The sequence below is a fragment of the Sphaeramia orbicularis genome, chromosome 15, assembly GCF_902148855.1.
Source record: "Sphaeramia orbicularis chromosome 15, fSphaOr1.1, whole genome shotgun sequence".
Classification (NCBI taxonomy): Eukaryota; Metazoa; Chordata; class Actinopteri; order Kurtiformes; family Apogonidae; genus Sphaeramia; species Sphaeramia orbicularis.
The window spans coordinates 31,823,406-31,884,353 of NC_043971.1; the positions used below are offsets into that span (position 1 = coordinate 31,823,406).

The 60,948-nt window shown below is 35.7% G+C and overlaps 1 protein-coding gene and 1 long non-coding RNA gene across 3 annotated transcripts; one reads left to right on the forward strand and one right to left on the reverse strand.

Annotated features, from left to right (window-relative positions):
• Window positions 1–8,228: 8,228 nt before the first annotated feature.
• On the reverse strand, window positions 8,229–35,550 carry LOC115433699 (carbohydrate sulfotransferase 15-like). 2 transcript variants are annotated; one of them, XM_030155157.1, is made up of 8 exons: window positions 35,358–35,550; window positions 18,448–19,085; window positions 13,829–14,168; window positions 11,685–11,831; window positions 10,862–11,018; window positions 9,408–9,564; window positions 8,851–8,998; window positions 8,229–8,716 (listed from the first exon to the last, which is right to left on the reverse strand). In XM_030155157.1, exons 2-8 carry the CDS (start codon window positions 19,009–19,011, stop codon window positions 8,526–8,528), a joined length of 1,704 nt encoding a protein of 567 aa, XP_030011017.1. In that variant the 5' UTR covers window positions 19,012–19,085; window positions 35,358–35,550; the 3' UTR covers window positions 8,229–8,525. The 2 variants fall into 2 exon arrangements, with proteins under 2 accessions (XP_030011017.1, XP_030011018.1); XM_030155158.1 differs by having other exon boundaries at window positions 18,448–19,083; window positions 35,354–35,550.
• A 1,248-nt stretch (window positions 35,551–36,798) lies between these two features.
• LOC115434451 (uncharacterized) lies at window positions 36,799–60,471 on the forward strand. Its single transcript, XR_003937535.1, has 3 exons — window positions 36,799–36,810; window positions 41,031–41,037; window positions 60,333–60,471. It is a non-coding gene; the product is annotated as an uncharacterized LOC115434451 (long non-coding RNA).
• The last annotated feature ends 477 nt before the right edge of the window (window positions 60,472–60,948 follow it).

The window sequence follows — 60,948 nt, forward strand, 5'->3', positions numbered from 1 at the left end:
GGGGGGCTCTGTGTGGAGTTTGCATGTTCTCCCTGTGTCTGTGTGGGTTCTCCGGGTACTCCTCCCACCATCCAAAGACATGCACTGATAGGTTAATCAGTTAATTTAAATTACCCATAGGTGTGAATGTGAGAGCGATTGGTTGTTTGTCTCTGTATTTTCAGCCCTGCGATGAACTGGTGTCATGTCCAGGTGTACCCCGCCTTGGCCCATAAGTAGGCTCCAGTGACCCCCACGACCCTAGTGAGGATAAAGCAGGTTCAAATAAAGCATAATAATGATAATAATAACGATGATGATGATGATGACGATAATAATGAAAATAATATTTAAAAAATGTAATTCATTGATAAAATGAACTTAATTGTAAAAACAAAAAAACCCCTAAATCTTAGTATTCTGTGAAACTCAACCACTAGGACAAATGAGTAAATATTAGTATTTATTATATATAATTAGACATATACAAATTGATAATACTGTCAACTGAAGACCATTCAGATAATGACTGAAAACTAAAGAAAGAGAGATTATTGACTAAACTTTAGAATATTAGCATAAGGAAACACAGAGTAGTATGTGTTTAGTATGTATTCAGTTTGATACAATCTCCATTACTGTTCTCACCTGTTTATGTCAAACTCTGACACAGACCAGACTTCAATTTATTCACCAAGTGGAAAAATACCCATATTTGGAACAATAGGGGTGTCATTTATTTCATCTGTGTGATCAGCTGTTAGATTCAACCATATCAAGTGAAAGTTTCTCATTAATATTAATATTAGCATTAGTTTGATCACCGCTGAGACAATTTTAGACCTATTCAAAGTAAATGTTCAAATGTAGTTCATAGTTATTGGATATCCCAGTAACATTAAAGAACAACATGTGCTATTTTGTTCATTTCGATCATACTTTACCCTGAAACTCTACCCTGAGTTTTATAGAATAAGTACCCAGTTGGTAAAAATAACTACAATGTCAGCCTCTTATTCTAAGTGTATAATAATTACACCATAATTATACCGTAGCTGCATAGAACGTACACTGTGCTGTGGGTCCAGTAAAATAAATGTTAACGGTCATCTTCCCTGGTTCCTCTGTTGTATCTTTGTGTCAGTTTGTCAGCCTCAAGCATTAGGTGCTTTTAGTTATTGGCTTACAAATTTGAATCATTGTGTTTTCCAGTGAATTACTTTTCAATCAATAGAGGATGCTTCAAAGCTCCAATTTCCCTTTTTTTTCCCCAACATGCCTCATTCTCTAGTAAATTACTTCCAGAAGTACCAAATACAACCAAGCAGAAAGCATTTAAGTGGTGATGTTAGTTGAACATTTGGCGGACAGGAGTGAACATGGACAATTTGGACATGACATGTTTTAAAAACATAAATTAATAGGTCTACATTTAAAGCATTACAGAAGAGGATATTAAAAGTTTTTTTTTTTCCATTTATTTATTTTTTTTTCCAGGGCTTTTTTGTGTTTGCAAATTGCAGAACAGTTTTTTTCAGCACATTTTTTTTTTTTTAGATTTGTCAGGCACTCTAGAGAACCCTGCTGAACTTTTCATTTTATAATTTATTTCTCTGTCTCTGTCATTTATTATTTGAATATTTTACTTCCTTATATCCTCTTAATGAAATAGTTTTGCACCCTCTTATTACAACAGTTGTCCCCAGTGAGGTGTACGTCTTTCCACATCACCTGAGTCATACAACCACATGTGCAACTTCTTCCAAACCCTCATCTGCTCAAATAGTGTCTATTTATGGACCTTTACAATGTTGTCACAGTCAGATCAGAACAGTCTGTTTTTGTCATCCCATCTGAAATATTATCCCAATTATTCATACCCAGCTTTTCAGATGCATCAGATATAACCCATTTGGACCTTTAAAGGCTCCTTAGTGAGCACAGAAACACCCTCATCTTCTTCAGCATTGATTGACTAATAAAACCCATGTAGTTTGACAATGGCTTGTGGCTGTAGATCCTCAGTTAATGACATATTGTGCTGAAAAAAGTCACACTGGCTTCAATTTTCTCTGTTCGAATACAATAACATTTGTATTTACTCTAAACTTTTATGAATGAAATCAATTACAACACCTGTGTTCCACTCAAAAATGCAAATTGCAGGGAATGGGATTATAATAAATCATGATATTGCTTTGGAAAGGTGACATGTGGATAAAAATTCTTTCAGAGGCAGTGTTAGAAATAGTTGTAGGTCTTTATAGTTGTTAAGATCTGAGTTGAGTTGAATGAGTGTGACAGTGATTTTAACCCATAAAGACCCAGTGGTAATTCTGCGGCAGTTCCCACATGATTTTTACCTCCGCCAAGGAGGTTATGTTTTTGCCTGGGTTTGTTTGTTTGTCTGTCTGTCTGTTTGTCTGTCCGTTAGTGTGCAACATAACTCAAAAAGTTATGGACAGATTTTGATGAAATTTTCAGGGTTTGTTGGAAATGGGATAAGGAAGAAATTATTCAATTTTGGTGGTGATCGGGGGTGGGGGGGCCCACGGGGGGGGGGGGGGGGGGGGGGGGCAGACCAGAAAATTTCATCAAAATCTGTCCATAACTTTTTGAGTTACGTTGCACACTAACGGACAGACAAACAGACAGACAGACAGACAAACAAACAAACCCTGGCAAAAACATAACCTCCTTGGCGTGGGGGGGCCCACGGGGGGGGCCACTGATCAGCCTTGGCGGAGGTCTGCGCTCTCCGAGTGCTTCTAGTTTTCTCTAGATTTAACCTCTCTTAAATGATTTATCATCATTTATTACAATATTATCCTCTCTGTTCTGCATTTTTTTTCCGGTGAAATCATGTATTTTCCTGCATTTAATTCACTGATCATGTAGATGTTCATTAACCCATGAAGACCCAGTGCTACTTTTGTGTCAGTTCTCAAATGAATTTTTCTCTATATTTAACTTTTCTTAAGTGATTTATCACCAATTTTTGTACTATTATCTTCTTTGCTTTGTGTTTTTTCAGTGACAATCATGTATTTTCCTATATTTAATTTACTGAAAACATAGATCAGTCCCTCCAGGATTTAGCAGGATTTTTTTTTATTGTTGCGGCATAAAATGCCTGATTTTGCGGCAGCTTTTCCACAAAATTGCAGTGAAAGTTGCAAGGATTTGAGGCTTCTTTTATCAAAGGCACAAACATGGGCATTTGCAAAATACCTAGAACAGTCTTTTTTCAGTTTTTAGCCTTAAAAAGCACCAGGAAGCAATGATTTTAAACAAAACAGGCTTTTTTTCATTTATTTGTTTTGAGCAGAAGAAAAATTTTAACATTTTTTGTGTACAAGGAACTAATATCAGAGCAAATGCATTACTAAAGATGATCAAGACAAAATAACAATTGCCATGTACACTAGTAATGTACTGCTCAAAAAGGAGTGGGAAGAAGAAAACTGATTAAATCCCACCCCCATCTCACATTTATACAACACATGACTTTTGCTTCCTTAATGATAAAGTAGTATATTTAGGGTTAGGGTTAGATGGGTTACACGCACACACACACACACACACAGGCACACAGGTCAGCCAAACTTGGGTTGCTTTCTATCTAACACATAAGAGTAAACATTAATATTAACACCAAGTTTAATGACTATTTTTGTTTGTGAGCTCATTTTTTAACTCCACACACAGACTTGCGCTCACACTCCCTCATGTGCACGCACACGCACACGCACACGCACACGCACACGCACACGCACACGCACACGCACACAATGCACAGAAAGGAAAGCATGCCTCCACAGGTTCTTTCTTCTTCTCTTCTATTGCCTTATAGTGTATATCTGCGCTAACCTTGACCCTTTCAGCTCCTGCTGTTGTTCTGGATCCAACAGCCTCTGTCATTGGGACTTGTCTCGTCTTTCCTCTTCCAGTTTCAGCCGCTCTCTTTGCATGTTTTGCAGTTGAAAAGTGTCTGTGGAGCGCCCACTTTGGTTCATGTTCTACCACAATATTGCAGGCCGTGCAGAACAGTATACTTCCGCTTCTGTGTAACACATCTGGAAACTGACTTGCACAAACTTTGGCAGTGATTTTTGTCAGTAAATATGAGTGTTTTGAATCGCACATGTCTTCATCTTCTTAACTGTCAACAAGGAAGTGTATGTGATGACGTACATACCACATAGACAGGGGTGGGTGAAAGGGGGCTAAGGTGATTAGTCAAATTTGCGGAAAATTCGCAGTGATTGGACGAAATTGCAGCACAGCGCAGAATTCGTGGTGATTGGTTGAATTTGCGTTAATAGTTGCGATCCCAACATCACAAATTCCTGGAGGGACTGATATACGTTCATAAATGCTCAGATTAAACTTGAGGGTTATTATATCAGAAATAGAGAAAACTGAAGAAAAAGTGACATTTTCAGTCAAATCTATCAGTAACTCAACATAAACAAAGTGTTTCCATCCACTGTCATTGTCATCATCAGCTGTTTAACCCATAAGGACCCAGTGGTACTTTTATGATAGTTCCCAAATAAATTTTTCTCTAAATCTAACCTTTCTTAGTAATTTATAACCATTTATTAAAATATTGTCCTTTGTCTTTTGCATTTTATCACTACAAATTGGGTTTTTTCCTATTTTTAATTTACTGATCAAAATTGTTCATAAAAACTGAAATTAAAGTTGAGGGTTTTTATATCAAAAATGGAAAACTGCTGAAAAAGTGACTTTTTCAGTACCGTCTATCATTGACTGAACGTAAATCTAGTGTCCATCTGCTGTCATTGATCCAACTCCATGGGTTTTACTGGTGAATCAAGATGGCAGTGTTTCCACGGTAACTACGGAGCCTCTGAGCGTCCAGATGGGTTATATCTGATGACCATGAAAAGATGATAAATTGTATTTTACACCAATTATTTACATGTATTGATAGGATTAGTGGATCAACAGATATTAAACATTATAAATGAATAGATGGTTTTGATTGATGGTGGTTGTTTGGGTCTTTATGGGTTAAAGCACCAGAGTAAAGTTGAGGGTTACTGTATCAAAAACAGAAAAAAAAAAACAGCAGAAAAAGTTATTTTTTCAGTATAATCTATCAAGACAAGGTCAAGGTTACTTTATTTATACCCGTAGGTAATTTGTTTTGCAGTCTAGGTGATTGCCTTGGCATTACAACAACACTTACATTAAACATGCAAGACAGGCACTTGATCACTTGACCTTTAGCAAGTGAGAGTGAACCTATCATTAACCCTTTCATGCATGACTTGCGAGAACCTTAGTCAATTTTTTTTTTCTTAAGTGTTTTTATTCCTCTTTAAGCATGAAAAAAAAACCAATGCAACTGAAATTTTTTTATGAACCTATTTTTCATGGAGTTACAAAAATGTCCACTCGGCTGGACACTATGCATTTAATTTTTCAAGCGAAGAAACATGTATTTAAAACTCATCAGAAAGTGATAAACTGTGTGAAAACTATGAAACAACATTTTTAATGCCGCTAATCTGATGTTTTCTCACATTTTATCATACTCAAACACTAGCTATTACTCATTTCATGGAGATAATATCCTCCTGAGACCCAGGAAATTGCCAATTTTAGCTTTTTTATGTTAAAAATTTGTCTTGTTTGGAAACTGCATAATGCAACAGTTTTTTCAGATACATTTTAAAAATTATTTTTATTCTTTGATTGATTTTTTTAATGGAATGTCCTTTGTAATGGACAGTATTTTTTTTAGGTTAAACTGTCAAAGTTTTGTCCCCTACAGAGGACAAAATGCATTACTGGGTCTCAGGAGGATATGCAACAAAAAACAACAAAATTTTTTTGTTTCAGAAAACTGTTAATTACAGTCTAATAACAATTAGCAATTAATTTACACTAAAACATGTTGCTGCAGATCAGGTTTATCAAGAGCAGCAACATTACAGTAATGGTATGAATTGCAGTGTTTTGGATGGTGCATAAGCGTCCACTGTGTTGGTTAATATGGAACTAAAACAACAAAACCCATGAATATACAAGAGAACAGCTGTGGAATAGCTGTCCACTGTAGTGACCAGTATGCATGAAAGGGTTAACTGAACATAAACCAAGTGTCTCCATCCACTGTCATTGATCCAACTCCATGGGTTTTACAGGTGAATCAATGTTGTAGAAGATGACTGTGTTTCCATGTTCACCAAGAAGCCTCTGAACGTCCAAATGGGTCATATCTGATGACCATGAAAGATGACAAACTGGATTGTACACCAATTATTTACATGTATTGAGAGGATTAGTGGATCAACAGGTATTAAACATTGTAGATCAGTGGGTGATTTTGGTCACTGGTGGCTGTTTGGGTCTGTATGGGTTAATTAACAAAAGGCATCAATCACATATCAATGAGTGGTCATGCTAAAGGATTTAAGTGTTTTTATTTAAGAAGTGCATCAAGGTATACCTGCTCAGATTACTTTCAGCTGACCCACATACACTTATACCCTTGACAAAATGAAAGAATGTCACAATCCTCCTTATCGGTTTCCCCTAGGACCAAAAGTCCTGGCCAGGATAGCTGTCAGTATCGCATGAAGAGGCCAATCAGCCATGACTGATGGCCTTTACTCTAACAGAAGCATCAGTGCTTTAACACTTAAGCTCCTGAGACTCTGTTGTCATTGGTAGAGCCAATCACATTGTAAACGCACACAAACACATCAACTAGAGCTCACGTATTTTTTCTTACTTTTCAGTGTCAAGTGCTGTTGACAGTGTTAGAGGCAAAATGTCACCTGTAATCTGAATGGTGTTAAATATAGTTCCGTAGTCATTCCATCAAATAAGGTACTGTTAAAGGTTGTAATTTTCTCAAATGATGGCGAGTAATGATATGACTTTAAAAGTGTTTATGTGATTCACTCATCCATGCAAAGTCATAGTTGCTGCAGTTTAGCTCTGGTGTTTCATTGTGCATCTAGTGCAGCAAAGTGAGAGTGTAGTTCTATTTAAAGGCAAATGGAAATAATGACAACAAGGTAGCTCATTATCTCACTAGGTTTTCATGACACAGATAGAACAAACCTGTATAGTTTTTCCTTGTTTTTTTTTTTTCTTTTTTTAACCTCCATCTTTGTCATTTAGAAACCCTTGATGCTCCCTTAAACTAAGACTTAACTATCCATAGTAAGCCATATACAAAATGTGGATTGTATTTTATTTTATTGTCAGTGTTCCCTTTGCAGGCACCCAGAATGAAAATAATATTGAATTTAATTTATCTTGAATTATAGTTTAATATGATACCTTTGAGACTGTATGTTGAAGTCAGATTATGTCAAAAGTTGTTTAGACGACTGATGAACAGTGTGTGATCATATTATGTCCCCAAATTCACGTCAGCCTGTGTTTTCTGGAAATGCTTTTCCCTTGATTTGGAATAACTGGCTGCAGGGATTTGTTTCGGTTAACAAAAAGCAACACTAAATGATGTCATTGTAACAGGCTTCTCTGCGCTTCCTCCAACAGAAATTGGCAAAAAAAAGAAAAAGGGGAGTTCTCAGCTAGAATAGCAGAGGAGGTGAAGAATTGAAGCTGGAGCTGGAGCACACTGATACATTCAGAGATGTTTAATGTTGGTGTCAGGTTTTGCAGTTGGTGTTCCAGTTCATCCCACTGATTTTCATTTGCACATGATGAGATTGTCATGTTGTAAATGAACACCAGATTGATGAAACACACAGATTTCCATTATTACAAGTTTTCTAAAGAATGCTGCTTAAAATATATGGTCTGCCATATGTTTTGGTAACAGAGAGACATCTAAACATATGATGCCACATTTAAACTTGCATTGTATCCTGATTGTAAGTGTTGCTATGCAACAAACTTAAAAAGCATTGTGGGTACTCCATTGTTTGAGTTCCAGTCTGTGGTTCAGCTGCCCTCTGGTGGTTATTATCTGTTTGACTTTTACTTTGACCATGACATCTAGTTGTCTCAAATCCACTTTCTGCTCAAAACCGATGCAACTATTCAGTCACTTCAAACATTATTAACTCTTATTTTTATTCTTCAGAAGTTTTTCCCTCTCTAACAATGAATCTTATTAGTCATAATATTTTAGATTCAGCTACAATGGACATTGACACTGAAGAAAATGTAAGGATAGAAGTGTTACAACTATGTATTATTTCAAGAAAATAACATTAAGACATAATACACAGGTGTCCAGGAATCAAATCTGTACTCACTTTAACAGTGCATTTTGGCATTTTTTTAATTCAGCAATTCAGCAGCAGAAACAATTATAAAGCATCTTCAAACCCAAATTCTTTAAATGTGTGAATAATGATAACTCATATTTATGTCCTTTATGAGCAAATAAATATCTCCAAAACCTCAAAACTCATTTGAAGCTTCATTAAACTATTTACAATCAAGCCGCAACATCATTTTTATCCACAGTAGCTTTTGGCTACTCATAGTTCATTCACCCTCATTTGAGTTTTAATGTTTATGTCTTTTCAGGCGTTTCTCCAGAGAAAGGCCTTGTTGTTCAATACACTGGCCAGTTTGCGGTTGAAGGGCTGGTGAAATTCCCTGAGCAGGTCTCTGGTTGCTGGAAGCATGGGACCCAGGCTCCTGTCTGCGACTCGTCGGGTGTTAGACATGGGCCGTTTGGTCAGGGCTGCCTCAACCTGCTTTGACACTGGACCTGCAGGATCACAATAGATATGCACCAACAAACATGTGGGCGTAGCTCTGACTTAAAAGGTGTACAAAACTGAGCTGTAAAATACCATTTCCTATTTTAAGGCAAGAAGTGACTTTCACTCTGAGGACACTTACCCACACTTAGAAAATCAAAAACCCTCTGGATTGTGACTGTAAGGTTGGCTGCGTAGTCCTCCAATCGGAGAGCTAAGATCTGATCCCTTTGGAAAACTGTCAACCAGTCCAATAAGAAGACAATGTACATCCCCAGGTTTAGTCGAACCTAAAATACCAAATAGAAAATAAACATTAGTTATAGTTATATGTGTCTTATAGCATAAAACATCTATAAGATTAACAGATTCCTTATTTTGTAGCTGCACAGAATGTGAATTGCCTCAAGAGGGCGCCAAAGTGCAACCCTACTCACTAATACTAATGCATTAGTGCTGTGATTCACCACAGAGCACCACAATGTTAGGCTTATATTTACCCCATTATAGACTAATGTAAACAGAGAGATTCCATTACCATACAGTTGGATTCATTAACACCCTTTACAACCACACAAAGGGCATGTATCAACTGGGTGTTTTAAGTAAATTATACTCTGTATTGCTGGTTACAAAGGTTACAATCATGTCAGGAAACTGATATTCAGGCATTAGAAGGGAAACATGATCTATGCTGACCGGCATGGAGTTGGACAGGCTGGTGTTGTAGACACAGGAACGGAGAGACCTGGCAGAGAGGCAGGACTTAAACAGCTGCACAGACTCAATGACCTTCTGATGGAAGTCCTCTGCAGATTTGTTGGCCATCTTAAAATACAGGTAGTCAGAGTATAGTCTAGGAGCACAGAAATGCAGAAACATGACTGAAATTAGGGCAGGACATTACACTGTGTTGACACATTCGTTGTGTGTTTGCAAAAATACAGTCAGAACAAATGCACTTATTTAATAATTATACTTGGTGACAAATCTGATGCTTTACTTTAGTCCATAAAGACTAAAACCCAAAAGCATCCACTGATCTAAGATGTTTAATAACTGCTGATCCACTAATCCTATTAATACATGTAAATAACTGAGGTAAATTGTAGTTTGTCATCTTTCATGGTCATCAGATATGACCCATTTGGACATTCAGAGGCTCTGTAGTGAATGTGGAAACACCATCATCTTCTACAACATTCATTCACCAGTAAAACCCATGGAGTCTGATAAATAACAGTGGATGGAGATGCTTGTTTTATGTTTATTTAATGATATATTTTACTCGAAAAAGTCTCTTTTTCATCAGCTGTCTCTGTTTTGTTGAATTAACTCCAAGCTTTTATGAACATCTACATGACCTGTAAATCAAATGTAGAACAATTCATGATGTTCACTAAAAAATCCAAAATGTAGTAGACAATATTATAGCAAATGGTGATAAATCACTTGGGAAAGACAAAAAACTCATTTTAGAATTTGTGACAAAAAATAGCTGTGGGTCTTTAAAGGTTAATATTTCCATTTTATGTAACTTTACACTGTTGCATTGAAGTAAATAATGTTCCTTTTACTCCACTACAATTGTCAGACAGCTTTAGTTACTGGTACTACATAATTTGCAGATGACAATATCTGATCTGGTTTATGTCCAGGGATAAACATGTATCTTAAAAATGTATTTATTTTGATCATTTGTAAACTGAAGGATTAAGTGGCCCTTTACTCTTTTGCAAACTAAATAAACTCTTGAAAAAGCATGTTGAATTTGTTGAAAAGTGTTGGGACATCATCTGACATTAAGTAAATACATGTGAATGCAGCAGTAATATGAATCCAAAAGCATCAGATACAATAGTAAAACACTAACATGACCATTTTATTGCACAATTACTACTTTGACTTCATCTTTTACTTCATATTTCATGTCCACTGTTTGTTAATACTTTGAATGCAGAACTTCACTTGTAGTGGAGAATATGCCACATACATTATTAATACTTTTACTTTAGAAGATAATCAGAATACATCTTCTATCACTGCAACAATAATGAACTCCAGACCAACATATAAACCTATAGAACATAGTAACTACACTCTTAGGAACTATTTCAGTACTGAGACATGTACATTATTCTTCCTAGATTTACCTTTCAACCGGATCTCGAAGCATGATGATGATTTTGGCATCGGGCTGGACTTTGTGAATAAAGTCCTGAGTCAGAAACGGGGGATCCGTCTCCTCTTTGTCGTCATGGAGATAGCTCCAGGCTTGGTTATCCCACATAGTGGATGCACTGGCTTCACCTGTCAGATGGAGGACTGTCTTAGTAACAGCAGCTCATTTCAATATGATGCAAGGAGTTTGTAGAAATTCAGGTTTAAAGTGTCAAATTTAAAGAAAAAAAATCAGGCTAAAGGTAATATTTATCTTTTTTTTAACAGAGTATGTAATGAAAAGGTTCCTATGATGCTTTAGAATTATCAACGCATTACCTTTCCAAGTCGGTATTAAATATTAACTATTGTACTGACTTTCCCATGACAGTATAAAGCCTGGGTTACCATCATTTATCACGTATACACATCCTAAGTAAGCATGAACAGAAGTGGTTTTAATAGAACCCAGGGGTGCATGTGATTGTATGAACACTGACACAATGAAACTGGGCTGCCTCTGTTTGAACACAGGGAATATGCATAATGTGAGCAGTGTTTCCCTCCAGCTATCCAGATTGACACATCAGTGCACCTGAGGTCAGGGTAGTGAAAACACACCGAAAAAGACCGAGGACAAAAAAACAATGGAGAAGAAACAAAAGAATCGCTTCATTTAACCTGTGGTCTGGTGTGAATTCTTTGGCCGTTCCAAGACAAAGACTTTAAAGGAAACAGATTTGTCCTTCAAGACACAGAATGATCACTACCAATACCAAATCACTTTTGTAAACACACTCTCATATGGTAGCTCACCTGTTATGACCTGTAATGTGCCGCGGTGGTGTCCAGATGAGTTTCCACTGATTCCTTCTTGGATTTTGTGGGCTGCCAAGTCAAACAGATCCAGGTAGTCTTCCACAGGGAAACTTTTCTGGAAGCCATCTTTGAAACGAATATAACCTGCACCACAAAGGAACACCCACATTCTTACTTTCTTAGTTATGGAGTAATTCTCTATAGATTAATGTAAAGCATTACAGAAGTTTTAGAATTAATCCCAGGATACAGACGTTTATGGGACAAAAATTACTCTCTCCTTTGGGTTTTTCACATTTTAAAGCCTTTCTTTACATCTAATGGTTCCTGTTGTGACTGCACAAAGACATGCGTAGTGAAAAGACAAAGCTGTTTCTGGTACTATTTACAACAAGACAGTGAAACTGTGTGTGCGTGCAGAACTTGTCTTGTGTTTTTCTGTGAGTCACATGACCCTCAATTTCAACTGTGACACTAAAGTCTTCATCCAGCCCTGTTCATCAAAGTCCAAATCAAGATTATAATGGTTTCGGATTTTTCATTATAGTTTGTTTTTATTTAGTTTTGGCTTTTTTTTCTCAAATTCAATCAGTTTTAATTCGTTTTTAGAGCAGGTTTGCTAGTTTTTATTAGTTTTTGTTATTTTCTAAATGCTTAGTGTTAGTTTAGTTTTAGTTTTTTATATCTTTTATCTTCTTCGCTGTCGAATTCACATAAATTCCATACAGGACTCTGCTGCTTTCTCCCAACTTTAGTCTCCATGTTTCCAGGTAGAGTGGGGATGAGAAGATGACTCTAAACCACAAGTGACGAGAAGTGATGGACCGTTAAATATCAAATGGTGCCAGCAGCTAAAATTGCTTGAGGGAAATAAATCGATTTCATATCAATCCAACATTGACAAAGATGAAAACGAAGGGAATTTTATCCATAATTTTTATACATTTTAGTTAGTTTTGTAAACACACAATACAGTTTCAGTTAGTTATCGTTTTTTTCTTTTAATAGTTTTTATTTATTTCAGTTAATGAAAATGTTTTTACAATTCTAGTTTTCGTCATTTCATTAGTTTTCAATAACGATAATAACCTTGGTCCAAATCACTAAATTTACACCTTAACAGTGTTGCTTTACTCTTTATTTTGTTGTAACATACTGACATTTCCTCAGTGCATCACATTTTGACATACAGGATAACGTTAAAAACAATTTTTTGAAACACAAGATAAACAGATGTCTAAACAATGCAGTGGCTATGGTTCGGTTTGGTTAGGTTCAGCCATGAGAACAACTTGGTCAGGGCTATAGAGTAAAAATTCAGTAAAAGGGCAACGATAAAAAAGAAAAAGAGAGAGAACTCACAAATAAATACACCATGAAACCTGACCTGAACCATGGTCTTCTACGTATTCACCAAGGTTTCTGCTACTGAACTATGTCACCTGACCCATGTCTTCAACTTCCAACATTAAAGAATATTCTATCTTGTATCCTGAGTCATTTTTTGCTTTTTTTAAATGAATTATGCATTTTAAAACATTTCCCTGTGGTCTACATAAACTGTAAATGCTATGCTTGGGTCTGAATTCTTCATTAATTCAACTCCACAGGTCCATCTTCAACCCTATTTCTGAGTAATGACACCAGAAAGGTCATTTTAAGCGCTGGCCCTTTAAATGGAAATGAGCCACTTCATGCCCCACCCCCTCCAGGTTGTTGGCTGTGCTGCTCTGTCCTGTTCAACCAACAACTGAACATTTTAGGTAATCAGCCCGAAGTTTGGACATATTTCCAGTATGGACTACAACCACTGCTGCTGACAAACAACAATGTCGTACTTGGAGAAATGTTTGTCGGAAATCTTGACCTTATACGTGCAAATGTCGTAATGTAACTAGTTTTAGACATAGGAATTAAAACAGGTTGTAGAAATCCACTCGATTTTTGCCAAAATGAATCTAAAGATAGCTTTGCAGCACCTGGAGGGTTCAAATTCAAACTTTTTGAACTATTAGGGTCCAAATACACAAATAAATGCACCAAAGACTAATAAACGTGGGTTTAGCAAAAATATGACCCCTTTAATGCTACAGAAGTACCTGAGGCATTGAAAATAAATGCAAAATGTCTTCATAACTTACCAAACCGTTTCCTGGTCCACCAGTGTGGCTCCTTCATCGTGTTGAACTTGACCTCAGGATGCAGCAGCAGCCTGTGAAATAAGTCTGTGGTGCCACATTTTGGTTGGCCGATGATGTAGAAGTAAGGCAGGCAACGCAATCGATACTGTTTCCCATCTCTGTGATATAAGTGCTGGTGGAAATTGGTCCTTAGGTAATCACACACATTCTTGAAGTTGTCTGAGCGCAGAGTGAAGAGGTTTCCCCGGTATGGGTCAGTGCTGAGTCTACTGGAGACGTCCTGATACCAGCAGGGGCTTTTAATCCCAGGTAGGAACTGGTGAGGAATTACAGAAAACAACTGTGGAGGAGAACACAACCAAAATTAGCCAATACAGGAAGTAAGTGTTGTTATGAATTAGGTCTAATTCATCACTATTTGTCCTTATTCTGTCATTTTATGTAGTTAACTTTTTATACTTCATGCTTCCAGATGGTCATGAACAAAAATAATGCAATGTGATGAGGAAGCACACTGTAAAAAATGACTGTAGAATTAACACCAAAAAGTTGTAAAATTGCAACATAAAAAACTGTAAGTGACAATACAATACAAAGTTGTTTATTTGAAAAGATTTTTTTTTGTCAACGATTGAATCAAATATACCTGTAGTTTTTACAGGAAGAGTATGTGAACAAAACCAGATTTGATTGTAGAAATTATGTATTTCTATTGTTTTTAGAAAATAAAACTGTAAATTGAAATACAATGTGGTGCCGTTTAAATTGCAAGACCATAATGTTGAAATATCGGCATATTTGCTTTTTTATACATATATAAAAAAGTTATTAAAAAAAAAAAGTAAACATTGAACAATGTAACATTTTAAATTTGTAAATTAATGGGTTGGAAGAGTTGGTAGAGCGGCTCTTCCAATAACCAAAGGGTTGGTGGTTTGAATCCTGGCTCTGACTGTCCATATGTCAAAGTGTCCATGGAAGACACTGAACCTTAAACTGTTCCCAGTTGGACCTGGTGGCTTTGGAAAGTGCTTTGGACACCATGAAGGTGGAGAAAATGTGCTAAATAAGTGCAGTCCATTTACCATTTACATCTTCATGTTTAAAATGTTAAATCTACATGTTACTCCACAAATATGTTTACAGTTGGATGTGTTTTTTACAGTACTGTTCTGGAAACCACAGCTGCCAGTTTTTTTCCGTTAAAACAACAGGACTTTTTTTTTACAGTGCAGTGATGACAGGCAACAGTAAAAACATCAGCAGACTCTTAGAAAGGAAGTGCAAGACTAGTTCTGGTATTTTCCACAAACACTGATCATTAAGAGCTTCTGCAAAATTGTTGTTTACCACTCGGCTGATGCTGTCTATTTGTGTTCTAAGTCGCATGACGACCTTTTCCCTGTAAGCTATCATTTACCTTTGTCAATGAAAATATTGAGCAATTATGCAGACACTATGCAACACTTGGTGGACTGCAGCAGTGTTTTGACATCATACTGTTGCTTCTGTAAACATGGCATCATTACAGACAAGTGAAAAACAACCCAGATTGTAATTTGTTTACGTTATAGTCGTGATTTTTTTTTTTTTTTTCTACAGCCCTTTGTGCACCTTTGTTGAATGAAGCCACAACTCAGATTTAAGGACATCAGTCTCTGGTCTTGATCTCAACTTACAGAAGACTGTTGAAAGACAGAAACATCTTCGCTATCATACGCTGTCATCCATCTCATCGTCTTTTGAGATGTTGCTTTTCCGAAGGATTCTAGTTTGCTCTTTCAGTGAAATTCACAGCCTTCTGAATTTCAACCCAAATTACTTTCAAGACTTATTGTCACTGGGTGTGATGATTCTCTGTGGTCCTCCACAAGGAAATAGGTTGAATAAATACGAAGCAAAAACAAACAGTGTTGCAAATCCTGCCAAATCACACAGGCTTTGAGTTGCACAGGACTAAAATTATTACAAGACGTCTGAGTTAGCATGTACTCCTGAGACCTGGAAAGTAGATGCTTTGTCTTTTTTTCATGATGTAATTGTTTTGATTGGAAAAAGCATAATGCAGCAGGGGGTTTTTAATGTTTTTTATGGAATGTTCTTTGCAGTGAACAGTGTTTTGCTTTGTTTTTTAAGTAAAGGTCTTAAACTCTTGTCCCCTACTGAGGGTAAAAACACATTGCTGTTTCTCAAGAAGGAAAATAAAGTGTCATTTGCACAGGAATTTATAATTTACAAATTGCAGACATAGTAAATTGAGATTGAGATCACAGATGAGCTCTATAATTCTAAGAAATTACCTTAAATAGTTATTAAAATTAGATGAGATTAAATTTCATAAAAAACACAGGATTTAATTTTTGCCATAAAGCACAGTTGTCAAACATGCGGCCTGGGGGCCAAATCTGGCCCGCCAAAGGGTCCAATCTGGCCCATAGGATGAATTTGTGAAATGCAAAAATTACACTGAAGAAATTAACAATCAATAGTGTAAAAATCATTTAATTTCAGGTTCCATACATATACATATGAACCAATAAGATCTCAGTTGAGTCAGACCAAAAAAATACTGTCATAATAACCTATAAATAATGACAACTGCAGATTTTATCTTTGTTTTAGTGTAAAATAAAATAAAATTACATGAAAATGTTTATATTAACAAACTATCCTTTTACAAAAAATGTGTATAACCTGAAGAAATATGAACAACCTGAAATGTCTTGAGAAAAGTAAATGCAATTTTAACAATATTATACCTGTTATTAAATGTTTTGTGTATTTGTAATTGCAATGTAAGTTGTGATGCACATGTTTAAAGGATAAAGTGATAAACTGATGCAGAATATTGTGAAAACTGCACTTGTTTTCCTTAAGACATTTCAAGTTGTTCAAGTTATTCAGATTTTTAAGGAAATGATGAAGATATAAACATTATCATAATGTAATTTTTCTTTTTTCACTGGTATTATTTTACTGGTCCAGCCCACTTGAGATCATATTGGGGTGAATGTGGCCCCTGAACTAAAATGAGTTTGACACCCCTGCCATAAGGGGCCTCTCAACCAACACAAAAATAAAAGGCATAATAAAGTGCCATGTTAGCATAGAAGTCGCTGTTTTCACCACCACCATCTAGCCTAAACAACTTAGTAATGTTAATATTTAGTGTTTTTTATTCTTATTCATTCATTCATTTTCTGAATCGATTATGCCTTGAACCCTCCTTGAGAAGGTCACGGTGGTGTTGGAGCCTATCCCAGATACCAACTCCAAAGGTGGGATACAGACTTTAGACTGAAGGTTTAGACTGATCAAATTAACCTATAAAGGTGCATGTATTTGGACAGTGGGAAGAAGCTGAAGTACCTGGAAAGAACCAAAACACACACAAGCAGAACATGCAAACTCCACACAAAATATCCATGACAGGCCAAGACCTTCTTACTGTGAGGCTGCAATGTCGGCCAATTTATGTTCCCATTTTATTCGGTAACACTTTATAATAAGTACACACTATGAAGCATTAGTTAAGCATTAATAAATACTGAATTCATTATTTATAAAGCATATTTCTGACATGAATACTCATTAGTATATGGTTTATAAGCACAGTTATAACTGTTTTACTAATCATTCATAATCACAATCATTCATCATTCAATCATGCAGTTTGTTTGATAATCGCATGTGCTTTGTCTTTCCTTTGTTAGAATAACTCAGACTTTTGTGAGTCTTTAGGCATTGCCAACCTTTAAATCTCATTTGTAAATGCTTTGTATGGCATAGATAGTGCACACTTTAGATGAGCTCACACCATATACTTAATTAATGAGTGGTAAGTGCTTTTAACTACCTGAAATAACAAATTCCTGTATTAATAACTGTTTATAGGACATCTATTGGAAAAGAAATGTGTGAGTTCATATAAAATACCCACTAACATATTCACTGACCATTAGTACATGTCTGAATAGTGTATTTTCAAGCATAAATGCACATCATAACTGGTTTGTAAGTGATGCAATACAAAATTTTTAAATGCTGAATCCATAATTTATAAAGACATTGTAGATAAGCTTATTAATATGAGTAAAACCTTTATAACTGTCCTTATAAACCATATATTAATGAGTATTCATGTCAGAAATATGCTTTATAAATGATGAATTCAGTATTTGTTAATGTTTAACTAATGCTTCATAGTGTGTACTTAATATAAAGTGTTACCTTTTATTCTAAGGAAATATCCCTGGGTAGGGTCATTAAATAGTAGTGTTTTCCCACAAAAGTGGTAATACACCATTGAATAAAACAGGCTGGGGCACTTAACAAAATTATGAGTTTGAGTTTGAGTGCTTGATTTACTGTAACTTAAGTACATAAGATAAGATAAGATAAGATAAGATAAGATAAAATAAGACTTTATTTATCCTACCATGGGGAAATTTTACTCTTAACAGCAGCAAAAGGTACAAACACAACAACCAAGTGAAAAATGAAATATAAGATCAGTGCAAAAATCTACATATGATGCCTTTAATTTTATGGTTGCAAAATGTAGTATCCAGCCATGGCAAAAGAAAAAAACAAAACAAAACATTTTCCTGTTAACTTACATTGGGGTCAGTTCGGATAACGTCCTCCTCATCAGGTACCTTCCTGGGTGGGTATTCCAGTTTTGAGCTGATGGTCTTCACCAGTAGTTTCATGTCTAATAAATTCTTCTCAGAGGAAACGTCAGCGGTGGTTGTTGTTGTTATTGTTGGACTGACCACAGGTCTGAGCTGATAGGGTGAGGGCGTTAACAAAAGTCCTTTTCTGTCCCACGTTAGGCTATAGGACACCACGATGAGGAACGTGAGAGTCAAACAGAGCAGGAAACTAACTACTCTGACTCTTGAGATACCTCGCAGGTTGGTTTGTGAAAACAAGTGAACCCACTTGACCTCTAGATTTTCAGGCAAGTTTAGGTTCTTGAAGTCAAATAATGTCATGATGGATCTCTTCTCATAGCTCCCATCCATGGGTAAGCTGTGGAGACTGTGAGTGTTGTCTGTTTGGATATTGCTTCTGTATTTGCAGTCTGGTAGTGACATAGTGGCAAGAGAAACAAGCGTCAAAGTGAAGATTTTTCGCAACAAACAGCATGGATTAGAGGATCGTTCTGAAAAAGTGTCCATCCATTGTCACTTGAAATCCTTACATGATCATTTGTCTTCATTTCTCACGTAGTCCTGAGTTGATTGCAGGATCTCTGTAAAGCAGAAACAGTTGTTAAAACATATCTTGCCTATTTTAAACGACTTCTGCTTCACTAAGGGAGGAACAGTCATTTCCACTGAGGTATTTTGGTCATTTCCTAAAAAAAGGGTGGTACATTTTTAATATCAGGGCATTTGAGGGTGCTTTAATCCCCCTGTGAGGCATTAGTAGGTACATATGTGAAGTTTAAAGTATAGTAAGAGTCACCTCTAAAATGTCTGAGGTAAGCTGCAATGTGTGGTCTTCTGGCCTGAGAGCCCTCACTTTAAGACAGGAGCTGTATAGCACATGCAAAGACAAGCTCTAAGCGGAGACTTTCAAGGTCAGAATAATAGTTAGACTGTAATTCAAAACTAAAACCACACAGTTATTCTCTCTGAGCTAAAGCCCCGCTGAGAACTTTTTTCGATTAACCTGAAAATATTTCAAGATCAAGAGCTTATGTGCCAAATTAAGTTAAGTATTGATACAGGTGGACACGCAGCTCCACAAGAGTGAGCATGCTGTTTTCTTTTCCTGCTGCATGAATAATAAGAAAGTAATTATTTGTACAGAAAATCTAGGAACTTAAGTATTCAGTGGTTGTAAAACAATTCCTCGGGCACCACTTCAAGAGGGCTCATTTTAGTTTTCCTCACTGCACAACCCAGGTCACTTAAATTTCAGCCAGACTCAATGTATTCATAATAAAGGGTGTAAAGCAGTACAGTGAGAAGGCTTTCTTTGGCTTACGTGGCTGTTTGGAGTCTCATGATAGCATTAGCATAACTGCAACACTAAATGATCTTAAAAAATAATGAGAAAAAGATAAGCACCAGGCCACCCATATTTAGGAGCTAACACTGGAAGGACATTTTTGAGGTGCACTGCAAAAAAATCAAAATCTTACCAAGTGTATTTTTCTCATTTCTAGTCAAAATATCTCATCACACTTACAAAAAGACTTAATTACTTAAAGAGTAACTTTTCAGTGAGATATAAAGAACTAATTTTTAGACTATATATCTCGAAAATCTTATCTCAAGAAATCTTACCAAGATAAATTTCACTTGTACCATTGACAGATTTTTTTGCTTAATTCAAGCAAAAAAAATCTGCCAATGGAACAAGTCAAAAAGTGAAAAAAAAAAAAAATCTTGAATTAAGCAAAAAAAAAAAAAAAGTCTTGAATTAAGCAAAAGAATCTGTCAATCTAACAAGTGAAATTTATCTTGGTAAGATTTCTTGAAATGAGATTTTCAAGATCTATAGTCTAAAAATAAGTTATTTATATCTCACTGAAAAGTTCCTCTTTAGGTGATTCTGTCTTATTTTAAGTTTGATGAGATATTTTGCCTAGAGATGAGAAAAATACACTTGGTAAGATTTTAATTTTTTGCAGTGTGGTATGTCATGTTGTGTGGGAAAAGGAGGCACCATACCAACTTAAAACTCCCTGGTAACGGTTTTATATTATCATCAGTTATAGGGATGGAAAGATAATGAACATAACTCTTCCAATAGAAAATGGATAGATGCCAACTACCAGAATGACCTCTAGATGTGTAATCCTTCCAGCTTTCAGCCTGATTCTGGCTTCAAAATGTTGCAACAAAGCTATAAATTACAACTTAGTTCCTAAGGCAAAGCTCTTCCCAGCAGTTCAGAGTTGAATGTGTGCACATAGGGCCCGAAGACTCTCTGAGAAAACACTCACACTGTTGCAGATTTCATAACGGAGAATCTCTGAGCCTTCAGGAATGCACTGCACTGTCTCTGTGATTGTGTAGGCAGATGCTCTGATTGGGCAAAGGGTTATTGTTGATCCCTCTGCCGGATTTCAGGTTCCCCATGTGACAACACGCATCTCTAAGTGCTGTACATCTGTAGTATTTACATCTACAGCTATTTGCAGTTGCTGCTCCTTGAACATGATATCAGCTGCCTTTAGACATTGGATCAGCTCATTCCATCTTCTATTAACCCATAAAGACCCAGTGATACTTTTGTGACTTTTCGCAAATGTATTTTTCTCTATATTTGCCTTTTCTTAAGTGATTTATCACCATTTATTGTAATATCATTGTCTTTATTTTGTGTTTCTTCAGTAAAAATCTGGTATTTTTCTATATTTATTCACTGATCATATAGATGTTCATAAAAGCTTTGAATAAATTCAAAGGTTATTATATCAGAAACAGAGAAATCTGAAGTAAAAGTAACTTTTTCAGCAAATCTATCATTAACTGAACATAAACCAAGCGTCTCCATCCACTGTCATTGATTAAACTCCATGGGTTTTACTGGTGAGTCAATGTTGTAGAAGATGACGGTGTTTCCACAGTAACTACAGAGCCTCTGAACGTCCAAATGGGTCATATCTGATGACCATGAAAACATGACAAACTGCCTTTTACACCAGTTATTTACATGTATTGATAGGATTAGTGGAGGTATTAAATATTTTGCATCAGCAGACGGTTTTGGTCGACAGTGGATGTTTGAGTCTTTATGGGTTAAAATGAAACATTTTTATTCACTATTTTTTAATCTATTATCATGTCCATGATTCTGTTTATTACTTGTTTGTCAATATGCCTTTTAGGTTTTTCATTTATTACTCTATTATTTGCACACATCAGTCAACTTAACTCTTAACTATTTTTGTGGCGAGTTCCAAATTAATATTTCTTGACCTTTAACCTTTATTAATTAAACTATTGTCAATTAATACAATATTATGTTCTACATTTTGCATTTTCAGTGGAAATCAGGTTCTTTTTTTATTATATTTAATTTACTGATTCTATAGATGTTCATAAAAGTTCAGAGTATTTTCAAAGGGTATTACATCAAAACAGAGAAAACTGAAGAAAAGGTGACTTTTTCAGCAAAATTTTTCATTAACAAAAGATAAAAACAAGTGTTTACAACCACTGTCATTTATCAAAGAACATGGGTTTTATTAGAGTCAATGCGACAGAAAATGATGGGTTTCTGAGTTCACTATGGAGCCTCTGAACGTCTAAATGGGTCATTTTTAATACCATGAAAAAGTCAAGAAACTGCATTTTACCTGAATAATTTATATATATATTAATAGGATTAGTGTTTCAGAAGTTATTACACATTTTAGTCCAGTAGATTCTTTAGGTCATAGGCTTCTCCAGAAATACTCTTTACTTATTTTGCTTACTTACTGGTCTGATTTTTTGCAAACGGTGCCAGCTCACCTCTTTTATTTTTATTTCTCAGTGATATGCAAACCACCTGCTAATTATGTCTTCTAATGTAATTTCATCCACGTCTTCTTACATCAGTACATCCGTCATTGATATGTGTTCTGTTTCTAATTTTAATGACGGTGTGACACAAGTGAGAGGGTTGGAAATGTGGAAAAGAGTAAACAGGATAGAATGAGTCAAGGGTTAAGCACAGAGTGTAGAAGGGAATAAACAGAGATGAGAAAAAACAGTGTGAGAAAATCTCCAGAAGATGGCCTGCAGACCTCTTCAGTTTACTAATCGATCTGTAGTGGGAAGCAAACAGCGGGTGGGATTCACTGAGGTGAAACGCCACCGTCAGAATCCAGCCGATTCAAAAACTAAAAACCAACATTCATCACTGCATTAGATGTTTTTGTTAAATGCCAAGACTGATCTGGTATCAAAGCTTGAATGGGATATTACTCATGTTGTTGATAGCGTTTTCAGTTGTTTACACTGAATTTGTCAGATTATCTTAAATCTTGTTGACTCCAGGCTGCTGTCTCTGAAGTGGGAGAAATGATGTACTTTCATCCAGCGACTCATGGAGAGATGATTCATACTTCCAAAACTTACGAAGTTATCATAACATAAAAGGATCAAAAAATATCCTCTTTGTCCTTGACAGTCGACTCAGATGAGTAAAGAGGGAAACTCTCTACAACTCCTGAAAATATTCATTTACCAAATACACAGTTTACATGGATTTGTCAATTAACCCTATAACGCCAAACATATCATATTTGATACATGAGATTTGAAGCCCTCTACATGATCAGTGTGATAATTTTTTTTTCTTGAAAAACCTGATGTATACAATTAGATACATGCAATACACAGATAATCCACCAGGGGGGTGAAATTCGTTCACCAGAGGCCTTTCCAGTGACACTACAAGACTGTCATTAATGAGGAAGGAGGAAGAACTTTGCCAATTTTGAAAAGGAATTACCAATTTGTTAGAGATGTTTGAGTTATATTATGTTTCTGTTTGTTTAAAAAAATAATATTTGAGCATTGAGTCCCGATGTATTAAATATGATACAAAATTGAAACTCATACATGGAAACTGATATTTGAAAAAAAATTGTTTGGTTGCTCAGGAGGACCATTAAAGGCACCAGTTTCAAAGAACTGGAATTTTCTGTCAATGATTTAATGGTTCAGGCTTTACAGGGTTAACCTTCTCCTATATTGTTCTTTCTGCAAAAAAGTCAGAGATTTAAAACCTTCGACACAGATTTAGCTAAAGTGGAAGTGTGAAGATTATGAAGGATCCCTGTAGGAGGCCGGGGCATAATCTGCTTTTATGCCTGACATAAACCAGTTTATATCCATTCACATACTTATCTGACTTCCTCTCAGCTCTATAGTGGTTTTTAAAGACCTGTCCTTTTTCTGAGGATGTTGGTCTTGTTCAGAAAGATCACGAGGTTAGACCAAATCTTAGACCACATGAACACTTCAGCAGCCACTGACTTCATTTCCTTCTGCGCCTGATACTTTATTGGATACTTATTCCCAGTGAATTCTTCTTTACTTCTTTGATATGCTTCATTCACATGCAGCAGACGCCCGACAGCTTGTGCACAGCTCGAGTGTTAAAGTTCAACATCCAGACTTCTACAACATAAGACCACAAATATCCTGCTTGAACAGCAACTCTTTCCATTTAGAGTTTTTCTTTTGCATCATCTTTGGGTCAAAATGTCAGTTTTGTAGAAGAAAACCCCCTGAACAGATGTTCAAATAGCTATAAACGTGTGTGAAACATCTTAGACTGAATGAGTAAGTAAATGAGTAAATGAAAAAAGAACTATGTAATTTTATTGACCCGTCGTGTCTAAGCATGGAAGAGCTGCTATTTCTCACATTTTATTGCTATTAATATGAAGACATGAGTTAAATGGCTCCCACACTGTCGAAGCAAAACAGGATTTAAACAGTGAACTAAAAGTCATTGCATTACTTTATAGGATGTTTGGTCGTGGAGGATGAGTTGTGGGCGACTTAGTGTCAAAGAACCTGTTTTAATAAAAATAACAGTCGCTGTAAATCTATGTAAAGCTGAGGGGAACTGCAGAGTCATGTGACGGCTATGTCTACACTTAGTATTCCCTTCGAGGATAGAAAAGACAAAAATGACAATATGTTTAATGGTAAATTGCCTTTACTGTGGGTTTTAAGACTCAAAATAGGCTTTTATAGATCTGCTTGATTTATTCACTGAACCTCCTCAGGCTGTTAAATTGGATGCAACTTGAGCTGTATAAGTACTGTATATAAGTACTAGAGACTTCCCATACACCTTTATGTACACACAGTGCTCTTACACATACCAATGCAGGCTCATTACACAGTTCTCTTTGTCTTGCACCCTCTTATTTATCCCCTCATGATAAAGCAGCGCCAATTAGCCTGCTCTGCAACAACAGCTATGCTTACTAAAGTGCACACAGCACAATCTGCATCCCTGTCGAGTCCCTCTAAAAAAACAGTGGGCTCTTTGCAGATGAAAACGTCCCTCATTGTCTAACACATATTAACAACACTGCATGAAACAGCTTCAACAAACCATCTAGAGAAGATCCACTGAAATGACCACAAATAAGATCAACAGAGCAGCAGGACTGAGCCTCACCTTGGTTCTGAAACATGTTTCAGTCATGTCTTCATGTTTATAACTATATAAACACATCTTGGCCTCACAGAGAACGGTCTGTGAAAAGAATCTGGCTGAATCCCAAAGCTGGAAAATGGGAGACGCAAGAGAAACTAATGCCACAAAAGGAAATAAAACAGTGTCCCTGTTGATGGGAAAGTCAAACAGTGATGGATGGGATACCACATACCGCTGTAGAATTTTTTTTTCTGTGTGGATGAAAAAGAAATCAAAAGTCAAAGTAATTTGAAGGACAGGAAACAAAGTTTATTCCCTGATGGGAGGTGCTTTTTTTTTTCTTTTTGTCTGTCTTCTTTCACTGTGAGATTATGGATTTAATCTTGGCAAGAAATCTAACAGCTCCTTATGAACACAAATATCTCAGGAAGTATGTTTCATCCGTCTCATCGGGCTGGATTTGTTCACCCTTTCCTTTTTCATTTTTCACTGAGGGGAAAGATGACAAGGTTAATTTCCTCCTTCACTAAAGAAAGACTGCCGTCTCCACAGTAATCTGATTATAAATCTATTAAATAAACAGGCTGTTGTAACTGTTTATGTAAAAGACAATAATAGCATTGAAAAGTATCAATAGCCATTAGTCTTTGTGCAGGACATTGCAGTATATTTGTTTACTTTAGAACTACTATGTCTTAAATGCATTGTCCTTCCAACAAATAAACACATACTTTAAGAAGCACAAAAAGTAGTAAACACTTGAACAGTGGTGTCTGTCTTCATCCGACAGGTCGCCGTGGTCCACCGTGACATCTGGAGCGCAGATGTGGCTCTCGGCTCAACTGTCTGCAAGTTTATATTTGCATGCGTATGTTTTTCTTATAGCAACAGGTTGTTTGCTTTAGCGGTGCTTCAAAAACCAGTGACATTAATAACAAGCAGAGCAAATCTGAACTGTTTGTCCTACTGTGTAAATGAGGAGCAGGAGAAAGACGTTGGCAGATCTGAAGGCGTGAGGTGGATTTAAGTTCAGCTTGGGTGAGCTCAAGTTGCCTAGAGGATAAACTCAAACTGTTACAACCTGGGTCTTAATATTGGGTTTTATATGCGATAAATAGTAGCATTAATTCACATGGGAATGTTTCAGGAAAAGGATTATGTTGCTGCAATATTCTAATGGGACAAAAACCTGCAGTCAGATGTAAAGTGTATTGATTTATTGAAGTTTGATGTAAAGGGGGTTAGTGTCAGATTAAGCTTCATCCTCTGGCAAAAGAATAGCCCTCAGGAAACATTTTTAGCAATGCCAACACCTTACAGCAGGGGTGTCAAACTCATTTTGGTTCAGGGGCCATATTTAGCCCAATTTGATCTCAAGTGGGCCAGACCAGTAAAATAATGACTTAAAAACCTATAAATAATGACAAATCCAAGTTTTTCTTTTTGTTTTGGTACAAAAAAAAACAAAACAATTAAATTAAGACAATATTTACATTTTACAAAAAAGATGTGAAAAACCTGAAAAAACAGAAATTTCATTTGAAAAATTAGTGCAATTTTAACAATATTATGCCTCTACTTATTATTTATACATGTACATTACACACAGTGTTACATAAACATTTGGTAACAGGCACAATATTGTTAAAATTTTGGAGTTTGTAACTAAAATCTAACAATTTCAACAATATTCTATCTCTTATTATTAACACAACTACAGATCACAGTGGATCTATAAATGCACAAAACATTTAGTAACAGGCAGAATATTGTTCAAATTGCACATTTCGAGTTGTCCATCTTTGTTTTTATTTAAGTATTTATTTGCATTCTATTGTGAAAGACTAGTTTTGTATATGTAAATATTTTCACAGTGTAATGTTATTTTTTTCACTTAATTTTTTTTACATAATTTTTCACAAAAAAAATTAATAGTTGTCATTATTTATGGGTTATTTTGTTGTTATTTTTACTGTAGATCACATTGGTTTGTATGTGGAACCTGAACCAAAATGATTTGGACAACCTGGACTGTTCAGGTTCATTTTTGCACTTTCATCCCTCGGGCCTGAATGGAACCTTTGGCGGGCCAGATTTGGCACCTGGGCCACATGTTTGACACCTGTGCCTTACAGAATCCCAAGAATCATTTGCTTATTGGGAACAATATAATCTCTCTTTTCTTTAGTTTCAGTTCAACTTCAGTTTAATTGTGTTTATTCAGACATTTCAAATATTACACATTTGTGCAGGATACACTGTTTAAAAATGAGTCTGAAAAGGAATAGGCTGAAACCTAAGCTTATTATGTCTGCCCCCTTAGTCATATCACCAAACAAAATGAAATAAAATAGCTGCCAATGTCTTTTGCTTAGTAACAGTAGCAACAACAAAAAACAAAACAATTCCCAAGCAAAGGAGAAATGAAAAACAAAGAAGCTTAGTTTAATATTCATTTTTTTCTGGAGAAAGTAAATGCTACGGCTGTGTCCTGTCAAGATCATATGAGTAAATGACCACAAAACGATGTCATTAAATAACAGAGATTTTACATGGATTTCGACTGAAAAGGCTTTTACTGCTAATAAGCCTGCGTAATTTAGCCTTGATATGTTGGTTTTATTGATATAGTCTCAACAAAATGACAATAAAACAGCATGATCACCCTGCATGAGACACAAAGTAGAGTAGAGACCTTTTTACAGCATTTTGACTTGTCTGTGTCATTAAAATTGGTCACCTCCCATTAAGGTTTATTCATTTCAGGCCTTTGAATGCTGCACGCTGGGTCACCACAATGGCCTCCTGGGGAAACTAAATGGAACAGAGTTAGGATGAAATGGCCTGTGAAGAACTGTTCTGTCCATTAGAAGAGATGGGTGTTTTTTCCCTTTCTGTAGGGTTTGCATCCCCTCCCAGATGCATTTCATTACTTCAAAATTGCTTCAATTTGAGACTGATCTCATGAAATGGCATTTTATGTCACACCAGTTCTTATGGCATTTGGCGTGCTATACGTACGCATTTTTGACCTTTCGCGTGTTATTCAACGCCATTTGATCACATGTCAATTTACACCAAGATTTCCAATTCTCATAACCCTAACCTAGGGCTGGACGATAAAACGATAACGACATATATCACAAAATGACTTTTCCTCAATAGAAATATGAGACGTACTCGATACAATTTCGATAGAATTCATTTGTCCATGTTTTGACAGATGTGAGAACAGTAGCACTGAACCAATCACGCTACAGCAGGGGTGTCAAACTAATTTTAGCTCAGGGGCCACATACAGCCTAATATGATCTGAAGTGGGCCGGACCAGTAAAATAATATAAATAATAGGATAAAAACTTATAAATAATGTCAACTCCAAAGTATTCTCTGTTTTTGAGTAAAAAAAAAAAAAAAAGTCAAATTCTGTAATGAAAATGTTTGCATTTACGAACTGTACTCGAACATAACATGAACAAATATGAACAACCTGAAAATTCTAAAGAAAAATAAGTGCAATTTTAACAATATTCTGCCTCAGTTTATCATTTACACGTGTACATTATAACTTACAGATCACAGTGGATCTACAAACACACAAAACATTTAATAACAGGTAGAATATTATTAAAATTCCACATACTTCTCTTAAGACATTTCTGGTTGTTCACATTTTTTGTAAAAGGGCTAGTCTAAATGTAAACATTTTTGTGTATTTGACTTTTTTTTTTTACACTAAAACAAAGAGGAAAATTTGTGTTTTTCATTATTTATAGGTTATTCTGATAGTATTTTACTGGTCTTACCCACTTTGGCTTGAATTGACCTTAAAATGATTTTACATCCTTGATTGTTAATATTCATTCATTCATTTTCTGAACTCGCTTTATCCTCACCAGGGTCACGGGGGTTGCTTGGAGCCTATCCCTGCTACATAGGGGCGAAGGCGGGGTACACCCTGGACAAGTCGCCAGTTCATCGCAGGGCTGAACATATAGAGACAAACAATCACTCTCACATTCACACCTATGGGCAATTTAGATTAACCAATTAACCTATTGGTGCATGTCTTTGGATGGTGGGAGGAAGCCGGAGTACCCCGAGAGAACCCACGCAGACACGGGGAGAACATGCAAACTTGTTAATATATTCAGTATAATTTTTGCATTTCACACATTCATCCCACTGCCCGAATAGGACCCTTTGGTGGGCCAGTTTTGGCCCCCAGGCCGCATGTTTGACACCTGTGCGCTAGAGCCACATCAAGTTAGGTTGATGCCCACAGCACAGGCGTAAGAGCAGCCACAGCACACACGCTAATGTTTGGGCTGCAGCGGGAGGTAATGAGTGTACCCTCAGGAGAAAAACTGACCAAGAAGTCAGGTGACCGGGTTACTGAAAAGTAGGGTGTGGCATTCAAAGCATGTTAAGTTTCACTTTCAGTTTACATCAGTTATGGCAATTACGGTAGTTAAAGAACGCACCCCCACATATACAGGGTGGGGAAGCAAAATTTACAATGAACATTTAGTTGTTTTTTCTCAGCAGGCACTACGTCAATTGTTTTGAAACCAAACATATATTGATGTCATAATCATACCTAACACTATTATCCATACCTTTTCAGAAACTTTTGCCCATATGAGTAATCAGGAAAGCAAACGTCAAAGAGTGTGTGATTTGCTGAATGCACTCGTCACACCAAAGGAGATTTCAAAAATAGTTGGAGTGTCCATAAAGACTGTTTATAATGTAAAGAGGAGAATGACTATGAGCAAAACTATTACGAGAAAGTCTGGAAGATACTATTAAAGAAGAATGGGAGAAGTTGTCACCCGAATATTTGAGGAACACTTACGCAAGTTTCAGGAAGCGTGTGAAGGCAGTTATTGAGAAAGAAGGAGGACACATAGAATAAAAACATTTTCTATTATGTAAATTTTCTTGTGGCAAATAAATTCTCATGACTTTCAATAAACTAATTGGTCATACACTGTCTTTCACTCCCGGCCTCAAAATATTGTAAATTTTGCTTCCCCACCCTGTATTCCCTGTGCATTGTTTGGTGAAGATGGTCTGTTTTGTTTGTGTTCTCTTTTAAAACTTGAAAGCTTTTGCCTGCTGGTCAGATTTTTAGTTTAGTTTTAAATATATGTACCTGTTTTATTTATCTGAAACCGTTGTATAATGTTCTTCAGCACATCTGTCATGTTCAACCTCTGACAGAAAATAAATCCTATTTAAATCCAAAATAACCTTCTGATGTCTCCACAACTAACTTATGAGTAACGGAGCTTGACAAAAATAGTGATTTGATTTATATCGATATTGTCTGATATGAAAAAAAATGATTGTGAAATGATTTTTTTTTCATACTGCCCAGCCCTATGTACGCATTTTTGACCTTTCACGTGTTGTTTAATGCCATTCGAATTTGTGTCAGTTTACACCAGTTCACGTAACCCTAACCCTCAGTGCACTGTATTTGATGCATCAATTCAGTTTGGACAGGGGGATAATAACAGCATGAACATACATGTGGAAAGCTTATAATGCATACAGATAACACACCAATTAAAAGTGGCGTGTATATTTACATAAGTCATGATATCACGTTGTCAATTTAATGAATCATTGTGAAACAGCTCCTTAAAATCTGAGCAATAGTCTTCCTCAACCCGATCACATTCTCTGTGTTGATTAACTCAATCAATACGTGGCAAAAGGTCAGGTGCAGTTTCATTTTTTGTCTGATATACTCATCGTACATGAAAAATGAATCATCTTGAGTTTCAATCCGATGAGTAACTGAGTATTATATTGATGAAAAACGCCTGAATACAGAACCTGTCAGTGCTGTTCAGCCGCTTCTGCTTTTGATTGTGTGTGATCATGACTTACTACTGTTAAAACAATGTGAAGGCACACAACATGACAAGCACTAACTTGAACACACAGCAGAGTACTGGTTGGATGGTTTTACATCAACAAATACAAATGTTCTCACACTTACAATGAAAATCTAAGTGCAGAAGTTTCTACTTTTTTAAGGGTTTAAGTTTCTGTTTAAATCCTTTGCTATCAAACTTAACTTACAGTAAAATACATCATGAACATAATGGTATAATGAGTTATTCATGGCTGTGTTTCACTTGGAGCAGTGCCTGGTCCTAAATTATAATACCCTTTTATACATTAGGTTTTCCTTGGCTGGTGAATCAGAAAGAGCACAAGTATCAACCTCAGTGTTTTTTTATGCATTTAATCAACATTTTCCACTGATTTTAAGCAGTTGTGCAGAAATATAATATAGTGTAACATAAAAATAAAACATAAATTAGTGGTCAGCCCATAAAGACCCAAACATCCACCAGCAACTACAAGTATCTACTGATCTAAAATGTTTAAAACCTGTTGATCCATTAATCTTATATATGTAAATAACTGGTGTAAAATGCAGTTTGTCATATTTTCATGGTCATCAGATATGACCCATTTGGATGTTCAAAGACTCCGTAGTTAGTTACCATGGAAACACCATCATCTTCTACAACATTGATTCACCTGTAAAACCCATCGACTTCGATCAATGACAGTGGATGGAGACACTTGGTTTATGTTCAGTTATTGATAAATTTGCTGAAAAAGACACTTTTTCTTCAGTTTTCTCTGTTTCTGATAGAATAACCCTCAACTTTAATCTGAGCTTTTATGAACATCTACATGATCACTGAATTAAATACAGGAAAATACATGATTGTTACCAAAACAGTGGAAAAAACTAAGGGTAATATTACAATAAATGGTTATAAATCACTTCTGAAGAGCTAAATTTAGAGGAAAAATATCATATGGGAACTGCCACAAAAGTAGCACTGGGTCTTTATGGGTTAAGTGAAGTGCTCAAATTTGGTAAACTAGAAATGGTTGAAAGAAGTGCAACCTGAAGCTTCAGTATGTAAACTTTAGTGACATCTAGCTATAGCTGCAAATTTGTCCTTAAAACACTTAAAGGGGTCATGTTTTGCTAAACCCACTTTTATTAGTCTTTGGTTCATTTATTTGTGTATTTGTGTATCCTAATAGTTCCAAAAGTTTGAATTTGAACTCTCCAGGTGCTGCAAAGCTATCTTTGTATTCATTCTGGCAAAAATCGAGTGGATTTCTACAACTCGTTTTAATTCCTGCTTAAATTTTTATGTTTATAACTAGTTACGTCACGACATTTGCACATATAAGGTCAAGACTTTCGAGGAACTTTTCTCTGAGTATACCATAATTGTTTGTCAGCAGCAGCAGTTGTAGTAAAACTGAAAATATGGCCAAACCATCCTCCAGGAGTCTGGGTCTGCTCCAGGTTTCTGCTGTTAAAGGTAAGTTTTTCCTCGCCACTGTCACCAGTCCCAAGTGTTTGCTCCTGGAGGATTCTGTTGGATTTCTGTAAATTGGCTTAGAGTCTGGTTTTGACCAACTCTATATATAAAGTGTCATGAGATAACTTTTTTGTTGTGATCTGGCGCTATATAAATAAAATTTGATTGATTGAGTGATTTAATTGGTTTTCCCCTGTAAGTCGCTTTGGAAAAAAGCGTCTGCCAAATGCATAAACATAAACATAAACAAACTTCGAGCCGATTACCTAAAATGTTCAGTTGTTGGTTGTATTAACAAACACAAGTGGCTGAATGGGACAGAAAGCATGGTCAGCAACCTGGAGGGGGTGGAGCATGTGTGGCTCATTTGCATTTAAAGGACCAGTGCTCAAAATGGCCTTTCTGGTGTCATTACTCAGAAATAGGGTTAAAGATGGACCTGTGGAGTTGAATTAATGAAGAATTCAGACCCAAGCATAGCATTTACAGGGTGGGGAAGCAAAATTTACAATGAACATTTAGTTGTTTTTTCTCAGCAGGCACTACGTCAATTGTTTTGAAACCAAACATATATTGATGTCATAATCATACCTAACACTATTATCCATACCTTTTCAGAAACTTTTGCCCATATGAGTAATCAGGAAAGCAAACGTCAAAGAGTGTGTGATTTGCTGAATGCACTCGTCACACCAAAGGAGATTTCAAAAATAGTTGGAGTGTCCATAAAGACTGTTTATAATGGAAAGAAGAGAATGACTATGAGCAAAACTATTACGAGAAAGTCTGGAAGATACTATTAAGGAAGAATGGGAGAAGTCGTCACCCGAATATTTGAGGAACACTTGCGCAAGTTTCAGGAAGCGTGTGAAGGCAGTTATTGAGAAAGAAGGAGGACACATAGAATAAAAACATTTTCTATTATGTCAATTTTCTTGTGGCAAATAAATTCTCATGACTTTCAATAAACTAATTGGTCATACACTGTCTTTCAATCCCTGCCTCAAAATATTGTAAATTTTGCTTCCCCACCCTGTACAGTTTATGTAGACCACAGGGAAATGTTTTAAAATGCATAATTTCATATAAAATAGCAAAATATCACTCCTTTAACTCCATCATTAGAGCCAGTTTTTGTTTTGTGGATATTAAATATGGTCCACACTCAAACATAACTACTCAACACTGAATGCCACCCAGTATTATAGGGAAAAATGTGAACAGGAAGTCTGTTCTGACATACTAGACTCTAAGAAAGGCACCCCGCTCCGTCCATCGGCATAAACAGCTCATTCTAAGGGTCACAAAAACACAGCAGGTCATGTTTTCAGACGAATATACACTATTGAAAACATAACTGAATATTATTTGAATATTATATTCCATTTCTGTGATTGGATTCTTCTTAGTCCTTGTAAATCTTACAGTCTGGACTTTTGAGTTCTATCAAACTGCATTATTCCATCTTTTTTCTCATCCATCAAACAATTTAAAATAAAGGAAAATTTGAGCTTTGTGCACAGTTGCTTACAGATGCAAATATACATTATCCTCAGACTGCAGGTAGAAACAAATGGAAGAAAATTAAATCTGAGGAAAAAAGCATCATCCGTCAGAGAAATACCCATATGAGTGAGCAGAAGAGCAGACAGTGACAGGTGAGGATACAATTTTGACGCTCAGCCTTTAAACAACAGCTTTCATGTTGGAGATAATGCAGAACCAGTCGTGCATTATTGAGGCTTGTTGTCATCTCTAGTTACAAACTACCAACTCTTGAAATAGAAACACACAGCCGTTGCCAAAACAGTTCAGTATCATTCTGTCCTCCCACATTCCTAATGCTCTCGCTAACAGAATCCTTTTCTTCCATTTGTGGTGGACCCCCAGAGTCCAGTCTAAACAATCTGATATGGCATAACACTCGTTTTCCCCCTTTTTTTTCTCTCCCCTCTCATACTTTTAGCATTACCTAAATCTTCGAAACACTGCATCTTGCCAAAAGAAACATGGCTTTTACATGTCAGCAGCTCCACACATTTGTTCCACTAACTCGGGGGGCAACCTAAAACCTTTCCTGCCCAGCAGACCAGACAGAAGGTAGGGCAGGGTCTGGCATGGCTGTTTGCAGAGTTATGGGGCATGGAGACCTGCTGCAACTTACAGCTGCCGTCTAGTCCTTCCAGTTTACAATAAAATACAGTCATTCACAGGTTGGGTGGTTTCGAAGCTGCTCAGAGTGTGAGGTTTGTCCAAAGGTCACGCACCTATCTGTCAGGACCTCTGCCCCTCACTATAAGCTCCTGAACCCCTATAGAAGAGGCAGAGGAAAGGTCAAACAGACGAACATCTCACACAACCACAGACTGTAAGTGAGATATCTGCAAAAGACACGAAAAATCACTTCATGGCTTGTTTTGGGAAAATAAAATTAGAATAGAAATGCGGCTAGAAAACGATCCAATTTGTAAAAAAAACAGAATAATAATCAACAAGATAAGCGTAAAACACAGGGGACACATGTTTACAAATGTTTGCAGCAGTTGATCTTTTGCTCATAACAGTTCTGTGTCTGATTTGTTTGTGGTTCAGCCTCTGGTAAGACCTAGAGTGTTTTACCCCCAAGAGGAATGACACTGAGATATTCTGCAGCTGTTCAATGCTGGAGGAAGCAGCCTGAGCCTCACTGTGAAGTCTCAATTTTATAAATACGCATCTAAATAACTTGGAACTTGTGCTTTGTTGTGCTCTCTACGACCTATTGGCGCATTAGTGGATAGTGAATCTATAATAGCTCAGAGATGCAACACTAAACGTTGCCAAAATACATAATACTGCAAGTTGGATAATAGTACTGCAAGAAATTAATAAGAAGTCAACTTTTTTTTTTAACAACAAACGCAAAAATTGTGTTTATTAATATTAACTTTTAAAATGACACGCCAAACTATTTAGATCATGTCAGAAATAGCCCGTAAATCATTTCTTTTTTTCTTATTGTAAATATTTAAAGCAAACCTACTCACTTGATCTGATTCAGTCCAGGCGTTTCTCCTCTTATCCACTCGTGACGCGTGGTGGTGATCATCAATCTCAGAGAGAGGTGTCTGTGTAAACCGGGACTGAAATGAAGTACTGAGAGTGGATCCTCAGCGCAAACGATGTGCATGTTGGCAGGCGGTGATCGGATTTGGTCGCGGAAATGCGAGACTTTCCGGAGTCTCCATCTGACTGCGCTCCCGGGCGCGTAACAGAGAGGAGAGAGAGGGGAGAGAGGGGAGGTGCGCACGCATGGTGGGCGCTGCATACAATGTGGTTATCCAAAAAAGAAAAGCAGTCTGTTTACATTAACCCCAAAGTGCATTTACAGGGTTTGGAATAATACTCAGATGAACTGACAGAACACTTAAAAAGAAAATCCATATATTCCACACTATAAAAAAACATCCTGTTGTTTTTACAGAAAAAAACTGGCAGCTGTGGTTTCCAGAACAATACTGTAAAAAACACATCCAACTGTAAATATATTTACAGAGTAACATGTAGATTTAACATTTTAAACATGTAGATTTAAATGGTAAATGAACTGCACTTATTTAGCACATTTTCTCCACCTTCATGGTGTCCAAAGCACTTTCCAAAACCACCAGGTCCAACTGGGAACAGTTTAAGGTTCAGTGTCTTCCATGGACACTTTAACATATGGACAGTCAGAGCCAGGATTCGAACCACCACCCCTTTGATTACTGGGGTGGTGGTTCGAGTTCGAGGTGGTTCGGGTGGTCATGGCTCAGGTGGTAGAGCGGGTCGTCCAATAACCGAAGGGTTGGTGGTTCGAATCCCACTCTATCCTAGTCAGTCTGTTGTGTCCTTGGGCAAGACACTTCACCCTCCTTGCCTCCAGTGCCACTCACACTGGTGTATGAATGTTTGGTGGTGGTTGGAGGGGTCATAGGCGTGAATTGGCAGCCACGCTTCTGTCAGTCTGTCCCAGGGCAACTGTGGCTACAAATGTAGTTTACCACCACCAGAGTGAGAATGTGAGAGCGAATGAATAATGGATCAATAATGTAAAGTGCTTTGGGTTTCTAGAAAAGCACTATATAAAATCTAATCCATTATTATTATTGGACGAGCCGCTCTACCAGCTCTACCATGAATTTACAAATTTAAAATGTTACATTGTTAAACGTTTACTTTTTATAACTTTTATATATATATATGAAAAAGCAAATACACCGTTATTTCAACATTATGGTCTTGCAGTTTAAACGGCACCACATTGTGTTTCAATTTACAGTTTTATTTTCTAAAAACAATAAAAATACATAATTTCTACATCTCCATTCCATTTCCAAATCTGGCTTTGTTCACATACTCTTCCTGTAAAAACTACAGCTATATTTCATTCAATCGTTAACACAAAAATCTTTTCAAATAAACAACTTTGCATTGTATTGTCACTTACATTTTTTTAATGTTGCAATTTTACAACTTTTTGGTCTTAATTCTACAGTCATTTTTTTACAGTGCAGACCACTTCCACTTGGACAACTATCCCCCCTCTATTAGCCCATTACAATGTGGGTTATACAAACACTACAACCTGCACACACACATCAATCAGTAACGATGAACAGCTTTCCACATCAAAATCCAAAATCCATTTATAATCGTTCAAATTGCCGTTAACGCTCTAATCGGTGGGATTTAAGGCTATATTTTGCGTATCAAACCTTTCTGTCTTCATCTAGTTCCACTGAAATCAATAAGCTACCTATAAAACACACACCATTTACTCTAAATGATCCATTCTATTTAGTTTGGCTGCATTACAGAGTGCGTAGTTTCATTTCCATGAAGGGATCAGCCCCTAAAATAGTGCTGTGCCCTTGAAAACACGCATACTCACAGTTTATTGTATAATATCTGCTGAATATGTATATTTGAGCAGAGATATGCTGCATTCAGTGTCCTGTTTGGTCTGTAGTTTCTTTATAAGTTGTTTGGAACATGCTCTGGAGTTATTGTGCAATTTTAATGATGTAATAACCTGGAAAAGCTCATAACTAAGGTGGTGAACTCTAGTCTTACAACATGTTCATAGTGATCATACAGTGTAATTGACTTCCCAGAACCAGGTGGAGCTTTTCTTTTTCTCATGACTCATTCTATAGAAGGTGGATTCTGTGTGGATGTTTAAAGATGACAAACAATCCCATAGAAAAGAGTAAACTGCAAGTCCACACATGTGGTGCAGTGGGATTATTGTGTAACATGTTGTAAAAGTGTTGACCTCTGCCCTTTCACTATGTCCTGTTCACATCATATTATCATCTATGTTTAAATAATGGATCTGTTTTATCACTTGAGGTGGTTATGACTGATGGGTGGTGCTGGAGTTTTGGGTTTCTGTGTGGTCTTTGACATTTTGATAGACTATGAACATGTTTGTCTAAGGTTGGCTTTATATTTAGTGTATATCAGCACAGATTAGGATATATTATTGCTTGTCTGGTTGTATGTTTATGCCCTCATTTATCGTAGTATTTTTCTTACTTCTCTATTCATACAATAAGAGAGAGGTTATATTTTTAACCCTACAAGAGCTAAAACTATTTCTGTGATAACTTAGAAATGATTTTTTTCTCTACTAACCTTTCCCATATGATTCATCACACTTTGTTTCAATTTCACCCTTGGATTTGGTATTTTTCAGTGGAAATCAGTTTTTTTTCCCATATCTAATTTGCAGATCATACAGCTGTTCATAAAAGTTCAGAGTAAATCCACATATTATATCAAAAATGAGGAAACTGAAGAAAAAGTAAAATTTTCAGCAAAATATATCATTAAATGAGTGTAAATACAAGCATCTCCAACCACTGTTATTTGTCAAACTTTATGGGTTTTACTTCAGTGAACGTCCAAATAGGTCATATCTGATGAGGATGAAAAGCTGAAAAGGCTGCATTTTACCTGGATTATAGAAATGTATTGACAAGATTAGTGGTTCAGAAGTTCTAAAACATTTAAGATGAGCAGATGCTTTTGATTTTTGACAACATTTAGGACTTAAAGGCTTGAGATCCCATTCTTCTGGTGAGAATTTTTGGTCAATAAAATATTACTTTATTGGCACGTACTCCTTGTCATTTTATTTTTATTAGACCTTTATTTAACCAGATAAAGTCCCACTGAGATTGAGATCTCTTTTCCAAGGGCAACCTGGCCAAAAGGTCGGCAGCACATACAATACAAACACAATACAACAGGTTTTACAGACAGGTGCTAAAAATAAATTAAAACAAACAGTAATATAATAATAACAGAAAAGTTAGAGAGTTTTTAACCCTTTCATGCATGAATTATGAGAACCTTAATCAAGATTTTTTTTCCTGAGTGTTTTTATTCTTCTTTAGGCATGAAAAAAATAATGTGATTGAAATTTTTGTTTTTTATGAATCTATTTTTCATGGAGTTACAAAAATGTCCACTCAGCTGGACACCATGTGTTTAAATTTTGAAGCAAAAAAAAACCCATGTATTTACTGTCATACTGTGTGAAAACAATGAAATAAATGTTTTTTAATGTTGCTAATCTGATGTTTTCTCACATTTTAACATACTATAATAGTAGTTATTACTCACTCAAATAATATGCAAAAAACAACAAAACACAACAACTTAAAAAAAAAAACAAAAAAAAAACCTGTTAATTACAGTCTAATAACAACTAGCAATTGATTTACACTCAAATATATTGCTGGAAATCAGGTTTATCAAGAACAGGAATGTTACAGTTACGGTATGAATTGCAGTGTATTATGGGATGGTGCATAAATATCCACTGTGCTGGTTGATATGCAAGTAAAACAACAAAATCAATGAATATACAAGAGAACAGCTGTAGAATAACTGTCCACTGGAGTGACCACTGTGCATGAAAGGGTTAAAGTGCAATATTTGAGGTGCAAAATTTTGTTGAGGTCATAGCAATTTAAAAACACAGGCACTGTCCAAGTGACTCTCACTGTCTTGTCCATAAGACGGTACGAAAAGCTTGGAATGACATGAGTTCTGGTATTTTCAGCTCCGTTTGAAGTGTAGTCCAGGCAGAAGGGGGCGGCAAAGCTGAAAGCTCGCTTCCCCAGTTCAGTCCTAACTTTGGGTACATTCAAATAATACCAATCACAAGACCGTGAAGAATATTGACAGGTTCATCTTTGGAGAAGAGAGGATAGGTATGATGGTACTATACCTACAAGAACATTGTAGGTTAAGGTTAACCAATGGGTCAACTTTCATGAGTTCAAAGACGGCCAATCAGCTTCACAGAAAAAATTATTAGACTATCCTTGTTTTCTTCAATTTCTTGTTCATTTTAATGCTTGGTACAAGTAAAGGTACATTTGTTTGGACAAATATAATAACAACAAAAACAGGTCATAAGAGTTTAATTTCAGAGCTGAAATCTAGCCATTTTCCATGTTTTCTTGATAATAACCAAAATCACTTCAGTTCTTACATCAATAGCTATGGCATTGTACTGACAAAAACAGTGCTTTTAGGCATTTTATGTTTTCTTTTCTGTCTGTTTAAGTCACATGATACACACAGGAGTTAGTACTTGATTGCAAAATCATTGTTTTGGTGACTTTTGATGGTCTAATAATTTTTTTCTGCGACTATAGTTCACAATAATGAGTGTGGTGATTATTACCAGTAAAAAAACATAATGCACAGCGGTACAGTGTTTAACATTCGGCTGAGGCCTTAACGAGGTGAATGAATGGACTCAAATACACAGTACTGAAGGGAAAAACTGATTTATTAAACAGAAAATAAGAACAAAGGTGCAAACGAAATCCTGAGGGGAGAGGAAAAGGTAGAGTCCACAGCATGGTCAAAGCAGATGAAAAGTCCGGGTGAGTCAATGGAGGTATGAAACAGCAGTAGTGATGACAGCAGGAGCAATGATCCAGCACCGCACCTGAGCAGAGAGGCCACTTTAAAAGGTTCCTAATGGGGATCTGACTCAGGAGTGGTGCTGGTAGGTGATGGTAATCAGTCTGAGGGAGGGGTCTGCGGTAATACAGGAGTACCCCATGACACTCCTGCCTCAAGACCTGCTTCATTTTCAGTTTGTTGTTGAAAAAGCATCGCCAAATATCAGTATTCAGCCCCTCATTTGGGAGCATGGTGTGACAGATACAAAGATGACATATTTCCCTGTTTTCTATCATCATTTACAAAACTATGGTCTACTTTGGCTGTTTACATTTAACCAAGACTATATGAAACATCCTATTAATTGAAAAATATCTGACATAGACACTGTTTTTCAGAAAGGTCTTTATTGTCATGTTTATTATTTAGAAACATGCATTTAAGTCCAAGATTGGCAGGGCTGGATCAGCATATCTGGAGGGTCCAGGGCAGAAAAACATGCAGTGCCCCCCTTTATTAACCCTATTGCTTCCACCTGTTTCTTCTGACCTTTATGAATCCACTGGGTATAGTAAACATTGCATAAATCTACATTCCCTCATATATTCTTATCACAAGGAAATAATGCATATTTTTCCTGAAGGTTCACCATAATTTTAGTTTGTATTGTGCTTTAACTGTGCATAAACAAAAGTTTTCACAAGTTGGACCTGATGATCATTTATCAGCTTTGTGATAATCCTATGTAGCTTCTGTGTGTCTTTTCATTGAGCTGATGAAAAAAATGAATTTCCCTCTGGGCATCAATAAAGTTCATCTGTATCTGTATTTGCGTCTATATCTGTATCTGTATCTGTTGTGTGTTTGAATAAAACACAAGATATCATGTCTTACACTAGTCTCACATTCTGATCTGTTGAAAAAATAATTGTTTAATTTACCTGAAAATGTATTTTTTAACTGTTTTTTTTAAATTTGACATACACACATAAACGCATATCCAACGAACACTGAGGAGATGTACAACATGTGCAGTTTCATTTGCTTCACATTATCTCAAATTCATTTTTTATGGACTATGTCTTTATGAATAACAGTAACTTATACTTATTTAACATAGTTTTCATAGTCAGTTCCTCACCTTCTCTTCAAGTACTGTACCCATAAGATGATTTAAAAAAAAAAAAAAAAAAAAAGAAGAAGAAGGAAGGAAGGAAAAGACAGAGAAAAAAAAAATCTATTTTTTATCTCCAAATATTCTCTACATTGGTGAAGTCCATTTTAGACACTATTAAACCTCACAAGTGTTAACTGTAGCTGTTTTCTTTCAGCACATCAGATTAAAAAATGTTAAACCAGAATTATGATCAAATTCAGCAGTCTCAGTTCACAGGGTCACATTTTTTGAAGCTTTTACTGGCATGCATCCTCCTCTTTAGAGGAAGGAAATTAATTCTTTTGTCAAGATCCAACTCTCCCGCCATTCATCACAACATCTGTTTCTTGCAGAGAGTAAAGACAAAAAAAGAGGAGAGAAATGAAAATGTTTGAGGGGCTGCTGTGATCTCTCCATCTTTAGAGTTCAAACCGTTTGCAACTTTAAAAAGGTGAGATGGTTCATTTCTGACAAGTGAAAGAGACCGCCCTGGGAAAGTGACGCTGCTGTATGAAGATAAAGTCTCATTTGAATAAATTGCCTTTCGTTCAGAGCTTATGCATATGCATGAGGCTCCGACTCTAATTGCTGTTATTTCCTGTTAAATTGATTGCGATTTATTCAAAAACTCACAAGGAAGCACAAGATGGATGTATGAATACCGTCTAACAGATCGATTTCCCCAGGACCAGTTGAAATGGATCTAACGGTATCAGCGGTGGTTTATTATAATTACCGTACTCGTGCTCATACATGCTGTTAAATTCATTTGTCCTGTTGTCACACCTTGACAAATGGTCATTTCTGTCTAAAAACACACGTTCAGAATGTTACTCTCTCTCTTCTTTTTTGACCTACTTAACTGTCTTGTCTTGAATATTATGGTTTTTTATATTTCAACATTTCATCATTACATGCAAATATTTTTTTATTATTTATTTATTTTGTTGAAAGGAGCTTTGAAGTTTTAAAGCCAATGTTATCAGCTTCACATATGTAGAGACTTTGTGTAACATCCCTTCAAGGTATGCAAAGTTCATTTAAAGATACGCATTTTTATTTCCTTAAACTGGAAGCTAATTAAACCCCAAGCACACAACACAAGCCTGCTGGCTTTCTCTGTCATCTCTAGAAAGTTGACACTTTCTTCAAAGATATTCCACAAGGTAAAACTCTTTTTTTCCCCCAACACTATTTTGGAGGTCGTTGAAGGAAAGCAATGCTCATTAAGAAAGCAGGGAACTTCTTCACTACACACCGCAGCTGCTTCGATCTCTGTCTTCATAATCAAGTTTCTGAAACAAAATATGGATGCCATCTCCCCATGGAGTTTTTACAACGTGGAGTTGCTCGGATTTCATCGGTAAACAGAGGCTTAGGAAACAAACTTCTCAAGGGACGTGACTAATTCCTGATCAAGACACTCTGTTTTTCAGGAGAATCTGCTCATGAGAAGCACCAGGCTGACAGGCTGTTGCATCGCTCTTCCATATCTAACAGCAGCAGCCGAGTTCATTAGATTGCCATTAGTTCACTCAGCAGCCGTTGCGAGATAATGTCCTCTAATGATCATGTTACTGAGTATATACATATGTGTGTGCGATGGGAGAGTGAGCTCTCTTCCGGCACTGGTCTTTGACTTTGAGATAAATTATAATTAACAACGCTGTGTCCTCCTCTGTGTTATTAGCACAGCTGACCTTTCAAAGTATCAGATCAATGAAACAACACATCTAGTAAAGCTGCAATGTTTGGAGACAGAACAGATGAGGAGAATACTAAACAGAGGCAGCTGGAGAGAGAAAGTTTAACATAATAGCCCGATTCGCCTCTTTTTCTTCGTCTAAAATGTGGAAACCAATACATTCAGCTTGTGAACATCTCCATCTGTTTGTATTTTCTAACTTATTTAAAACTGCATGAATAAACTGTATTTCATTGCAGCCAGTAGTTCATCAAGTCATTAAGAATGTAGAATTTAAATTGTTTGATGCATGGCACCACTCTGTGTCCTTTTCCAAATAAAATCCTTCCAAAACTCAATTATTGGTTTGTCATTTTGGTGTTTTTACAGCTACATCTAGTTTTTCACACTGTTCAACTAACTTTATTTAAACTTTCTTTTAAAGGCCCATTGAACAAAGCTGAACATTACAGTGGTACAGTTGAACCTGTATTTAAATCCAGATATCTTTGTATTTTTACGAAGTGTTTCTCCTGTACACCTCATGTAAGGCTGAGGTTGTTGAAAAGGCTGAACCCGGGACATTATTTTTATATTTATTTATTAGGGCTGTCAAAACTAACATGTTAATGCAGATTAATCCATCATCATAATTAATTTGATTAAAAATTTTAACGCAAATAAAAAATCTACAGTGCAGAATGACTCTGAACGTCTCTGCCAACGCATCTAGGGCAGTTTGTCCAAGTAGAGTTAGCGTCGCGCATGAACAAATGGCCGAAGCAGAACCAACCCATAAAGATGGAAGACGCTAAATGACACACTGGCCCTCTGGATGGAACTAGGACAAGAAAACAAGACAGAACGACTGACATAAAGTATAAAACACTCTGCAGGAAGGAGTTTTCTTTTCACTGAAGCACTTCCATCTTAAAATACCACATTAACATGAAGCATCGTCGGGGATTCTGCTAGCACTTCGGCTAACGCGTCACCCAACCTGCGACAAACACATTAAGTGCATATATATTCCCTTCTTTTTTGAATCTGTTAACTCATCCAAAATGAAACGCGATTAAAAATGAATGATATTTAATCATGATTTATTAACATTTATCCACAGCTACCCTGCGATTAATCTGATTAAAATGTTTAATCATTTGACAACACTATTATTTATATAAGACCTGAGTTTCTTTTGACACTAGACTTGCTGCTCCAACATTTATGTCTTTGCTTTACTATAGTGATGTGACACACATTATTCCTTATGCCACACAATGATTGTGTAATGGAAAATAAATGTCACAACATTTATGTTGGAGTTACAGTTACATTATGCATAGGCGATGGAGAGTTGGTATTCACCACAACCCAAAGATTCTCAAAGGGGTTCAGATCTGGATTCTGTGGTGACCAATCCATATGTGACACATAACGTTGCTGAACCCAGACCAGACCAACTGAATTAACTCCGGATCATACCACTGCTCCCACAGACTTATACTGCAGGCACTAGGCATCATCACATGACATTTTACCTTTGAAACATTCTGAAACCACTGAAAAGCTCCTCGCTGCAACAGTTAGAGTTAAACAACTGAAACATGTCAGTCACTGCAGTAATTATCCTCACTTGTGTATTTACTTAGTTAAATCTGGGTGACAGCTTTTTTTTTTTTTTTTTTGCTTGTCACTGCATGCTGTGGATAATGTTTACCACAGAGCTCCGAGTTTTATTACAGATTTTAAAGCCCTCATTTATCATTGTTATGCTCATGTTGGACTTTCTGCCTTGTCCACCTGTAGGCTAAAACACTGGCATATTCCTATTTATAGGTCTAGTTTATATCTGCCTCCGTCTTCAGGTCTACATCTGCCAACAGCTACAGTCCTCAGCCCCTGCATTTATTCTAACGGACTTTATTAGAGGTCTGCATTGAACAGGGAAAGATAAATTAAGAGTTTAACTTTTTGTTTGTTCTTCCCTATTTATACATGATTTTTGAAGTAGAATAAGAGTCTACCAATATGCAAAACAGTAAACATAATCACCAGTCATGAAGTTTTATGTTCACTATTAATGATAAGAAAATAGTCCACATCCACTGCACTGACAATAGGAATTACAATACAGTGTGAATATTCAGCAAAATAAATGTCAAGTCTCAGTAAGAAGTCTTTAGGTAGCTTTCAGTTTCAGTTTGCATTTGAAACTGGTCCCTAAAAACAGAGAGGGGGCTAGAAATTTAAACCAGATGTAGACTAATGTTATGAAGCAAGTTTGGAAGCACTTTGGGTCTTTTTAAAAATAAATGTTTACTGAGATAAAAGAGAAACTATTTTTCAGATAAAACACATTTTTATATTATTTTACATTATGTTTAATACAAAAATCCGCATGTAACCCAATCAAAAGGACACAAAAATTACTACTATTTTTTTTTTATATACCTTTTTATTCTCTCACTGGTACATTTTAGGAATTCAACTAATTATGCAAGGCAAAGTGTTTCACAAAAATGACCATTGTTGCAAAATCACTCACGACTTATATGCATTTAAATGGGCAGGTTCCGCATGTAATGCCAATAACTACGATGGGTTACACATGAAACCTGGAATGACACTGAGATTCATGAAAAACCTGCATGTCTGGATTAGAAAAACCACTAGGATCATCAAATTTAACACAGTGTCTTTATTTATAGTGGTATATAAGACCATTTCATTTCATGTTTTCCAGATCAAATACACTGACACCTATAGGTAGCTTTTCATGTCCCAATTTTACTCCTATTTTTTGCTCCAATATTTTATTAAAAATTCATTAATTTTGGGATGGCTCAGAGCAAGAATATAATTTTTTTTGCATTTATCTGAGGCCATCATTAGGTACATCCTGGGAGGAAATATGTCTAAATTTCTCTTTTATTATTGGGTCTAAAAAAGTACCAATATGTACCCAGTGTCATAGAGGCACCCAAATGCATTTTGATCTTATGTAAAACTACCATTTGTTAATTTTAGCCCTACTTGGAGAGTTATTATTTCCCCTTTGAGCAACCTCAATTTACTTATATTATTATTATTTTGGGAGTATTTTAGTATTTTTGTTTTGAGGACAGTCAGGAAGAGCAAGAAAACAGATCCAGTCACTTCACAAAGCAGAATTTCCAACCAGACGAACACTACACAGAACATAACGGAAGGAAAAGAAAACATATAACAGCAGACTCCAGAGAATATTTGACTAATGATGCCCCTGCCACTGGCTTAAGCTGATCCGACATGTGGATAGTTTTACACTGCAGCGTCCACGGCAGCGGACTGACGATGGGAAACAATCTCCTGTCAGCTTTGCTTGAGTTCAATCCAAAGTTCACATTGATTGAAGGTTCTGGAATCCCCCCTCATTTTACTCATGATTAAATCACATTACACTCATTTCCCAAACCATAAAGCCCTCTTCCTTGGAAAATCTGTTTTCATCCACTGCTTGGCTCCCATGCCAGTGGTCTTGTAATCGCATCAGCAGGCTCTGCACTGGCCTGTGTATGGAGATTACAACATACCAAGTCTAAAGATTTGTGCGGATGTGAGAGATTTCTCGACATGGAAATACAGACCAGACAAGCTTAATATGCATTGCCTGTTGGATATTTTAGAAGTTTTCCCTCCATTGCTCATATGCTTACAAACCATTTCCGGACTAACTATGTATTTTGGAGCTGAGAAAAACTTTGGCTGCTAAGTTAGAAAGGTCTTAGGTTCACAGTGAATCATAATTGCTCTCGCTGTTTTGTTTTTGTAGGATATATCTGTATAAGAATTCATAAAAGAAACAAATCAATGAGGGAGAGCAAAGGCAAACTGAAAAAGACAAAATATTGATTTCTCCAAATCTCAAAACTCTTCACTTTCTCAAGAAAATCCAAAGACAAATCCATACAAAATTGAATCACTTCCACCATCTGGAAACTGTCAATAAATTATAGAGAAGAGGCTTCTTACTTTAAAAAGTCAGAGATTTCATTTCATCACATTTTTTCCTAATGGCTCATAACAGCTGGAGAGAGGAGAAGGTTAAAATGATGACAGACTGCAGGCAAACCGAGGGAGCGTTTTGGATTGTCATCTGTTTGGAATTCTCCTCATTCTCTAGAACAGTAGCTGTCTAAATGGTTGGTAATTTGTATTTTAGCTTCAAGGGTTTAGAAGACGCAGAAAGAAGCAGCTGGTGTTACACTCTTAATGTAAATATTCTGCATGTAGCAGAGAAAATATCCTGCAAAGATGCTCCACAAGTTCTGTTCTCTGTAGTGGTGCTGTTCAAGTTTTTTTTTGTTTTTTTTTTATGTCTTCCACGTTTGTCATTGCAGTGACCTGGACATGAGGTTGTACAGTTCATATCGCTGCTGAATTTCCCAATAGTCAAAAAAGTCAAGTCCTAAACCACAGCGGAGTTCGCCCACACACACACACACACACACACACATACACACCCCAACCGCTTAAAAAAACCTCAACCTGACTTTCACTTCTTCCAGCTGATTAAAAGACCATTACATCTTGGCCTCTTCTGCCAGCTGACTGCTACATGGTGCAGAAGGAATCAGTTTTTATCTCCTCCTGCCTTGGCCTGCAGGGTCCCCGCTGTGCTAGAGGATGCAGCGGAAATACAAAGCATCTTAGAGAGATGTCAAGAAAAGCAGGATGCGTCAAATCTCACCAAGACCGGCTTTTGCTTTATCTGATTCTCTTCTCCTTGATTTTCCTCATCACTCACAGAAATGCAGAAAAATAATGTTCCCAACATATTAACCCGTAAAGACCCAAACATCCACTGGTGACCAAAACCATCTACTGATCTAAAATGTTTAATGCCTGTTGATCCACTGATCTTATCAATACTTGTAAATAATTGGTGTAAAATACAGTTTTTCATCTTTTCATGGTCATCAGATATGACCCATTTGGACGTTCAGAGGCTCCGTAGTGAACGTGGAAACACCATCATCTTCTACAACTTTGATTCACCAGTAAAACCCATGAAGTTGGATCAATGACAGTACATTCAGTTACTGATATCTTTGATATCTTCACTTTTTCTTCAGTTTTCTCTGTTTCTGATATAATAATCCTCAACTTTAATCTGAGGTTTTTATGAAAATTGACATGATCAGTAAATTCAATATGGGAAAATACATGATTTCCACCAAAAAATACAAAGTAATAAATAATAAATGATAATAAAATACTTAAGAAAGAGTAATTTGAGAGAAAAATCATTTGGGAACAACCACAAGGGTACCACTGGGTCTTCATGGGTTAAAACATATGTGTATATATATTATGTTGATTCACAAATTTAGGAAAGTAAACCAAAATAAAACATTAATAATAAAGTAATAGTTTAGGGTTATCTGTAGGGGGGCAGTCACTCTGACACACTTTCATATTGTGGGTGAACATTCATTTTCCAATCAGATCCTGTTGAGCTGTTGCAGTTAATACACTTGAAAAGATGCTTTAATGTACTAAAATATGTCTTCTATCTATATCCTTCTTATTATTCTTTTTTGCTATGCAAACCTTTGTACACATCTATACATACTTGTTTATTGGATTGGATTGGCTCATGTATACCTTAAATTTCTCCAATTACGAATGAAGTCTATTCTATTCTATTCTATTCTATTCTATTCTATTCTATTCTATTCTATTCTATTCTATTCTATTACTCTAGTACTGACCTATCAAGTGTCTTTCGCAATGTAGAGGAATAAAAATCTGAGCTTCGGTTGCTTAATTCACATTTAAGCATTACAGTACATGAACAGATTGTAGTACACTCATTCTGAAATGCACGATTTCTGAGAAAAAAAGACTTCTAAATGAATATGCAGCAGCATAGCATGTGTGGGTGCAAATATCTGATATTCTACCACAGTGTCCTAAAAATAAACTGACTTGGTACGCCCTAACTGTCAATAGTAGAGCTCAGACCATAAACAAACAGATCTGATTAAGGTTAGTCAACATTATAATGTTTAAAAATGAAACGGTATCATGGTTTGTTTGTCTTATCTTATCTGTTAACACGTCCTGATGTTTATGTCTTATTTTCAACAGGTTCTCTTTAAAGCTAACATGGAAGACAGTTAAAAATAAACATCTACAGCCACAGTTTCAGCACAATTGAGAAAATTTCATCAGTTAAAACCCAAAGAAAACAAGCAGCAAACAAGCAAGTGGTGATTATTTTGTCAGCAACTGATGCTGATGGATGTTTTTGTGTGTTTTGTGCTGTTCCATTCAACATCAGAAAATGTGGTTTTTTTGTTTTTTTTTTTTTTTAAAAAGAAAAGAAAAGAAAAACAGGCAGAAGAATGTATTCATTATGCTTTTCCTTGAAAAGCAGTGTAGCTATAGTACATTATACAGAATGTAAATTTACAGCGAAAACTAAAGAGCATTTTTGATTAAATTCTAATGAATTCAGATTGGCAATCAGTTAATGACCTGACTTCATTAAATCAGCATGAAGGCCTGTTTTGATAAAGTTTCAGTGAAGGATGAAGATTTAAGATTCAGAAGTTTGGCACATGCCCATCTGGTACATGAAGGGCTGGAGAGTTCACTGAAAGATAAATGTAGGCCACAAATTACATTACAGCTCAGTAATAATCACGTTATACCCTAATAATTACATTTAACATGCATATAACATTATTTATACAGTATTTTACTGAAACAAAAGGAAATGTTTGCATTCATGGCCTATAATATTGTGAACTTTTGTTACCTCATTATCATCAGATTAATGTCATATTGCCATTTTAATCCAAATACTGTGAGCATTTATTTACACATTACTGTTATTATCTTTAGATACTATCCTATTTATTGCCCTTATCAAGATTAAACACCAAGTTATTGCTGTTTTGTTAATTATTATTAATAATAATAATAATAATAATAATAATAATAATAATAATAATAATAATAATAATAATAATAATAATAATAGATTCGATTTCTATAGCACTTTTCAAGGCACCCAAAGTGCTTTACATTCGTGATCCATTATTCATTCGCTCTCACATTCTAACTCTGGTTTTATTACATGTATAATAAATCTGTGATTTGTTAAAGGAATATAAATCTGTGAGTTCAGGTCAACTAGTCAAGCCCAGAGTCCTGACTAAACAATTTTTATTGTTCTGTTTTTTATGTCTGTGTAATTCTTGAGGACTGTATATCCTTTTAATCATTTTAAATATGGATCTTTCAGTTGTTTTACTGTCCTCTATTATGATTGTATGTACTCTGTACCCTCTAATTTTATTATTATTTTACATTTGGGTATCTTATTTTTATTTCTCTCTCGATATCCTTCTTTGTGTAAAGCTAATTGAATTGCCTTTGTGGATATAAATAAACTTACCTTGCCTTTCATTACCTTGTGGTTATTTAAGTATTATCTTTTTTACTATGCTATTATCATCCTGTAACCATGCTGTAACTTAAAGTTCTATGCCTGGGGTAAACCATGGCTTAAAAAAAAGACAAAAGGAAAAAAAGACACTCAACACTACTCCTCCTGAAAACTTTTGGAAACTTTTCTCCGTTTTAGTTCCGAACCCCCAGGGGTGTAAGTGACTCTGCGTATGAGACTTTGAGAAATGATGACACCAAGATCCACCTTAGTATCCTGATCTGGTCTTATCAGCAGTATGTCTTTTCTTAATTCATCACATCCTTTCACACAACTCTGTTTGGAACAAAGTAAGATATCTGTCTGGACCACCAGCTGTTAATTCAACATAGATACTGAATAACATGAGATTATGTCTTCTCAACACTGTTACCAGCTGTCATCAAGTTAAACTCTGCTTTTTATTATGATACTCCTGTCTACATAATCAACAGATGAGGTTCTGTTCATGACATTTTTGACAAGTTTAATGTCCAGCTGCTGTCTCTGGTCATGTGATACGAGTTTCATTTGTAAGACTTTTCTAAAACCTCCTTCCTAAAAACTCTAGCATGGACAGAATTTTCACCAGTATGGATGTATAAGTATTAACCCTTTCATGCATAGTGGTCACTAAAGTGGACAGCTAATCTACATCTGTTCTCTTGTATATTCACAGGTTTTGTTGTTTTATTTGCATATCAGCCAACACAGTGGACACTTATGCACCATCTCATCCACTGACATTCATACCATTACTGTAACTTTGCTGTTCTTAATAAATCTGGTCTGCACCAACATGTTAAGTGTAAATCAATTGCTAATAAAAATTCAGAATATGATAAAATGTGAGAAAACATCAGATTAGCCGCATTAAAAATGTTTTGATTTTAGAGTTTTCACACATTTTATCACTTTCTGATATTGCATTCTTTGCTTCAAAAATTAAACACACGGTGTCCAGCAGAATGGACATTTTTGGAACTCCATGAAAAACTATGAAGGTAAATTTGTTGCTTTATTGCTTTAACCAAAAAAAAAAAAAATTCAATTAAAAAAAAAGCACTTCAAGAAAAAAAAACCCTACTCAATCAAAGAAAAAAAGGTGTTCAGATGCAATTTTTTGGATCTTAAATATTTTTTGCATTCGTCTTATTTTGTTATTTTTAATTATATTTCCGATTATTTTATTGAATATTTTACCACTTAAATCACCCCAAATTCCTTTATTTGACTTTGTTTTCTAGTAGTGGAATGAACCACAGTACATTTACTATGCTACAAGTACAAACCAAAAACAAATATTTTCAATCAAAATAAATAAATAAATAAAATTTCACCTCACTAAAATAATAATAATAATAATAATAATAATAATAAACAAACAAACATTTTGAATCAAAGAAAAAAAGCGTTCAAATGCAATTTTTTGGATCTTAAATTTTTTTGGCATTCAACACTTTATTTTCCTTTGATTGAAAACATTTTTTTTTTTCTTTTTCATTGCAAATTTGTTTTTGATTGAAAATTTTTTTTTTTATGGTTAGAGCAATCTACCTAACAAATCTACCTTCATAAAAAATAGGTTAAAATTTTTTTAAATTGCATTGTTTTTTTCATGCCTAAAGACAAATAAAAACACTCAGGGATAAAATCTCAGCTAAGGTTTCTCATAATTCATGCATGAAAGGGTTAATACTAAGTCACATATATAGTTTGAAGTGAGATATGATTGTCCAGGAAAAAGCAGAAACTTTTAAGTGCTGCAGTACCCTTGAAAAACTCTTCATACTCTCTCTCCCTCCCTCTCTCTTCATCCCTCTTACCCCTGTATTCGACCTGTGAACCTCAGTGGAGGTGATGCCGCTCCCTGTGGACCACCACAGCCGAAGATAGCTCGCACACACCCACATACCAGGAAATCCTCAGCCTTATTTTATTTATTCAAGCTTCAAATTCATTCCTCTGCAAAATATAAATAAAGTGAACAGGGGACGAAGGTGGGATTTTTTTCCCTCATACTGTATGCATGCGTGCACAGAAGAACATGCAGGCATGAACGTACTGTTACTATTAACATCTGACCTTGTCCCTGAGCTTTTCCAACATGAATTTTAAACAGAAGCCCTCTCAGCCAAAACCCAAATGACCCCCTTCAGATCCATTGAAAAAATTATCCATCACAATGTCACATAACTGCTGCCTTGAGAAACATTATGGGATGGGGTTCCTTAAGCTGGATTTCCCAGAGTATAGATCAAAACTGTCAAAATCATAGGCTGAATGCCAAGCTTTGTTAGAATGAAAAATATCACAAAGCTAAGGACAGATGATTTATAGGCACCGGCAAGAACAAACAAATCTAAATATACAAAATGAATAATGAAAATACGGAAAGTAGAAACGACCCTGAATCATATTTTACCACATATATCTGGAGTCACCAAATTAACTGTTTACCTATATTTACTCAAAAGTGTAATTTCTGTGCTTCAGCAAAACATAACTTTATCTCAAATGTGTAAAAAAGAGCAGGAAATGGACAATTTCAATAGTGTCTGCATGGATTCCTAAGTGGTTGCAAATACAAATACAGTAAATTCCATGTCTGACAGTGTTAGATGGAAGGTTAAGGGATCAGAACGTAATTACATTTCACAATGAGAGAAAAAATGAATGTCTGCACCAGATGTCTTCCATTCCTCCACCGATTATTACCCTGTGAGTGTTCGACAATTAGGTCGGTCTTCATGTCTGTATGTCAGTCTGTCCATATCTATAACCCACAAACTACAGCACATTTTGACTTGACATTTATACATAAAATGGGACTCAGCCAGATCTTGGTCTTCTTTAAGATGGTTTGAATCTGGATCTTGATGCTAGAATATTCCAAAAGACTCTCCCCCTACAGCTAGGTTATAATAGTTTTGGATTTTTCCTTCTAGTTTAGCTTTATTTAATTTTGATTTGTTTTTCTCTATTTCAGTTAGTTTTAATTAGTTTTTAGAGCAGGTTTGCTAGTTTTTATTAGTTTTCATTATTTTCAAAATGCTTAATTTTAGTTTAGTTTTAGTTTTTTTATATCTTTTGTCTTCTTTGCCGTCGTATTCAAATAAATCCCAGACAGGACTCTGCTGCCTCCTCCCAACTTTAGTCTCCATGTTTCCAGGTGGAGCGGGGATGAGAAGACGAGTCTAAATAACAAGTGACAATAAGTGACGGACCGTTAAATATCATATGGTGCTGCTAGCTAAAATTGGTTGAGGGAAATAAATAGATTTCATATCAATCTGACACTGACAAAGATGAAAACTGAAGGGAATTTTATCGATAATTTTTATACGTTTTAGTTAGTTTTATAAGCACACAATACAGTTTCAGTTAGTTATTGTTTTTTTCTTTTAATTATAGTTTTTATTTATTTCAGTTAACGAAAATGTTTTTACAATGCTAGTTTCTGTCATTTCATTAGTTTTCGTTAACGATAATAACCTTGCCCTACAGGCAGCTGACACCCTGCTGCATGACACTATCTTCACTATGTGTTTCAGATATTTTTATTGTGAAGCTTTATCATAGCACAGACATGAGACCCCCTGAGTGGTACACTACATTGTGCTTTATTTTTGATATCAACATAATAAGCGCACAATCAGAAACAAAAAGAAAACAACAATGATAAAGTGAGAAAAAGAAAAAAAAAAAAAAAAAGGGGGGGGGGGGGGGCTGAAAAACAAAAACATAACTGGACATCTCACCCACCACATCATCTTCACTATGTGGACAAAAGAATTGGGACACATTGAATTCTGGTGTTTTGTTGATAATAAGACGCTGGAGTACAAAACAATAATGACAAATGTCGTAACAAATACTATTGCAATAGGCATTTTTATTTTATCTTTTCGGTGAGGTTGTTTACATTTGGTGGAGTCAACGGTTCCACATCACAACTAGAAGATCAGTCTGGAGCCTTTCTGTGTTGAGTTTGCCTGTACATATAATTACAATAATCACAAAAATTATTAGACCATTAAAAGTAATCAAAAACAATGGTTATGCAATCAAGTACTAATTCCTGAGTGTAACATGTGACTGAAACAGACAGAAAAGAAAACATGGAATGTCTAAAAGCACTGTTTTTGGCAGTACGATGTCATAGCTACTGATGAACTGAAGTGATTTTGGTTATTATCAAAAAAACATGGAAAATGGTTAGATATCAGCTCTGAAATTAAACTCTTATGAGCTATTTTTGTTTTTATTGTTATATTTGTCCAAACAAATGCACCTTTAATTGTACCAGGCACTAAAATGAACAAGAGATTGAAGAAAACAAGAGGTGGTCTAATATTTTTTTCTGCGACTGTAGGTTACTTCTCCTGTCAGGTACTAAAATGGAGTTTGTTGCTGAGAGCCTTCACTAGCAGCTACTGCTCCTACTGTGTGCTATGTGCTAATGCTAATGTTAACTGCTGTGTGTATTAGAATAGATTAAATACAGAGTATAATTTTATCTACAGGGATAATAAAGTCAGGTATACAAAGTACTTTTGCTTGAATTTTCAACATGGATTTTTAAATTATTTTGAAAGTTCTACCCGTAGTTTTTTCTTTTTTTTTTTTCTAACCACAAATAATTGTTTTGAACCACAAGTCAAACAAATTATTTCTTCAACCCTCACTCTGGAAGAAAAATCAACCTTTAAACTTAAAAGAAATATCAACTTGACCTTTTTTGGCATAACTATTTTAATGTTTGGAATAAACGGGGAGTCTTGAAAGTTGTTGGGGTGACATGTCCAAATATTGTTCCTACATAGTGATAAATGTGATCAATTTATTGCTGATCAGGAAGACAATCCAGAATTGAGAGCATGTTTTCTATACATAATCCACCATATTCAGTAGGGATTCCTGATTTCAGTATCATACATAGTAACTTCACTGCAAAAATCTAAATCTTACCAAGTATATTTTTCTCATTTCTAGTCAAAATATCTCACCACACTTAAAATAGAACATAATCACCTAAAGAGTAACTTTACAGTGAGATATAAGAACTTATTTTTAGACAATACATCTTGAAAATCTTATTTCAAGAAATCTTACTGAGATAATTTTCACTTATTCCATTGGCAGATTTTTGCTTAATTCAAGATTTTTTTTTGCTTAACTCAAGTAAAAAAATCTGCCAATAGAACAAGTGAAAATTATCTTAGTAAGATTTCTTGAAATAAGATTTTCAAGATCTGTTGTCCAAAAATAAATTATTATATCTTACTGAAAAGTTACTCTTCAGATGATTATGTCTTATTTTAAGTGTGATGAGAAATTTTGACTAGAAATTAGAAAAATACCCTTTGTAAAGATTTAGATTTTTTGTTGGGATATAATATTTTACCTTTTTGTTCACTCCATCTTTATATAAATCCAATTATACAAAGTCCTACTTGGGAATAGCACACACATCCAGATACTGGAGTCTTTTATTCCGACATAGTGGAATCATTCTGTTTGGTGGATGCTATGAAATGGCCAAACAAACCAGATGAGAGTCTAAACAATGTACTGGACAACATTACAACATTTCCTCCACGTGTGCATAAGCCAGTGTTTTTCAGCCTTGGGGTCGGGACCCCACGTGGGGTCACCTGGAATTCAAATGGGGTTGCCTGAAATTTCTAGTAATTGCTAAAAAAAAACAACTTACCAATAAAAAATATACACTACAAACCAAAAGTTAAGGATATTTTTAATTTTTTGGCTAATTTTTTCACTTTGGATTCTTGCACAGCGCTTTTTACTTTTTTGTGTGTGAATTAAACACATTTTTTTCAATGACCAGACATAGTTTTATTTACAAATGGCAAAAATGACCAAAAAAAATGACCAAAAAAACCCCCAGAAATTTCTTTCACTTGTTTGTAGTGTATGTTGAGGTGAGAGAGACAATCATAGTCCATAAAAGACATGACAACCTGTGAGTCTGAAACTGCAGCACTCTGGTTCTATTTATCTGTCAAATGTTCATTGTGGTCGGTATCAGATGCTGCAGCTCTTTCATATTTCATAGTTTGAGTTATTGTTTGTTTGGTATTAATTCACAGCCTTGTAAATCCAAGTTGGACTGACTGTACATATCCTGACCAAGGAAGATCCAATTCTCCCTTCGTGCCGTAATCTACACCTGGCTTTACTGCCTCAGTCCAGAATAATATACATTATATAGACTAAATGTCATCTAAAATTAATGTTTATTTGCAACATTATCAATAACAAATTAATTTTAGCCAAAAAACAAAAGTCTCTATTTGAATGTCTGGGGTCACCAGAAATTTGTGATGTTAAAAAGGGGTCACGAGCCAAAAAAGGTTGGGAACCACTGGCATAAGCGATTGCATCTGCAGGAGTGAGAGAGAAAGACCAGACAAGCAAAAAAATGGGAAACTTTACAACACTAAGTGCAGCACTTCAGCGACAGGTTGACATTGGCTGGGTTTTGACAGCAGTGAGAGAATTCCATCTAATTGAAGGATGCTTGTCAACCCTCTAACCGTCAAACTGATGTCAACAGAAAATTGCCTCTGTGCCAGTCTCAGCCTGCCCTCCCGTCTTTTCTCCCAGCATACCGACTGTCTGCAGATGCCTCTTTTCCAACCAGTGTATTGTGGATCAAAGTAGTAAAGCACAGCACACACTTAGAAGGTGTCAACTAATCACTCTGACTTCACAGTGGGTTTGAACTTCTGCTTTCAGATGTAGGACTATACTGGCCATCCTACAGCAGCAGTTGCACCAAATCTGTCTTTCTTTTTCTGCTGGTTGGCATCTTTCAGCTCAGAGGGGGATACATTACATCAGTCATGCATACCTTCCCGCTGCACATGGAGACAGGGAAGGATGTAAATGAAGTGTAGTGAAAGTAATAGTGAGACCCCCAGAACAAAAACACACCTTCACCGCCACTGTGTTTGACTGGCAGCGGGTACGAAATTATTTCTGGCAGCACAACTCATTTTTGTGATTTCCCTCAAATTAATACTGTCGTCTAGAAATTGCACATGGCAACATATAGTGTAATGAGAATAAAACTGCTGACATAAAACTGCAATTAGAATTTATATTCATATATATTTCTAAAAGTAGGAATTAGTCATTATGTCTCACTGTTGAATCTCTTTGTTCCCTTTTCTTTCAGTGTCTGTATCGAAACAAAGCTTAATAGAAGAAAAGGAAACAGTGACCCTGTGTGGTTGAAATGTGCAAGTAAATGTTCAGCTGAAAGGAAATACAGAAATCTGTCAGTGCAGGAGGGAATACAGTCAGGTCCATAAGTATTTGGACAGTAACACAAAAACAGTCCTCATATTTATAACAATCTTAGTTAGTCCAATTACATGAAAATGGTTGGACTTTGTTTCAAATGTTTGTAATTCCTAAATGGTTAATGTCATATTTTTTGTTATAAATCTTCATTTAACCCAAGGGTGTCAAACTCATTTTCTTCCAGGGTCCACATTCAACCCAATTTAATCTGAAGTGGGCCGGACCAGTACAATAATAACATGATAGCCAATAAATAATGACAACTCCAAATTGTTTTAGTGCACAAAATGACATTCAATTATGCCAATATTTACATTTACAAACTATCCAAACAAAAAGGATGTGAATAACCTGGAAAAAATGAAATTTGTTAAAAAATATAAGTACAATTTTGTCAATATTGTGCCTCAACTTATCATTTATACTTATGCATTACAGATCAGATCTACAAAGACACAAAACTTTTAATAACAGGCAGAATATTGTTAAAATTGTGCTGAATTTTCTTTTGATATTTCAGGTTGTTCATAATTGTTCAGATTATTCACATTTTATTGTTACAGGATAGTTTGTTAATGTAAACATTTTCATAATTTAATGTTTTTTTGCACTAAATCAAAGAGAAAAAAATTGGTGTTGTCATTATTTATAGGTTATTATGATATTATTTTTGAGTTTGATGCCCTGCCCTGACTTGCACTTTGCAAATTCACCCCGCAGGCTGGATTGGAACCTTTGGTAGGCCAGTTTTGCCCCCCGGGCCGCATGTTTGACACCTGTGATTTAACCCATAAAGACCCAAACAGTCACCGGCAACACAAACCATCTATAATAATACCTGTTGATCCATTAATCCTATCAATCCATGTAAATGTGTGTGTGTGTAAAATATAGTTTGTCATCTTTTCATGGTCATCAGATATGACCTATTTGGACGTTCAGAAGCTTCGTAGTTACCATGGAAACACCGTCATCTTCTACAACACTGATTCACCAATAAAACCCATGGAGTTGGATCAATGACAGTGGATGGACACACTTGGTTTATGTTTAGTTATTGGCAGATCTGACTGAAAATGATACTTTTTCTTCAGTTTTCTCTGTTTTTGATAGGATTAACTTTGAATTTACTCTGAGTTTTCATAACTATCTAATTGAATATAGGAAAATATATGATTTACACTAAAAAAAAAGGCAAAATACAAAGGATAATGCAAGAAAAAAAATGGTGATAACTCAGGTTAAGAAAGGTATAAATAGAGAAAAATTCATTTGGAAACGACCATAAAAGTAGCACTGGGTCTTTAAGTGATGAAGCTGAAAATCAACACTTCAGTCACATCTTGATTGTTTCATTTAATATCTACTGTGGTGATTTACAGACACAAAACAACATGATGTGTGTCACTGTCCAAAGACTTATGGAGCTGACTCTAGAGTAAAAGTACGAGTAACTATGACTGCAAAATGTACCTTGGCATTGAAAGCAAAATAAGGATTACTCATAATTATTACCTTTGGACTGTTAATATACATTTCTGTGCATTTAATCAAATTTTACCAGTGATATATTAATATGGATGAGGATGTTATATGTAGAATAGCTAATACACTACCAGTCAAAAGTTTGGATACACCTGTTTTTTTCTTTATTTTCATGACTATTTACATTGTAGATTCTCACTGAAGGCATGAAAACTATGAATGAACACATGGAATTATGTATTTAAAAAAAAAGTGTGACATAACTCAAAACATGTTTTATATTTTAGATTCTTCAAAATAGCCACATTTTGCTTTTATTACTGCTTTTCACATTCTTGGCATTCTCTTGATGAGCTTCATGAGGTAGTCACCTGAAATGTTTTCTAACAGTCTTGCAGGAGTTCCCAGTGATGCTGAGCACTTGTTGGCCATCTGCAGTCCATCTCATGTCATTTAAATGAGAAGATGAGTCCAAACTATTGACTGGTAGTGTTGCTAGTTTTGATATACTGTCATATATAACTGCATTGTACATAAACTTATTTAAAATACGTACATGTATAGTACTGTGCCTTAGGCCACCTTTAGCTTTGTTGTCTTTGCAGGCTTGATGTGAGCATACATATTTATTTCTCATTCTCTTTTCTTCAGTTACAACAAGAAAAAAAACAGGAAATATGTGTACAGCCTTAAAAGACACACAAAAAAACTAAACTAAATGGGTTCTAAAGGAAAATCCCATGAAAAGAAGCAGCACAAACAGAAATATTTGACATGTGTTGAACAAAACCTGGTATAAAAAACAGAAATTAATGCAACAAATTTCATATTGTCTGAACAAGAGTTAAAGACATATTAAATGCAAAGAATGCAAATAACACAAGACATACGACCAAATTGGTTTATAGAAGCAGTTTTTTGCCTTAAAGGTTTGTTTTACCTGCTGTACATACTTACCATAGGTCCAGATTGGATCTTAATACAGAGACTGAGAAATGCATGTGTGTGGTCATTATGACTTTATTAAACCAACAAACCTAATATTGGACTTTTGCACAGTGCTGTGGATCTCATAACGCATAAAGTCTATGTAGTGTTTGTAGATCATGTTTAACCCATCAGGACCCAGTGTTACTTTTGTACCAGCTCCTAAATGAATTTCTCTCTCTATTTAACCTTCCTTAAGTGATTTACCACCATTTATTGTGATATTATCTTCTGTATTTTCTCTTTTTTCAGTAAAAATCTGATGTTTCCCTACATTTAATTTACTAATCATGTAGATGTTCATAAAAACTCAGAGTAAAGTTGAGGATTACTATATTAAAAACAGAAAAAAAAAACAGCAGAAAAAGTGACTTTTCCAGTAAAAATCTATCATTAACTGAACATAAAACAAATATCTCCATCCAATGTCATTGATTCAACGACATGGATTTTACTGATGAATCAATGTTATAGAAGATGTCAGTGTTTCCACGGTAACTACGGAGCCTCTGAACGTCCAAATGGGTCATATCTGATGACCAT

Bases quoted from the DNA above. Each gene is read 5' to 3' on its own strand.
- LOC115433699 (XM_030155157.1), bottom strand. From the start codon at position 19,011: ATGGACACTTTTTCAGAACGATCCTCTAATCCATGCTGTTTGTTGCGA. The intron at 11,832-13,828 runs GTAAGTTATGAA...TTTGTGGTGCAG, and splicing joins GTGGACCAGGAAACGGTTTG to GTTATATTCGTTTCAAAGAT. The intron at 8,999-9,407 runs GTCAGCATAGAT...TTGGTATTTTAG, and splicing joins GCCTGTCCAACTCCATGCCG to GTTCGACTAAACCTGGGGAT.